This window comes from Juglans regia, chromosome 11 (genome assembly GCF_001411555.2).
Source record: "Juglans regia cultivar Chandler chromosome 11, Walnut 2.0, whole genome shotgun sequence".
Lineage (NCBI taxonomy): Eukaryota > Viridiplantae > Streptophyta > Magnoliopsida > Fagales > Juglandaceae > Juglans > Juglans regia.
Genome location: NC_049911.1, coordinates 7,846,360 through 7,918,448, shown reverse-complemented (window position 1 = coordinate 7,918,448; position 72,089 = coordinate 7,846,360). Strand labels below are relative to the sequence as shown.

General features: G+C 39.4%; 2 protein-coding genes and 3 pseudogenes across 2 annotated transcripts; 2 read left to right on the top strand and 3 right to left on the bottom strand.

Annotated features, from left to right (window-relative positions):
- Positions 1 to 7,682: 7,682 nt before the first annotated feature.
- Positions 7,683 to 8,357, bottom strand: LOC108993514 (annotated as a pseudogene).
- A 6,757-nt stretch (positions 8,358 to 15,114) lies between these two features.
- Positions 15,115 to 15,963, top strand: LOC108993515. The gene has a single exon (XM_018968466.1). It carries the CDS (start codon positions 15,115 to 15,117, stop codon positions 15,961 to 15,963), a length of 849 nt encoding a protein of 282 aa, XP_018824011.1.
- Positions 15,964 to 26,696: 10,733 nt separating this feature from the next.
- LOC118349883 lies at positions 26,697 to 33,192 on the top strand (annotated as a pseudogene).
- Positions 33,193 to 40,165: 6,973 nt separating this feature from the next.
- On the bottom strand, positions 40,166 to 40,513 carry LOC108993516 (uncharacterized mitochondrial protein AtMg00820-like). Its single transcript, XM_018968467.1, has one exon. It carries the CDS (start codon positions 40,511 to 40,513, stop codon positions 40,166 to 40,168), a length of 348 nt encoding a protein of 115 aa, XP_018824012.1.
- Positions 40,514 to 41,881: 1,368 nt separating this feature from the next.
- LOC108993517 lies at positions 41,882 to 46,216 on the bottom strand (annotated as a pseudogene).
- Positions 46,217 to 72,089: the final 25,873 nt, after the last annotated feature.

Here is a 72,089-nt window from a genome sequence, read left to right as displayed (position 1 = left end):
AGATATTGTTATTTTATTTTAGGACAATGTTAGGATGTACCAAATGTGCATCTCAAATATGCACATTAATGTAAATGATTCTTTTTTCTTTTAACTATTTTTCAAACATCCTAATCATTAAGAAAAAAATACGAATTCACTAATAATCACTTCCTTCATCACATCTCAAGAGCATACTTAGATTGAGATAAGACTACACCATGGAAGTTGGACTGACTTGAATGCCCAAAAATTAGTTTATCGACCCAAATCTTTCATAACAAACTATTGACTAAGAGTACTAGTGAAGGCATTAAGATGTCAGGGGTTTGAACAAGTGAGAAGAATATCATCTACATATAATAGTAAAAAAATGGTGCCTAGAGATGAGTGATATATGAAAAGTGAAGGGTCAGCAGAGCTACACTGGAAACCATCGACAATAAGGGAAGTACTAAATTTATCAAACTAGACATGAGGGGCCTATTTTTAAGTCATATAAGGCCTTGTTTAGCTTGCAAACCTAAGAATAAAAAGTAGGATAGATAAAACCTGGAGATTGGTCAATAAACACTTCCTCCTGGAGATCACCATGGATGAAGGATTTCTTGACATCGAATTGGCGAATATCCCAATGGCAAACAAGGGCAATACTTAGAATGATCCAGATGGTGCCGAACTTGATTTGTAACAACCCCACCCAGGGAAGGGTGGAATCGCTACTTACATACGTGTTCTCTTTGTTTTTTTTCTAATAATATGCAATCAACATGAACATAACACACATGTACTTTAAATTTCTAATTTAATAAAGGGCAACACCTGATGTAGCACCCGAGCCAATTAAACCCAGGGTCGTTCCATTGGAGTCTCTTGTTTCTTTTTTTCTTTTTCTTTTCTCTCTTTTTTTCACATAGCTGAGTAACCTCTCCTACCCCACGACATTGTTTGTAGTGAGCTTATCTCATTTTATCTTTCCAACCGTTTTTCAATTTTAGTTTCTGCACTTCCAAAGATTTCTCCACCCAATCTCCATTATCTACACGTGATCTAGGCAGTTTGAAGTTTGAACTTCCTTCCCCTTTTTGAGTTCTCTCCTTTTATTTTCGTTTTCGTCCAGCACTCGAGTCTCTCCCACCTATTTTTATTGTCTTCTACTTGCAGTGCATTTCTATTTCTTTTTCCATCCTCTCAAACTCTCTCTCTCCCTCCCTCTCTTTTCTTCTCTGTGTATCTCTACAAGTGCCACCCCTCGCTACCAGCTAGAAAACCAAACTTGGAGAGAATCACTTGCATCACACGAGGAACATCATGCATGATCCAATGGCAGCAACACGACGTGGCCACGATTGTCATGAACTAGCAGACCAGAATCGTAGCAATGCAGCCCAAACATGTTGCAGTGTTTTCCCGTACCATCATGCAAACCGAGCATTAGCATCACCAAAGCCCACCTGGCCGTGCACCACCACCCCACCTCACGAAAACTACCACTGTCAACACCACCGCGTGCCACCCTTCCCACGGAAAACCCAGCCCTTTATTCCCCTATTTTCCCACACCTGAAATAGAGCCACCCCTTTACAGTCACTCAACTCCTTCTCGGTGCCACCAGCCACGGCAAGGTTACACAGAAACCGCCAGCGAAAAACTTTTGTGGCCCCCTAGTCCATCACACGCTGCTTTGTCCCCCACGTGAGCTACCTCTCCCTACCTCACACCAAACTCCCTTCCTGCAGCTCATCTCTCTCTTTGCCTCTCTAGCTCTTGCCGCCCAGCATGGCAGCCTCGCCGCAGCATGCCCTTCTCTACACTCCAGCTGCGCCACCACAGTTCCTCCAGCCTAGCCCATCGCACCTTGCCCTTCCATGCATATCTCGGTTTCAGTTTTAAGTCCATGCCGCCGCACTTCAATTCATTTGTTTCTCATGTTTGTTGACGTAAAGAGTTATATATATATATATATATTGCGTAATTCTGTAACCTATTAGAATAGGAATTATTACTGTTATGCCCTTTACCATGTTTTCAAATAATAAGGTATTACAGAAGCAATTGCATAGTTAGTCTTCTAAATAGATAAAATTATGTTATTACCTTTGAGTTACAAGTTGCATTATTGTGTTTTAAACTTTTAATATATATTTGTAAACTCTAAGTTTTCCATTTTTACGTAAATTATTTTGGTAGGTTAAATTTATTTTAAGTAAAGTTTTCTTTCAAAGGTAAGTGATAATCTTGTAATTTTATTATGTTCTAGTTTATTAAATAATTATTGTTGTATAACTTAAAAATGAATTTTTGGTATAATTATGTTATTTAGTATTAAATTTGATAGTTTGATTTTTCAATAGTAGGTGAGTTAGAATTTAATACTTTAGTCAAATATTAAATTTATGATATTTTTAGGGTTTCATGGAATTTAAATTTTTAGGAAAATAGGTTACTTAGCATTTTAGTTGTAAATATTGAAATTTTGTGTTAATCTCGCATATTTATGGGAGCACGTGGCTATTTTATAGGTGACGATTGATTTTTGTTTAGTACTATTGTGGAGAAATTCTAAAAAGCTAAGAAGTTCAGGTAAGCGGAGTTTCTATGCTAGGTTTTATATGAACTATTGAGACTGAGGTTGACATTTAGAAAACTTTGCATATTTTGTGATGAAATGAGAACTTGGGAAACATCAACCTCGGTTGCTTATATGCATTATTCATGAAATCTGTACGAAAAATGAAAAATAATTTCTGACATGCACTGTGTAAACATGAGCTAAATTTTGACATGATGTTTCTGAAATCTAAAAAATTGTGCATTGATTTAAAAAGATGCTTCCACTTTTGTTTTTAGTATGTGAGAAGGATCTGATTATGTTTTGGTACACCATTTTATTTGGATATGGCATTTGAAAACCTTTGGCATGGTGTACTGATTTTGTATCTGACTCTGTCTCTGCTCCGCTCTGCTCTATTATGCTTTGGTCTATTTGGGTTGGTACCAACTTCTCTATCTTTGAGTGCACCCACTTTGAAAACAAAGTGGTTTTATTGTGGTCTTTCCTGTGTGCACACTCGAAGCTTTGAGAAGAATAAGGGAAAGATTTCACCTCTGTCTCTGCCTGGTTTTGCCACCGGGGTTAGCACAACCCTACCACGGGAGTGAAACATGGTCTCTACACTGTGAGATACTCTGTTTTGATGAGATGATGATGCTCAGGTTATGTTATGTCAAAGTACTCTGGGTTTTACTTGTCTTAAAACCATCACTCTGTTACTTATGAAAACATGTTTTGTTCTGCATAATAACTCTGTAAAATATTTTGTTCTGCATACTGTACTTTATAAATACTCATGTTTGCATACTTGCATATGTCCTCTGCTTACTGAGTTATTGATAACTCACCCCTTATCTCCACAACATTTTTCAGATATGTTGGATACTTCAGCGAAGGTTAAAGAATAGGAAGCATGGATAAGGCTTTGTGAGCATAGTCTATTAAATATAGAGAGGGTACTTATTATTGGAGAATTTCATTGAATAATTTCGTTTTGCTCTGTTGACTTAGTACTTTGGGAAGTTGACTTTTATCTTGAGATTTCATCGTAATCTTAGTTATTTATTTTGGAGTAGATGGTTTAAAGCAATGAGGTCTATGAGTAAATGAGGAATTGGAGTTTACAATTGTACAATGAGATATGATTTTAAGTGTTAAGAGGTAACTCTCCAACCCATCTAGGATCGGGGCGTTACACTTGATAGACTTTCTATTCGAACATTCATCCATAAAAAACTCTTAAGTCCTGCATAACTACATGAAACAAAACTAGTTCTAGCTAGGAAGGGACTCCATCCCTACCATACATACGAAAGGAACTAAGTCAATGTATATGGGATTACCATCACCCCACCATAACAGTCTCACCATACCAAAAGATACATGGTTTAAAGTCAAACTCGAAAAAACGTCCCGACAAGGGAGCCATCCCAACATAAAAACATCTATACATATAACCCATCATCCATGCAAGGTTGAACCAACAGGGAAGACACTAAGCGTCCGCCTCTCCCTTTGGAGTAGTGCCTTGCTCCTCAGCCTCTTCATCATTACCTGGACGTTTCAAACATAAATACAAAGTAAGTATAATACTTAGTACGTAGTACACCATGCCGTTAATGTACTAATCATCTATTTTTTTTCTTTTGAAAACATGCATACATAAACATTTTGAGAAATTGACAATGCTTTCATGTGTATATATTTTAAGGAATAAACAATACTTTCATGTATAAACATCTTTGAGAAATAACTATACTTTCATGTTTCACTTTTCTTTTGGCTGGTACACACTATTACGCCCCATGTGTTAGAATTAACGATCTTCCTTTGGTACCATCATTCATTCATTTATCAGTCATGGTCATTACGTAGTTTCATACATTAAAACATTGATTTCTTTTCAGTCCTTTCCTTCCCTTTCCTCTGCAATCAAAATATTTTCATCATCTTTCTTAGCTCGATGCATATGCATTTTAATGAACAAGATATATTTTCATGCTATACTACATATAGGAATAATTAATAAGTTTCTTGAGAGAGCATGCATGATAAGAGTTCATGATTTTAGAAAGATTCCCGAATGCACTATTTCATACTTTACAACCAATCATAACTTATAGGATGCTTAACAGGGGCTATCAAGAAAGGGCTTGTACATACTCTATTCATTTACTCCTTTCTTTAAAAGAACGTTTGCAATAAGAGAGAGAGAGAGAGAGACATTCTTTCATAAAGAGACCTTGGTGTAAGAAGCATGGTCATAGCTACTTACCTCTATACTCCTCGATACTTCGAACGTCTATATAGATCCTACTCCAATAAATAGCATAAGCTTGTTAATACTCATACAATATTCTTTACCCCTACCTTTAAAAGAGAAAGTCACGATATTACAATCTAACGTCCCTTCTATGCTTAGTATTAACCCAATGACTATTCCTCACCTCAACTTACAAGAGCAATAAATTAAATATTAAGACATGCTAGCTGTCCATGGAAGGCTATTTAAAAAAGCTTACATGAAAAGTAGTTAAGAATCCATAGGCTTCAAGCAAGATCTCTTTGGTTCAAGCTCACTTTGGGTTATGGACATTAGGAGATAAAATCTGGAAATTCTCAATAATGCGCTCTAAAATAGATTTAGGCATCTCAAGTAGGCTAAACAAGCTTAGGAAACATGCCCTTTAAATCAACTTGTGGTCCCTCATTATAAAATGTTAGCTTATCAATATTTTGGACTCTTGAGTTAGGTAGAATTTAACCAAATGAGGGACAACATACATGGGCTATTTTTACATCAAGACGTGGCATGACATGGGCTTAGGGGTACTTGGATAGCTTTACATATCATAATATATCATGCACAATTAATCTCCTATGCCTAGACCAACTATGCTATAATCTAATCACACAAGCAATATTTTAAATAGTTTAGATAACATATCCCATTAAAATTAGAGTAGCATAAAGTATAGCAAGGTTACCCATTAAGCAACTTTAAAACCTTTAAACAATCAAGCTTATGCTTTACTCACTTAATACCTTTCAAAAGTAAGGTATAAAATTACAAGACCCAAGCAAAACCTCTAAACCGAACCTCTAGCATCCTAAAAATAGATTACCAACAAATCTCAATACAAGACACATGGTACCAAAATATATAAACTAAAATCACTTTAATCATCACCTATGATTAAACCAAGTTTAATAGCAGCAATGCATTTTTGAAATATAGGAAAATACATAGCAAAACAAGAATAATACCATTCAGTTTGGGCCAAAAACAAGGCATACATATTATTTGCAACGTAGGAATTTAACTACACCAAAACACAAGCTAAAACAACTTAGTTGGCTTCTAAAGTCACATTAAAATCAAATAGGTCAAGTTGGGATTTTTACCTTAAGCTCTTAGTCCCTTTCAAAACACAAGTGGAGGACCAAGTAGTGGTATAGCCGTGTAGATGATGAATGAAATGATGGCATTGTGTTAAACCCCAAAACTGAAACATCATTAGGTAAGAAAAATGGGGAAACTCGAAACCCACATGTAAATCATACTAGGGAATAAACCAAAAGTCTATTACCTTCAAGATTTCACCCTTTGGAAGATGAAATCAAGCTTTGGTTCCAAACTTTGATTCAAAACCAAAAATGGGTATGGAAGGAGTGTTCTTGTACGACTTGAAGAGGATGAGAAAAAAATGTTTTTCTTCTTCCCTTGTTATGGAGTCACAAAGCTTGAAGAAGATGAGAGGAGCTTGTTTTCTTAAAGATGAGAAGAGAGGAGAAGAAGAGAGGGAGGTGGCGTCGACTCTAGCTTGCTTGGAGAGGAAGATGAAAATTTCTTTTTTACTTGAGTGTAGACCGACGGGTATGGGGAAAGACTTAATTTCCCCATATCTAATTCAGATAAAATTTCCCCTGGATTAACATTGACCGACAGTTACAAAAAACAAAAAATCGACCGACCTTAGCAGTGTTCCTTGACATTTTTTCCACAAATGGTATCCTTGCAGCAGTGGCACAACCTTGGCATAGGAGGGCATTGGTGGCTCGAGCATGGAGGTGGTGAAGGGTTTATATTTTGGACCCAAGCTGTTAAGGAGGGAAAAAACCTTCATCTTGTCACTCATGAGACGTCCAATTGCAGCTAGGTGGTCGCACACTATCTTGAAGCTTTGGAGGTGATCTTGCAGCGACATCATGGCTTCCTTCCTTATGTATGTCAACTTTTGAGTATGCTAGAACTCCCTTTCTTGGGATTCTTAGACATAGGCTTGCATGGCAGACTTGATATGAAGTCTCAAGCCCGACCACCAAGCCAAGCGACTCCTCGGAGAGGGTACCGATAATCTATCCTCGTAGTAGTCGGTCAAATTTCCTCCATCGTAGGTATGTAAAACTTAGTTCTTTGTGACTTGTTGTTGTGGCTTCATCGGGGATGAGATCATACGGTGGAGGGGAGGCAGGATCTGTGAGGTGTCCCATGAGGTCTTGGCTCTCAGCCAAGGCCACGACCCCGCTCCTGCCATAAGGGGTAATTCCTTTGGTTCAACCGTAAGGTCATGAAATTGTTGACCAAAAGTGAAATTGACGCCATGGGAGTAAGGCTCTCTTGCTGGCACAAGGCTCTGATAAAGAAAATTGAATACCAGGAGTTTGTGAAAAATTCTTACACACCGTGAGAGTCTATTGAAAGCCCTTGAGTTATAAATGAATGTACAAAGAAGTATTTTGTTTAATGTTACAAAGTTTGAAAAAGTAAATTAATAGGATTTGGTGGATGCGATTTCCATTCTAGTGCATGTAGCCGTTGGGTGTAGAGTTTCGTTTTGTGAAATAGGAGCCATTGGGTATAGAGTTTCCTTGTGTGGAATTGTATCCGTGGTAGGAGTGTCTGAGCCTTTTCCTTCATTTTATGCTTCTGGTGACCTACCTACCAAAATCGTGCGATAATTTTCGAAGATTAACATTACTTTTCATCTTAGATCTTTTCATTCTCAATCACTCGTAAATATAGCACATTTATGCGGGTTCATATACCAAGCACTTAAAATATGTCATATAGTATTAACTAATCAGGAATACATTGTAGGAAAAGCATACAACACTCGATGGAGCTGCAATGTTATAATGGAGCAAATCAAGTGTTAATCTTCCTGGAATTCTTTCTAATCTCTCCCCTTGAACCTATGAATGGAGAAATATTTCCCATCTTAATCATGGATTGGGCAAACTGCTCAAAGAATAACTCGTTGTTTTCTAAATATTTCTTCACCAATTCCATGGATGCTTGGTTCTTTGTGAGAAAAACTTGATCAAAGCTTGAAAGGCCTTTAGAATATAACAAGTGGGCTGACAAAGTCCAAGAAAAATAGGTTTTGATCACCACCTGATCTCGGGCATCTGGTTCTCCATTGGGCAGCATATCATTGATCAACTGTGCTGTCGGGTAGCCCATTGCCTGACTGGTTGTAGAGTCTCTGCCTGAAGCTGGTACAATGGGCATTTCCTATCGTGTGGTTCCCTGCATAACTATTAAAAATCTCAATGGACACCCATTCCATCAATCATTTATCCTTAAATTAAGGACCCATATTATGGTTTGGCACAATGGTAGGTTCAAGCTAGCTCTTTAAATATTACCGGATAGCGCAACAAGATCAACGACATTAAGTCCTTGTTGCTTGAACTTGGTGAGCATAGTCTAGAATGTGTTGTTTGGAGCAGGGATGTTGCTGCTTGAGCCACTCAAGCTTGCACCTCTGGAGTCCCTTCTTCCTAATGGAACCTCCCAGCTAGGTCCACCACTCTGCATATTCAAAACATGGTCAAGTTCTAATTATACACACACACACACACATGTTGGCTAGCCAAAAGTTGTTTTTAGGTAAAAGTATATTTTCCTCCATCAACAAATAATAAAGTTTTTACATTTTTTACCTCAGGCTAACAAAATTCACACAATGCACATTCAAACTATAACAAATTGACATTTTATGCCATAAGGACCAACACAAGGTGGCGTCTACTCTCCAATCTGATAGGAAGTCTTTGTGGTAGGAGATCTTCCATCTACAGTTTGCCACAACCATCCCCACCAAGGAGAGGGGCTAGAGCAAACAAGGAAACCTCACCTCGAAGAGGAGGCAAAGGTGACTCAAAAGTGTTGGGAAGAGTGTATTTTGCTACCCTGGCGAAGGTGGTGGACACGGTCCGTGACTTACAGGGGTGCCTCAACCAGCTGTAGTCCTAGAAGGATGCACTAACAGCGCAATGTTTCGAGCTATGAGAAGGTAAAGAGGCAGCTGAGTCCCAACTCTTGGAGCTGTCGGAGTCCCATAGGCAACTAGAGGGGGGGTATCGGGGCAAGAGGGTGACAAAACTAAAGGTCGAGCTTGCTGTGGCCAATGTGAAATTTGCCCGATTTACTCTCGAGCTTACAGCGACCAAGCACCTCCTCACTAGTATTTGTAAACTTGTATTTGTAAACTTGTTATCAATGAATGAGGTTTCCTCTTGAACTTTCATCTTTCTGCTTTTTGCGTGCTTGGCTTTGCTGTCTGTCGTCCTTGTTCTTGTGTTACTTTCGTTGTGGGTCTAGGCATAGCTATCGGGACCCACACACGCAATCGCTGGCCAGCCCAAACCTTCTGTGGAACTCTCCTTTGTGACTTAGGCTAAATCAATGGTCGCTAGCGAGGAGGGGAGAGTGGGACACTTGGCAGAGGTGTTCCCCCTTTATGTTGCACAAGTCAGCCTCGGGGGCCATTGTAATACCCAAGTCTTACTACATAGGCCCTTACGTCATATTATTAATTCTTTAAGTTAAATATTTTGAGATAAAGATTTTTAGTATTTTTAATTATTTTATTTTAAGATGAGTATGTTTTATTTTAAAATATGATTTATTATAATAAATCAAGGGTATATTTTTAAGACCTTGAGATATTTTTCCATAAGCCCTCTAAATTTTTATTCATTTAAGAAATGACCCAATTATTCTCTACCATAGAATGGGTAGGTGAGGGAAATATCTTCCCACATTCATTCTCCACCATTCATCTCCTTAGCTTATGGGATAAGTTTTGACTAAAGCAGCTAAAGTCATTTTCTACCTTGGACCTGTAAACTTCCTAAGCAAGCCACTAAATTCTTTTCCTTTTCCTTGCACCCATCGGTTAAGGCAACAAAAGAGAGAAGAAAACAAAAACTAATCCTAAGGCATTCTACCCCAAACCCGTCGATCAACACCCAAGGAAGAAGAAGAAAAACTTTATCTTTCTCTCCAAGAAAGCCATGGCTGACGCCACCTTCATCCCTTTCCTTCTTCTTTTCTTTTCATCTTCAAGAAAGCAAGTTCCTCTCATCCCCTTCAAGTCGTGCCACTCCATAGAAAGGGAAGAAAACATCTTCCTCCATCTCCAAGCCGTGTGTACCTCATCTTACCCATTTTCGGTTTTGGTTCAAAGCTTGATTTCATCTTCCAAAGGGTGAAATCTTGAAGGTAATAGACTTTTGGTTTATCCCCTAGTATGATTTACATGTGGGTTTCGAGTTTCACCATTTTTCTTACTTATGATGTTTCGATTTTGGGGCTTAAAACAGTGCAATCATCATTGCTCTTCATCTACACGACTACACCATTAATTAGTCCTCCACTTCGTGTTTTGGAAGGGACTAAGAGATTAAGGTAAAAATCCTAATTTGTCTCATTTTTTTTAATGTAATTTTGGAAGCCAACTAAATTGTTTTAGCTTGTGTTTTGGTGTAGTTAATTTCCTATGTTGAAAATAAATATGTATGCCCTATTTTTGGCCCAAACTAAATGGTATTATAATTGTTTTGCTATGTTTTTTCCTATATTTCGAAAATGCTATGTTGCTACTAAACTTGGTTTAATCATAGGTGATGATTAGTGTGATTTCAACCTATATATGTTGGTAACATGTGTTTTTTGTTGAGATTTATTAGTGATTTGTTTTTAGAATGCTAAGAGGTTCAGTTAAAGGTTTTTCTTGGTTCTATAATTTTATATTTTTGCTTTTAAAGGGTATTAAGTGGATAAAGCATGAACTTGAGAGTTTAAAAGTTTAAAAGTTTGCTTATGAGTAACTTTGCTATACCTTATGCTACTTTAATTATAATGGGATATGTTATCTAAACTAATTAAAATATTGCTTATGTGGATAGGTTATAGCTTAGTTAGTTTAGATATAAGAGATTATTTGGGCATGATGTATTTTGATATGTAAACTTGTCTAAGTATTCCTAAGTCCATGTCATGCCATGTCTTGATGTAAAAAAATAGCCCATTTATGTTGTCCCTCGTTTGGTTAAATTCTACCTCACCCAAGAGTCTAAAATATTGATAAGCTAAGCTTTTTATAATGAGGGACTACAAGTTGATTTGAATTGCATGTTTCCTAAGCTTGTTTTGCCTACTTGAGATGCCTAAATCTATCTTAAAACCCATTGTTGAGAATTTCCAGATTTTATCTCCTAATGTCCATAACCCAAAGTGAGCTTCAACCAAAGAGACCTTGCTTAAAGCCCATGACTTGTTTAACTACTCTTCATGTAAGCTTTTAAAATAGTCTTTCCATGGACAACTAGCATGTCTTAATATTTAAGTTATTTCTCTTATAAGTTGAGGTGGGGAGTAGTCATTTGGGTTAATCCTAAGCATAGAAAGGACGTTTGATTATAAGATCTTGGCTTTCTCTTTTAAAGAGAGGGCTAAAGAATATTGTATGAGTATTAATACGATTATGTTATTTATTGGAATAGGACCTATATTGAAGTTGGATGTATCGAGGAGCATATAGGTAAGTAGCTATGATCATGCTTCTTACACCAAGTTCTCTTTATGAAAGAATGTTCCCCTCTCTTATCGCAAATGTTCTTCTAAAAAAAAGAGTAAATGAATATCGTATGTACAAACCCTTTCTTGATAGCCCCTGTTAAGCACATTATCAATTATAATTGTGTGTGTGTTTAAGGTAATGCATGCATGTAGGTCCTAAGTCATAAGATTTCCATACATGCTCTCTCAATAAACTTATTGATTATTCATATATGTAGTATAGCATGAAAATGTTTCTTGTTCATAAAAATGCATGTGTATCTGAATAAGAAAGATGATGAAAATGTTTTTATTGCAAAGGAATGGAAATGAATGTCTCATGTCTTATGCTTTAAGTGATGCTTTAAATGACGCGAAGAAAATTTTTTAAAACGTCCCTATGAATTGATGCTTTAAATGACGTGAAAAAGTGTTTTAAAATGTCCTTATGAACTGAATTTTTATGTATGCATGAAAGATGATGTTTAAGCTCATGCTTTTAAATGATGTTCTTCCATGAATGAACTGTTAAATGAAAAGGACTGAAATGACTGACATGAATGAAAGAAAGAAATGATTGAATGAATGAATTTTTTAATGTATAAAAATACGTAACGGCCATATAAATGAAAAGGGTACCAAAGGAATGGGTAGATTGCAATGCAGGGTAAGTAGTACTGGTAGTGCACCCCGTGCTGCCCTCTGACTGAAAGGGATTCCCAACCTGTGGCCATAGGCGGAATCCAGGTCCAAAGGAAGACCACTAACCCCAACACATGGGGCGTAACAATGTGTACCAGCCAAAAAAAGTGAAACATGAAAGTATAGTTATTTCCTAAAATGTTTATGCATGAAAGCAGAGTTATTGCTTATTTCTTAAATGTTTATGTATGAAAGTATGGCTTATTCCTTAAACTATTTATGCATGAAAGCACTATCCAGATTAGCAAATGTTTATGTATGCATGTTTTTAAAAGAAAAGATTACATGATTAATAAGTTAACAGCATGGTGTACTGCTTACTGAGTATTCGACTCACTTTGTATTTTTGTTTTAAACGTCCAGGTAATGAAGAAAAGGCTGGGGAGCAAGGCACTACTGCAGAAGGAAAGGCAGATGCTTAGTGTCTTCCCTAACTAGAACAGTTATGTTTATGGATGATGGGTTATGTTTATGGTCGAACATTCTATTCGACCTTAGATAATGGGTAATGTTTATGTATAGATGTTTTTATGTTGGGACGGAGTCTCTACCTAACTAGAACAATTATATTTTTTTATGAACGTATGATACACTTTGAGAGTCTTTTATAAATAAATGTTCGAATATAATGTCTATCAGGTGTTCCCTTTATTAAATCGGGAATTAGAATACACGTGTGTCATGTTCATGTTGATCGCATGTTATTAGAAAAGAAAACAAATGAAATGAAATGAAAGAAAGAGAAGGACAGGTATGTATGTCACGATCCAGCCTTTCACAGGGCAGGGTAGTGACAGGCATGCAGGATTCAAGATCGACTGCCTAGCAGTAAGGGGAGAATGGTACACTTGGGAGATGTGTTCCCCCTTCAACCGTCAAGGCACGAGCTTAGAGCATCAACCTTAGGGGTCAGGCGAGATTCAAGATCGACTGCATTGGCAGGTGAGGGGAGAATGGGACACTTGTAAAGGGGGCTAGGTATGATTGAAGATCAACCTCACCGGAAAGAGAGGAGAAAATGGTACACTTGTAAAGGGGTTCCCCCCTTCAGCCGTCGAAGATCGACCACGGAGCATCCATGAATTCCCCCCCTTTGTGACTTGAAGGATGTCTTCAACATTGACAAAATCGTCCGCCCAATCGATGAATTACTGCAAGGTCATAGAGGTCTTCCTCACGATTTCAACCATAAATGAGCTGAAAGGCCACAAGCCTCCCAGGAGTGCCGCCAACATGATTGTTTCATCTTGATTGTCGAAGGCCAGTCACTCCTTGTTGAAGCGATATAGGTACGCTTTCAGGCTCTCTTCTTCCCTTTGTTTCACGGTGAGTAAGTTAACGGCTAGTCATATTCTGTTTTGGCTGGCCATGAATTAAGTTAATAATTGTTGATCAAGCTTTTCAAAGCTATGAACGGAGCCCGACTAGAGAGTCTCGAACCATGGCTAGGCAAAACTTTTCAGAGTGAGGGGAAACGCCCGGCACACTATCTCTCCTAGGAAGCCATCTAGTGTCAAGTGGGTTTGAAATTTTCTAAGTGTTTAGTCAGATCCTTGGATCTGTCATACATTTCAATCTGGGGGGTTTTGAAATTGGGCGGGAGTGGCACTACCATCACCTCTAGATTGTACAACAAGTCTGTGTTGATCAGTATTTGATCTATAGATGAGGACCCTCCCAATCTATTCGCCATCTTGTCTTTGAGGCCCCTTAGCTTGTCACTCATTCGTTTACGTCCCTCACCAACGGCCTGTAATTCTCCCTCCATTTTCTTAGCTTTTCTCATGCTGTCTTCCTCCACGAGTTTCGAGCTCGTTTTCCTTAGCACTTTTTCCTCTCACCTCAGAGCCTCAGTGTCTGCCATCAGTTTCTTTATTAGTTCCTCCATCTCCCCCATTCTACCTTCCATGTTCGTGAGTGAGGATTGCTGCTCAAATGTGGGGTGTGAGTGTGAGGGGTCCAACATACAAATGGCACGTTATTGTTGTTAGGCCAAATAATATTGGATCTCATTGATGGCTCCAACTATTAGAACTTGTTTTGCGTACTGCCCATTGAAGGAGTTGTCTTCAACCTGCTACCTACAATAGGAGGGGAAGGTTGGCCGAAGCTGGGAAGCCTTTGATGTCGAAGTCAATGAACTTTCCTTCCACTTTTCAAGGATCCAGAGACTGAGTATCGCTTTCCTATCGTCTGTTGGTTTTTATCTTATTAATTGTTGTCATGGGTTCGCTTTTGCATCGTTCCTCATGAAACCCGTCTATCAAGATCATTCCTGCTTTTAATGGTAACAGCGGGATATGGCATTTAATGTGGCCATCAGTAATGCGCATCGAGCCCCATTTAATGAGGAGAGGGGACGAGCTGCTGACCGAATCCCCTTCTCGTGGTGGACGCTGTCTAGGCCCAATTTCTTCATATTCCTCCGGTTTACTCTTTTCACAAATCGTGGGTAGAATGGTATGGGCTTGGCCCAACGCGTTAGGATCTCCCTTCCAAATTCCAATAGCAATACACAATTTTTACAACAAAGGGTCATTGTTAGGGGTGTAAAAATTAATTGAAAAATTAAAAAAATTGGCCTGAGCAGGTGGAATTGGTCCGGTTTTGGACCTATCCGGTTCGGGACCCGTTCCCTTAGTTTCAAAACCAGCCGATGCAAGTCCGATTCCGGTTCTATGTTTTTTATGACCAAGCCGGTTCACTATATTATATATTTTAAATTAATTTTTTTAATATTATATATAATTTTTATATATAATATATATAATAATATAAATTATAATTATATATAAAATAATGTTCTTATAATTTATAACATAAAATTTTAATCTTAAACAGGAAAATTTATTTGATCATATGCTTTAAACATAAAATATATATAATTAGCATACATTAGTATACTAATATATGTATATTAGTATATTAATTATATTTTATACCCTAATACTAATACTATTAAACAGGTAACTAAGTCTCCTCTCTGGTTCTCTCTAGAGAATAAAGGTGGTGTCCCGAGTTGGCTATCATGGAGAAAATCCATGAGATATGGGAGAACTTTCAGTTGAATGAAGAGGAGGGCGAGGCCATAGACATTGAATGGGAGGGGATTCTAGAAGTCCTCCATAAAGGAGATCGGAGTTTGATCAGTAAGATCTTGTCGGATAGGCAGATTGGGAAGAACATAGTTGAGTCTACTATGGCAAAGGTGTGGAGGCTGAGCAAACCTGCTACTTTCGCCGAAATGGGGAGAAACATATTCGTCATTACTTTTGCTAATCATGCAGATAAGAATCGCGTGGAGAGTGGGAGGCCATGGTTTTTTTATGGTCATATGTTTGTGATGAAGGCTTTTGATGGTTATACTCCACTTAATAAAATGTCCTTTGATGTTGCTACCCTATGGGTCCAGTTTCACAACTTATCATTGATTGGTACGTCACTGGAGTGTGGGGAGAAGATGGGAAGGTCATTAGGAGTGGTGGAAGAGGTAGAAGTGGATGGGGATGATGTGGGATGGGGCATGTTTCTGCGAGTAAAGGTTTTGTTGGATCTGAAAAAACCTTTGGCTAGGGGGCGTACTATCACTCTGCAAGGTGTGAAAACTTGGATTCCCATCAAGTATGAGAAATTATTGTGTTTTTCCATGCAATGTGGAAGAATTATTCAAGAGGAAGAAGGATGTCCAGTTTCTGTTTCCATGGAGTCGAGTAGTAGGCAGTTTGGAAGCTGGCTTCGTGCAGATTCTGGAGGTCGGAGATCTCGTGTTTCTAGTCAAACATGGAATAGTTCGGAGGCAAGGAGAAGTCCGACGGGAAAAGGGAAGGCCATGGCGGCGGAAGGTGGTGCAAAGACTGCAATTAATGTGATGCAGTGAAGAGAAGATTCTGATGATCATTCAGTTATGGGTAGCTGATTTTGTGGCATTAATGAAGGAGGTGATCAACAAAATCCAACGCACAAGCCAGTTGAAGATCACTGCAATCAGTTGCAAGGATTATACCAAAAAGATTCGGAGCCGTTATTTAAGGAAGGTAATGAGTATGAAACTATAGTAACGTATAAATTGGAGGGAAGCGTTTCTACCGGTAATTTTAATAATAAAGGAACCGTTAATTTAGGGGTGGGCCAGGAGGATGAGAGGGCCTCCTTAGCCCAGGAAGAAATGGTTGTTGAAGCCCAACAAAGGCATAAGATGATGCCAAGAAGGTCCACTCGAAACACTTGGAAAAAATGTGCTCGACAGTTAGGCAGTTTAACTATGAATCAAATTGTGAAGGCAGGGAAGAAACGTTTTCTTGAGGAAGGAAGCTATGTGTCTGTACCAAACGACGGAAGGAAAAGGAGTAGGTTGATGGTGTTGACCCAAGGAGAGTTTGTAAATCCTACTATCCAAAAGTTTCAAGATGTTGAACATGATATTTCCATATCGGTAGAGGCTGTTGAACAGCCCTACCAAACCCAATGATTCTCCTTAGTTAGAACTCTTGTGGGCTTGGGAACCCACGGGGAGTTCGAGTTCTAGTGGATCTAGTCAGAGAGGAAGCTCCCAAGGTCTTGTTTCTACAAGAGACCAAATTACATGGCAAAGTAATGGAAAGACTTAAATATAGACTAGGTTTTGAGAATTGTTTGGCAGTGAGTAGTGAGGGGAGAAGTGGTGGGATGGCTCTGTACTGGAAAAAAAAGATTGATGTGGTTGTCAAGAACTTTTCACGAAGTCATATTCATGCCTCTATTCATGACACCAAGGATGAAAGGGAGACGTGGTTTCTTACTAGGGTATATGGGCAACCTAAAGCTCGTAGGAGGCATGAAACTTGGGATCTCATTAGATCTTTGAAGATGCCAAGAGATCAAGGATGGCTTCTGATGGGTGATTTTAATGAGGTCTTAAGCAATCAAGAGAAATATGGAGGGAGGGATAGATCAGACAAGCAAATGCAAGAATTTTCGAACTGTCGTTGATGAGTGTGAGCTATTAGATCTGGGTTTCCAGGGTGCTCCATTTACATGGTGCAATAATAGAGAAACTGACCAAAGTATTAGCGAGAGACTTGATAGATGATTGGCTAATCTTAAGTGGAAGGCATTATTTCCTATGGCTAAAGTCATTCATGGCAATGCTTCTTATTCAGATCATATTCCCATTAAATTATAGTTGAAGTCTAATGGGTTTTTGAGGAAAGGATGGAAACCATTTCGCTTTGAGGCAATGTGGGTGGAGGACAAGAATTGTCAAGAGGTTATTAAGACTGCTTGGGTGGAAAGTGCTGAAGAAAGAACAACGGAGGGGGTAATGAAACAGATTAGTAGGTGTGGTAAAAAGTTAGAGAGGTGGAACAAAAATAGTTTTGGGCATGTGCAGAAAAATCTAAGAAAGGCTAAGAAGAAACTCCAAATGGTACAAGCTGCAGATCCTAAGGGCCTTAATTGTGAGGCTATCAAGGTTGCAAGATCATAGGTGCATAAGTGGTTGGAGAGGGGTGAAATCATGCGGAGACAGAGGTCGAGAGTGTTATGGTTAACTGAAGGGGATAAAAATACCAAGTTTTTCCATCAAAAGGCATCACAAAGAAAAGCAAAAAGCATGATTAAGGGTGTTAAAGACTCTAATGGGACTTGGCAAGTGGATGATGCAAGAGATGCAGTTATTTTGAATTATTTTCAAAATCTGTTTACAACATCTACTGAGAGGGTACTGCTGATTTCTTGGAGAGTCTAGTTGGCAGGGTCACTAATGACATGAGACAGAAGCTTGACAGGCCATTTGTTGTAGCAGAAGTGGAGGTTGCTCTTAAGGAAATGAGTCCCACAAAGGCCCCTTGCCTTGATGGTATGGCCCCTTTATTTTATCAAAAACATTGGAATACTATGGGTAGAGATGTTACTCATGTTGTTTTACAAGCCCTCAATTCTGGTAATTTTCCTTCCATGTTGAACCATACATTTGTCACATTGATTCCCAAAAAGAATAAGGCTGAACTAGTGTCTGACTGTCAGCCTATTAGCCTTTGTAATGTCATGTACAAGTTGGTATCAAAGGTGATTACAAACAGACTGAAAGGAGTTTTACCCAAGCTGATTTCATCTTCACAGTGTGCTTTTGTACCAGGGAGGTTAATCTCGGATAATGTCCTAATAGCTTATGAACTAGTCCATTTTATTAGAAAGAAGAGGCAAGGAAAGAAGGGGTTTATGTCCATCAAACTTTACATGAGTAAAGCTTATGACCGTATAGAATGGAGTTTCCTTGAAGTAATGATTCAGAAAATTGGTTTTGGAGCTAAGTGGATTGGTTTGGTAATGCAATGTGTACAATCTGTTTCCTTCTCAATATTGGTAAATGCAGAGCCCAAAGGTCCAATTTATCCTACTAGAGGTGTAAGGCAAGGGGATCTTATCTCCCCTTACCTATTACTTTTGTGCACTGGGGCCTTATTTCTCTTCTAAAGCAAGCTGAGTTAAATGGGTCAGTAGAGGGGATTTGGATCTGCAGGAATGCCCCTATTGTTAATCACTTAATGTTTGCAGATGACAGTGTATTGTTTGCAGGGCTACCTTACAAACCAACTTGAATATAATGCACCTACTAAACATCTATGAAAAGGCCTCTGGGTAGAAGGTGAATAAGGATAAGATAGCCATGGTGTTCAGCAAAAATGTTATTCCTAATCAACAAATTCCTAATCAACAAGTTGAGGTCATGCAGGTGTGGGGAGTTCAGAAATGCCAAAATTCTGACAAGTATTTTCGGCTTTCTTCCATGGTGGGGAGGGGGAAATACCAAGCTTTTTCTTAGCTTAAAACTAAAGTATGGCAGAAACTTCAAGGGTGGAAGGAGAAGATTCTATCTCAAGGGGGGAAATAAGTACTTATCAAGGCTGTAGCTATGTCTATACCCACCTACACAATGAGTTGTTTTAATCTTCCTTCATCTCTATGTGCTAAATTGGAAAGTCTAACAGCCAAATTCTGGTGGGGTCAAAAGAGAGAGGAGAATAAAATTAGGTGGGTTAGCTAGAGGAGAATGTGTGAATCAAAGGCAAATGGTGGTATGGGGTTTAAAGACTTGGAAACTTTCAATTTAGTACTCTTAGCAAAGCAGGGATGGAGGATTCTTAAAGGGGAGGATTCACTACTTCACAGGATTTTTAAGGCTAAGTACTTCCCCTCTTCGAATTTTAAAGACTCTAAGCTAGGAGCAGCTCCTTCTTGTGTGTGGAGGGGTATTTGGGAAGCAAAGAGTTTGCTATTACAAGGGTGCAGATGGAGAGTAGGAGACGGAAAGGCTATTAATATATGGTCTGACTATTGGTTGCCAAAGCACAAGTTAATCCCAGTTTCAGATTCTATTACTCAAACTTAGTTGAACTGGACAGTTGTAGATCTGATAGATGAATAGACAAGATGGTGGGATTTGGGAAAGGTACGAAGACTCTTACCTCAAATAGAAGCTTATGAGGTCGTAAACATATTGTTACCTACTGATAGCAGACCTAACAGTATGGTGTGGGAGCATGAGACTAATGGAATGTTTAGTGTCAGGAGTGCTTACAGGCTGTTCATGGACCTAGGTGAAGGAAGGCAATTTGGTCAGGTTTCATATGGGGGGGAGCAAAGGAGATGGTGAAGGAAGATTTGGAAGATGAAAGTTCCTAATAAAATAAAGATTTTTGCTTGGAAGGTGTGTAGGAATGGGCTACCAACTCTGAAAAACCTGCAAGCAAAAAAGGTGGTGAATGATGCTAAATGCAGATGGTGCAATGTGGAAGAGGAGGACATTAATCATGCTTTAATGTACTGTTCCAGTTTCAAAGATGTTTTGCAAGCACATCTCAGTTTTTTGCAAGAATTTCAAGATCAGATTGATTTTCTACAGATTTTGGCTCATTTGATCAGAAGGAACCAACACGGTGAAGTTGAGAAGCTATTCCTATGTGCATGGGGTCTATGGTATAGAAGAAATCGGCTACTCTATGAGAAAAAGAGATTAACTACAGAAGAAGCTTTGGACTATGCACTGTCAGGATTCAATGAGTTCATGTCTGTTGCAGAGGACAAGAAAAAAGGATGAAATCCTCAATATGGTTGGGAGCCCCCACCTTCGGGTGTCTTGAAGTTGAACACAGATGGTGCTATCTTCCATGATCATTGTAGATCAGGTGCTGGTATGGTCCTTCGAGATGAGGGTGGCAGGGTAACTTTACAGCAAGCAAAGCAAAACATGAGATTGATGATCCTATGGAGATCGAGTTATTGGCTGTGCTGAGGGGGCTTCAGATTTGACTTCCTTTGGGTATTGCTGATCTCCAAGTTGAATGTGATTCCATGTTGGTAGTTCAAGAGCTAAACAAAGAGCAAGAATCTATGTCTTTATGGTGGAGCTTGATTTTAGGGCTGAAAACCGATGGGTTCGGCGCGGTTTCGGTGCCACACCGACGCCGAACCGATGTCTGCCATGAGAGGAAAAAATCGGCCGAAACCGGTCGATTGGGGGAGAGAAAACCGATATTATCAGTCTCGGCACGGTGTGGTTCGGTTCCTCGGTCTGCCATCGACGTCTCTGTGACGGAGGAGGGATGTGCCGCCGTTTACCATGAGAGAGTAGAAGAGAGCTGCAGGTGAAATGGAGGAAGGAAGAAGACGTGGGGAAGAAGAAGAAGAGGGACCAGGGGCATATTAAATCCATTGGTGCCGTTCCATATGTTTTTTTTTTAAGTTCCAAGGGAAAAACAACGCCGTTTCACTTACTAAGTGAAACAGCGTCGTTTTATATAAGAAATATATTATAAAAAATATATATATAAGACGTCGGCCGGTTCGTCGATTTAGACCGGGTTTGAACTACAGACCGAACTGGCCGACGTCGGTTTCGTTAATTTCCTACTGCCGGCCGACCAATTCTCTGTCAGTTTCGGCCGATTCCTGAATCCGGCGGTCGGTCCGGCCTGTTTGTGTACAGCCCTACTTGATTTAAGAGATAAGGAGGATGTTTCTAAATTTTCCAAAAGTTACAATACACCATAGAGGTTGAATGGCCAATAATGTAGCCCATTGTTTGGCAAGAAATTCATGGCATATAGATGACTTATTGGTTTGGTGGGACGCTTTCCCAGATTTTGTTTCCCTAGCCATTTGGTATGATGCAATGATGTGATCTCTTTTTGAGGAATAAAACAGTTAAGCAATGTTTATAAAAAAAAAAATACTATTAAAATCAAAAAATCGGATCGAACCGAACTAGAATCGATAAAATCGAATGTATCATTTTAAAAGTATAACTGATGCGTAATCGATTTTCAAAAATATAAAATCGATATATATCGATTCGATCATAAATTTTATCTAAAATCGACTCGAACCGAACCAAACCGAATCGAATCAATTACGTCTCTAATCATTGCAGAGTATAGCATTTGATTCTTCGATCTCAAGCGATGATTTTCTTATACATATAATTTAAATGCAATCTTTAAGGTGATATGGTAATGATTATCTTGATGTGCACGTGGCACCATCATAATTGAGTATCGTCTACTTTAAAAACGGACGAAGTTGACCGTACACGTGGAAATATGAGTAACAACTTTCCTATAATATCTACTTAATTAGTTATGCACTTTTAGCCGGCTTAAGTAAACCTTTCTTTCTAAGCTTCTCGTTAAAAAGTTAGCTAGGGCTCTTCTTTTTAGGAAAACAAGATTTTATAAGGGAATGCTATACACAACTAATTTTTTTATAATTATGTTTTAAAATTAGAATATTTATATAAAATGATATTAATTTTATAAGTTATTTTATAAAAATATTTTCTATTTAAAATATAATTGTAAAAATTATTTTTAAAAAATTGTATGTCTATAATTTTTTAATTAAATGAAATAGTTAATACAACTTAGGGTCAGTTATAATTAATTTATTCTATATTTCAAGGTGTGGTAACGAATAATGATATGCTAAACTTAGTTTCTTTGGAGTTCCGAGCATGTAAGAGGGTTTTTCTTGCCCACATACCCTATACTCTAAATATAAGAAACATAAATAATGGATGTTTGCAGCTGACAAAAGATAAGATAGATCGGCTCTCTTGGATAGCATGTGGTCTTCATTTACCGATCATCTTATAAATATTTATCTGATCGTGTACTTGGATGTTAGATCGATGAATCCATAAAGGGACGTACGTGTGATGATTTGGAGAAAAGATGGGGAGTTTTTATTTTTATTTTTTATTTTTTATTTTTTATTTTTTTTAAAAAGAGAAAAATTAAAATAAAGAGATTGATGTACATAGCTAGGACGTCTAGTGGAGCAAGTAGAGAAGACTTAGACTAAGAAAATGATGGAAGATGAGAGAATGGAGGGGAAGACTCGGGATTACCTGATAGGCCACGACGTTCGAGGAGAGGCCTAAAACCAAATTCCAAGTATATAGGAGGAGGTTAGACATGCGAAGGCTAACAAGGACGTAGTGCATGGAGTGGCATGCATGCGTGCATGGACTGAGTCATAGCTGTTGAAGTCACATACATGCATGGACTAAGTCATAGCTGTTGAAGTCAGTTTCTATTTTCTGTTAATCTTTCTATTGCTGCATTTATTTTTCTGTTGTTGCATTTCTATTTCCGTTAGAACGTGGAGTGTGGAGTCAAATTTCATTGGTTCAGTGGTTAGGCGTCAGTCACTAGTAGTGGCTCTAAGTAGTTCCTCTGTTTTCGGCAACTCTGTTTTCAATTTGTAATTTCAGTTTTATGGACTGCTATTTAAGCAGCTGTGGGTTATCAATGAGAGGGCAGAAAATTATTCCAGCACTTAATTGTGGTACATCCTCACCCGAAGAGGACATATACTTGAGTTTTATCATCTACAATTATAAGGGACCTATCATTGGCATCACAACCAGGTTACTTATGGGCACTAACAAGGAACGAATCAAGCACTTGGAGTCCGGACTTGGTACAGTTCAAGAAGGACTACAGCGGATGGAGGAAGCTCTCACTCAACTCTCAAATGTTTTGCTCACTAACCCGGAATCCTCAAATCATAGCCATCACCACCGAGACAACCAAGAGGGAGGTAGACCGATTGTTTCGTCAAAATTAGCCAAGCTAGAATTTCCACGCTTCTCTGGAGAAGACCCGACAGAGTGGTTCAACCGGGTGGAACAATTTTTCGAATACCAGGGCACTGCAGAAAACCAAAAGGTTTCATGGCTGCTTATCATCTGGAAGGGGAAGCCAACCAGTGGTGGCAGTGGCTTCGAAGAACGTTACAAGAAGAAGGACGAGCGATTCCATGGGAACAATTCGAAAAGGAATTATGGGCTCGCTTTGGACCGTCAGAATGTGAAGACTTTGATGAAGCACTCTCAAGGATCAGACAGCTAGGAACGTTGAGAGATTATCAACATGAATTTGAGAAGCTGGGCAACAGGGTGCGTGGATGGACGCAGAAGGCGTTGGTGGGAACATTCATGGGGGGCTTGAAGGCGAAAATTTCTGATGGGATCCGGATGTTCAAACTACAATCCCTAAAGGAGGCTATTAATCTAGCACGAATGAGAGATGAGCAGCTCACAAGACAGCGGCGGTTCATACGACCACCACCTACAAGAGTTCCACTAGCTCTCCCACAAACCAATCGGGTAGCTCCCGTTACCTCGGCAACTCCATTCAGGCGTTTATCATGGGAGGAGATGCAGAAGAGAAGAGTGCAAGGCCTCTATTTTAACTGCAATGAACGATTTACAACTGGGCATAAATGCCAGAAACCTCAGCTATTATTCTTGGAGGGCTACGCAGACGCTGGTAATGTGATCTGTGAGGACATCACTGATCAACATATGGTGGAAGTTGACCAAGGAGAAGACAGGGGAGAAGTGCAAGAACCAGAACTGGAACCTGAAATCACGCTCCACTCGTTGACGGGATGGACCGCCCCAAGAACAATGTGTATAACTGCAACTATGGGCTCCCGCGAAGTAATGGTGCTGATCGACAGTGGATCAACGCATAACTTCATCAGCGATCGCTTGGCAACAGAACCAACATTTGAGAGTCGTTCATCGTTCAAGTTGCTAATGGCGAACGGCTAACATGTCAAGGACGATTTGAAGAGGTATTGGTGAATTTACAAGGCACTGAGTTTTACCTCACCCTTTTCTCTCTACCCTTATCAGGTCTTGATCTAGTGTTGGCATTCAATGGTTGGAAATGTTGGGTTCCGTGGTATGTAACTAGAAGAAATTAACCATGGACTTCAACTGGAATAAGCAAGCCTACAGATTGCAAGGATTGGACGAACAAGCTATTCAAGAGGCTACATTAAAAGAAATGTCAAAAGAATGCCGAAGGGGTCATACGTTGTTTGCACTATGCATTCCGTCGACCACGAAGAAGAACTTACAAGGTGAATTTTCTGAAGTCAAGCATCAAGACTTGCAACGGGTTATACAGGAATACGAGGATGTGTTCCAAGACCCCTCTTGTGTACCACCTATACGCGAGGTAGATCATTGCATTACACTCAAAGAGGGCACCGAACCGATTAACGTACGCCCCTACAGATATGCCCATTTTCAGAAGGAAGAAATCGAAAGGCAGGTCCAAGAGATGCTAGATTCCGGGCATATTTGTGCTAGCACCAGTCCATTTTCTTCACCGGTACTACTCGTAAAGAAAAAAGATGGAAGTTTGCGATTTTGCACTGACTACCGCGCACTCAGTAAGGTCACTATCAAGGATCGATTTCCCATTCCAACAGTGGAAGACATGCTGAATGAATTATATGGCGCATCATATTTTACAAAGTTGGATCTCTGAGCCGGCTATCACCAAATAAGAGTAAATCCTTCTGATATTGCTAAGACTGCTTTTCGTACTCATAATGGCCATTACGAATACCTCCTAATGCCTTTTGGCCTTTGTAATGCACTCTCGACATTTCAGGCCATCATGAATTCTATATTTCGACCTCACCTTCGAAAGTTCATTTTGGTTTTCTTTGACGATATTCTCATCTATAGTTCAACGTGGGATAAGCATGTGGTGCATGTGGCACAAACTTTGGAGATTTTGAGGCAGCATAAATTTTTTGCCAAAATAAGCGAATGTGCCTTTGGTCAGCAAGAATTGGAATATCTGGGGCATATCAGTACGCCTCAAGGAGTGAAGGTTGATGACAAAAAAATTGCAGCCATGCTCGCATGGCCACGACCTACTAATATTTCTGAATTGCGTGGTTTTTTAGGCTTGACAGGATATTACAGAAAGTTCGTTCAAAATTATGGCACTATCGCTCGACCCCTCACCAGCCTACTCAAGAAAGGGAAGTTTGGATGGCATGAAGAACCGAAACAGCCTTCTCGACTCTTAAGCAAGCAATGACCGCTACCCTAACTTTGGCTATGCCTAATTTCAATGATTTTTTCACCATTGAAACTGACGCATCAGGCGAGGGAATTGGCACGAACTTAACTCAACTAGGCAAGCCCATTGCCTTTATGAGCCAAGCACTAGGAGTTACAAAAAAATCATGGTCAACCTACGCCAAAGAAATGCTTGCCATTATAGAAGCCATTCGCCTATGGCGACCTTATTTACTGGGAAAGAAATTTTTTATCCAAACTGACCAACGCAGCTTGAAGTATTTCCTGGATCAACGTGTGGCAACTCCGGAGCAGCAAAAATGGGTAGCCAAATTAATGGGCTACGACTATGAAATTATTTACCGTTCGGGACGTGAGAATTCAGCTGCAAATGCTCTGTCACGCAAGCCAAACAGCCCAGTAATTAATCATCTACACGTAGCAACGGTAACCTTGTGGGATGAGATTAAAGATGCTTATGAAGGTGATCGCTATATTCAATCTATTAATCAGACGACCAAGACTCAAACCGAAGGACCCTATACACAATGTCAAGGACTTTCGTTCTTTAAAGGAAGGGTAGTCATTCCATCGTGCGAGTCATTACGCGCTAAGCTGTTGCATGAGGCGCACAATACCAAGATTGGAGGGCACTCAGGCATCTTACGTACATGCAAACGGCTAGCCCAACAATTTTATTGGCCGAAAATGCACCAATCCGTCCAAGAGTATGTCAAAAGCTATGAGATATGCCAGAAAATGAAATCTGAAACGCTTCCCCCTGCTGGGCTCCTACAACCGTTGCCCATCCCATGTCAAGTCTGGGATGATATTTCTCTTGACTTCATTGAAGGTTTACCAACTTCCCACGGCAAGGATACAATCTTAGTAGTAGTTGACAGGTTAAGTAAATTTGCACATTTCTTAACTCTCACTCATCCATTTACTGTTAAGAGCGTGGCTGAAGAATTTGTTGAAGGAGTTATTAAATTGCATGGTCTCCCTAAATTGATTGTTAGCGATCGGGATCCCATCTTTATTAGTCGATTTTGGCAAGAATTTTTTCATATGTCTAGTACTCAGTTAAAACTCAGCTCCGCCTATCATCCGCAAACTGACGGACAGACGGAAGTGGTGAACAATATTTGCGCTGCTTCGTTCATCAATGGCCACGCAAGTAGAACACCTACATTCCATGGGCTAAACTATGGTTTAATACAACATATCATGCGTCTACTGGAATGACTCCATTCCAAGCCTTATATGGTCGTTTGCCTCCTCTGTTTCCCAATTACCATAGTGGAGACTCTTCGGTGCATGAGGTAGACCAGAATCTCGTGTCCAGAAATGAACTGCTGCGTCAACTAAAAGCAAATTTGGACACTTCCATTAATCGCATGAAACAATCAGCGGATCAAAAGAGAAGGGAGGTGAGTTTCGAAATTGGGGATATGGTGTTTCTCAAGTTGCATCCCTACCGTCAGCAATCAATTTTCAAACGTGCTCACCAGAAACTTGCTAGTCGCTTTTATGGACCATACCCAGTCATGCAAAAAATAGGAGCGGTTGCTTACAAGCTTCAACTGCCGGAAGGAGCCAGAGTTCATCCGGTATTCCACGTTTCACTGCTAAAAAAATTCGTGGGCGATCTGGTGGTACCATCTACGGAAATGCCGCCAGTCAACGTAGAGGGCCTTATTATTCTAGACCAAAAAAAATATTGGACACTCGCTGGGTCAAACGAGGAAACAACTTTGAAGAAGAAAGCCTGGTTCAGTGGAAACTTCTACCTGAAGAGGAGGCTACGTGGGAGACAAAGCAATCGTTGCTAGAGCAGTTTCCGAATATGGACCTTGAGGACAAGGATCCAATTGAGGAGGGGAGTATTGATAGGCCACGACATTTGGGGAGGGGCCTAAAACCAAATCCCAAGTATATAGGAGGAGGTTAGACGTGCGAAGGCTAACAAGGACGTAGTGCATGGAGTGGCATGCATGCGTGCATGGACTGAGTCACAGCTGTTGAAGTCACATACGTGCATGGACTAAGTCGTAGTTGTTGAAGTCAGCTTCTATTTTCTGTTAATCTTTCTGTTGCTGCATTTATTTTTCTGTTGTTGCATTTCTATTTCCGTTAGAACGTGGATTGTGAAGTCAAATTTCATTGGTTCAGTGGTTAGGCGTCAGTCACTAGTAGTGGCTCTAGGTAGTTCCTCTGTTTTCGGCAACTCTGTTTTCAATTTGTAATTTTAGTTTTATGGACTGCTATTTAAACAGTCGTGGATTATCAATGAGAGGGCAGAAAATTATTCCAGCACTTAATTGTGGTACATCCTCACCCGAAGAGGACATATACTTGAGTTTTATCATCTACAATTATAAGGGACCTATCATTAGCTAGTGGGACTCGGGGGCGGGATGGATGTAACACCCCGTACGAGATAAATCGTAAAAGGTTTATCGTGGCTTAGTGAAAGAATATTATTTATAATGAAAAGTGGAAATAAACTTTTAGCAGCTACCATAAATTAGGAAAAAAATCAGAAAGTAATTTATTGGTTCATATGAAATAAATAATTTTCTTAACATAATGATCAACTAGAAGACATGACTGGCACTTAAAGTTAAAACCCGTCCATTCACCAAGACCAAGGTTCATGGATTCTGAAAGTCTCTTTCAAATTTTCTTGGATCTCGTTTTTCTTCTAATTAATTCGTTGAAATTAAGATCTGCATGCAACATAAAGATCCCGTTCATATACATATACATATATATATATATATATATGTCAAACTTCACATTGGTTGACATGTTACCCTCTTGATGTATCAAAACTAATCACGTAATAAAGGAACTAAAATACATAGTTTGCATTTTAACAGAAACTAAAATGCCTAATCAACATGCCATGTTAAAAAATCTAAAAAAATTCAATTAACATAAAATAAAACATAGTAATTGAAATCAAGAAAATCAAGCTAAAGTTAAAAAGAAAGCCTAAAATTATACAAATGTTTTCAACTCAAAATTAATACTTTGAAAAGAAAAAAAAAAAAAAGCACAAAAATAACTTGTAAGCTATTTATCAAATTAACAACTTAATTTCTTAACATAAACATGGTCGGATATTTACCAAATATAAATTTTATGCCTATTTCCCAATATATTTTGCAGAAACCAAAATTTAAGATGAAGAATAAAATCTTCTAATGACTCGGTTTGCCAAACAATAGATCAACTGGAAGTTTGGACTTGTGATCATGCCGTGGAAGACGTGATTGGCAGTGGAAACCCGCGGCCAAGACCATTAATGTGCATCAATTGTCCAACTCAACTTATCTCAAATTTTCTTCCATCTTGTTTACGTCTTCTAGGCTGAAATTAACATCAACCCATGATCAAGCTGGCCTGATTCCCACTAATGGTGATGCCTGTTAAATTGTTTGATAGTTTGGAAAGCAAGGGAGCCTCTTTCCTATATATATCTCTAGCTAGTCTGTTAGTGCTAGCTCTTCTCATAATTCTCCAAGTCATTTCAAATTACTAGCTAGCAAGCATTTCTTTAAACAAGTTTTTTTTTTTTTCCCCCAAGTTTCCAATGGTTCCCCTAAGCACTCAAAGAGTCTCATCATCAGTACCACCGTCTTCTTACAACTCTCCAAGACCTCAATGGATACATGATGTTTTCCTCAATTTCCATGGCGAAGACATCCGCAAAAGTTTTACAGACCATTTATACACACTACTTTAGAAAAGAAAGGCATTATCGCCTTTAAAGACGACGAGAAACAAGAGCTCTTGAAAGCAATAATGAATCCATGTACGCCATCCCCATTATCCCAAAAAATATGCTTCCTCAAGATGGTGCTTAACTGAACTTGCCCAGATTATCAAATGCATAAGAGAGACGGGTTTGACAGTTTTGCCTGTTTTCTACCATGTTGATCCCTCTGAGGTACAAAACCAAACTGGAGCTTTTGCAAAAGCTTTTGCTAGGCATGAAGAAGACCGTAATATTGATATGGTGAAGATGCAAAAGTGGAGAGTTGCTTTGAAAGAAGTGGACAACATATCCGGATGGCATTTTCATCTTTAGATAACATTTTTTCTTTTATTCTTATAGCGAGAGCATCCATGTATATGTTGGAGATTCTCAAATTTGTACCCCCATAAAATTGGATTCCAGCTAGTTGTACCAATCAAATTTAATTGGATCCATATAAATACACAAATACACATGTTAGACTCGTGTTGATCAATTAAAGATCTAGTTGTGACAAAAATTATAAATTCTAGAGGTGAAATCAAATCCCTTTAATTAAATAAATTTAACATTTGATCCTTACGATCTATTACTTTTTTTTAGAGAAGTGCTACTACCACGACTAGATTTGGATAAAAAAAATATTTCATCTCAATCTCAACTTATCTCATCTAGATTATTACAAATTTCTTAAATTTTCACACCAAGTATAATAAACAATTTAACCTTTTCAAATCTCAAAGGAATAATAATATTAAAAAATAATATTCTAATAGTATGTTATTCAACTTTCATCTCAACTCACTATCGAAACCTCCCGTAAGAGATTTTACAAAAATTAATTTATAAACTAATATGGCTTTACATGATACGCCATATTTGTACATCAGATTGAATATTTGATGATCTATTTAATGTTTCTAAATCAAGATCTAGTTGGTTGCTTTTGGTTTCGGATGACCACGAATTTACGGAAACGATGAAGGAGGATCTACCTACCCATTCAATTGGTGCTTGCCCTCTAATATTAATCGTTTCACCTTCGACCATTGGCCATTTAGCTATTGCCATCATCCAATTTTCCCTCTCAGTTGGATTTTTTTAAAATATGTATATTTGTCAGACTATTAATTGTATCATCACTCATGGTTCCTCCACTTTAGGGACTGACTACCTTCTTAATTTGCATCCATATCTATTCCTCTCAAAGTCAGCATGCATTCTATGGCTTCTCTTCATCCTCAGAGCCACAACTTCCTTCCTGTAGCCGCTTTACTATATGCACTTGTTACTTTTGACTACATATCATTACATTGCTCCCTAAGCCAATTCCCTTGTACTTTACTATCAATTATATGAAACTATTTCATGCCTTGTCCCTTTGGATTTGGCATCAACAACGACTCCCAGATCATCAATGTACCAAGAAACCTTGATTCCTTATCAAAACCTACAATTCTCCTATGAATTCTAATTTTGAAACAATACCCAAACTCTCTTAATTCTCACCAAAAAACAATGGAAATATAAGGGTCAAAAGTTAAACATTAGTGGGTGCTATAACATTGAAGATATGAGAGTGGTACTCTAATTTTATTGATAACCCTTATTTATGGTAGAGTAATACCTTATACAAAGGGAGCATGGAGGTTACAACCAAAATCCCAAAACTATGCTCCTTATAATGTGCTATACTGCACATTCATACATTACCATACATTTGGCTCTTGAAAGTCTATCACTATCTCATAATAATTAATTATCTTATCATTTTTCCCAGGTATGAATCAACAATTGTCCAAGAAATCATTAAAAGGATACTACAAGGATTGAGTCGTAACTTTTCAACTCTTTCCAAAGACCTTGTTGGAATAGAATCCCGTGTGGAGGAAATGATGAACATACTTGGTATTGGATTGGATGATGTTCGCTTCATAGGAATTCATGGTATGGCTGGAGTGGGTAAGACAAATTTGGCCGAAGTCATTTATGATAGAATATCTTACCAATATGAAGCTAGCAGCTTTATTGCTTGTATTAGAGAAGAAACTAGAATCGTGGTTTAGTTTCTTTACAAAAACAACTTCTTTCTAAGATCTTCATGGAAAGGGCAATAAATATATGGGATGATCGTGAGGGAATGAGCATGATACGAAATAGACTATGTTATAAAAAAGTATTTTTAGTCCTTGACGATGTGGACAGAGAAGAACATCTAACAGCATTAGCAGGGAACCATGATTGGTTTGGTCCGAGGAGTAAAATCATTTTAACAAGCAGAGATAACCATCTATTGAAAAGACGTGGACTGAATGATATCTATAAGGTCAATAAGTTGAATAATGATGAAGGATTGCAACTCTTTAGTTTGGTAGCTTTCAAGAAACCCTAGCCTGAAGAAAATTATGTGGATTTATCCAAAGGCTTTGTGAAATATGCTCAAGGCCTTCCTTTAGCTCTCAAAGTTTTAGGTTCCTCCTTGTTTGGTAGAGGAACAAATGCATGGAAAGGTGCTTGGGATCGACTGAAAGCAAATCCTAATAAAGGAATTTTAGATATACTTCAAGTAGGTTTTGATGGATTGGTGGATTTGCAAAAGAAACTGTTTTTAGATATCGCTTGTTTTTTCAAATGAGAGCTTTTAGATAACATTTTAATGGATATATTAGAAAGTTTTGGTTACTACCCATACCTCAATATTGATATTCTCATGGAGAAATGTCTTATAACCATCTCTTCTAAAAGGTTGAGGATGCATGATTGGAAACAAAAAAATGGGTCAAGAAATAGTTTATGATGAATCTGCCGAAGAGCCTGGTCGGCGTAGTAGATTGTAGCATTATAAGGATGTCCTTCACGTGTTGAAGAATAATACTATAAGTGGATTAATCCAGATATAAATGTATAGTGTATTTTCATTCTAATTCTTAAGTTTTTTGCAAATATTTCTCACACAACCTTATTGTTCTTGGTTTTTAGTGATTGAAGGCATAGTGTTAAACTTACCTAATCAAAATGAGGAATGATTTAGTGTTAGAGCCTTCTCGAAGAGGAAGAAATTGGGATTCTTAAAATTTAAAACACAAGTTTTGTCAACATGAGTTTTTCTAATCTCTGTGAAAAGTTATTGAATCTGCATTGGCACAGCGACCCTTTAAAATTCATGTCAACACATGGGTTACGGGTGCTAGAATGGTCTGAATATCCTTCAAAATCCTTGTCAAACAACTTTCAAGCAAACAATCTTGTTGAACTTAGATTTCAATGCAGTCACATCAAGCAACTATGGAAGGGAATTAGTGTAAGGTGTTTTCTTCTTGTTCATCTTGTTCTTCTTTCTACTAATGGTACTAAGCTCGTTAGTGCTTTTTTTTGTTCAATATTTATTTTTTTATAACAGTGTTTTGGGAGTTTGAAACGCTTTGATCTTAGCGGCTCTCGAAACTTGTTGGAGACACCAAACTTCACCGGAGTCCCAAGTCTTGAGACACTAGACCTTGATGGTTGTACAAGTTTATCTAAGCTCCAGAAATCTATTGGTGTTCTCAAATGGCTTAGACGATTGAATCTACATGCTTGCAAACGTCTTAAATGGTTTCCAAATGAGATTAGCTTGGAGTCTCTTGAATATTTTTATCTTTCGGATTGTTCAAGATTTGAGAAGTTCCCAGACATTGTGAGAAACATGACTTCATTGCGGTTACTTTATTTGGACAGTCTGCCATAAAGGAACTACCCCATCATTTAAGAGTTTATGCGGCCTTTCCATATTGTCTTTACATAACTGCAAAAAGCTCTCAATTTTTCCAAGCGTTATTTATAGTTTGTCATCTCTAAAAATTCTAGATGTATCTGATTGCCTCACACTTGGTGGAATTGAAGACACGAATGGTGATGGGTATCTGGAACAATTGTATAAAAGTGGAACTGCTATCAAATTCACTAAGTTTTTCGCAATGCCAGAGTTTGGCTGAAATGATGCTTGCTCTATGCAAGAAATGTTTATGACCAATGATGACTCTATTGGGGCCTTTTATATTGGTTTTGATGACAAAGTCTACTACATTAGAAGCTTGAATCATGAAGAAAGTAAGTTGCAAACAAATGGCTATGACGTTGTGAGTCTCTTTGATCTCTTCATAAGATGTTTTGTAGGAGTGGACATTTAATATACTCCAATTAACATCTTTCTGTTTTTTGTTCTTACTTCATATGCAGGAAACTAATAGTTTTAATCCCAAGGTAATGTGTGGACCTTCCTTGGGAGCTGAAATTCCAGAGCTCAACATGAGAAGTTTTGGTTCTCATGTGACACTTCAAATCCATGCAAACTTACATAATAATAGTAAGTGGGAGGGATATGCTCATCTTACTATTTATGAAGTTGATGATGAGGTAGAGAATTCAGATCCAAGGATTTTCAAGCGCAGACATCCTGATGAAGGCCAATTTATTGAGTTTGTTTATCATTTTGAGACTAATGAAGGTCCTCTAAAAGATCCCTTAGTCCTATGTGCCCCCAAAGACCCTTCTATAGGGCCAATTGGGTTTGGGGTGTATCTACCAGCCAAGTGGTTTTTGGAGCAGTCAAATAATTTGAAAGGATGGAGCTACATTGGAGCATCAGTTAAAACAAGCAGCTCAAACGTGAAGGTGAAAGAGTGCAGGGCGGACCTTGTATCTCAACATCCTCATTCTGGATTCTATAATACCTCTATTCCTTATGGTTTAAAATTTGAAATTAGGCATCATCTTTTTTGTTGTTTCGAAATGGGTAGTCATGTTGTTGTACCTATTCGTTTCTAAGGCCATATTAAGGAATTAAAATATGTGAGGTGGCCGTCAGTACTCAGTACTCCAGGCCAAGTTGTTTAAATGGATGCAATTCTTGTATATATTGGGGCTTCATCAATTCTTAATGCTAGTGATTGGAAAAGACGTTTGAGAACGCCAAAGTGTGAGATTTGCAGTGCTCTATACCAGTTGATCATGTACATTAATTATGAGATACAACTCTTCAATGTTTAGGTTGTACAAAAGAGATCAGCTAAGCAATTCCAGATCTAGTTCAAATAAAATTTCCCTTGGATTAACATCGACCGACCTTAGCAGTGTTCCTTAACATTTTTTTCACAAATTTCTAATATTACATGAATAGTGGCCATTCATACGTACTAAAATCTCACAGCCATTCACGCGTATTAAAAGATGTGCCAACTTTTTCCACCTTTAATATTTGGTAGTTCTACAGACCCCGCTCGCAAGTCCAGCTCGTAGATCCCGCTTGACGTGATTTGCCACATGGCTGCCACATCTTTATTTTAATTATTAAAAAAAAGGAAAGATGAAGGTGATCCTTCATTTCACAATCCTGAAAACCCCTTTCTGCTCCTCTAGATTCTCCTTCTCAGAAGTTAGCCCATCAAATTCAGTTAGAAGAAGAAAAGGAGGAGAAAGAAGTAGAAAAAGAACAAAGGGATCCTTCATTTCTGAAAAGAGGAAACATCATTTTGAGGCTTGTGATTTTGTAAGGTCTTTTGATTCAATGAGTTTTCCAACTCTAACTTTTCTACGGTGCAGGCCTCATATGTACTCTAATAACTTTCGTACTTTGTTATCAATGCTTCCCATTCAGTAATCTTTCGATTGAGAAAGTTATTTTCTTGGGTAACATTTTTTAAATTTGATTCTAAAAGTGCCTTAGTAATCATTAAGAGAATGAACATCATCCAAACCCTCCTGTAGCCTATGCATCTGTAACTCCTGATTTGGTTGAAAGCTCCAAATGCCATGTACATTCTTCCAGTTTCTCTTTCTCAAGTATAAATTCACAACCTGCTTCACCCAAACTCTACAATAGAGTTTTGGAAAAAATATCCAAGTACACGTTCACTAAATCCGTTTCACAAACATCTTCTTCAATCTTCTGGCAAAGCCCTTCCTGCAAGCATAGTGATCTTTTCAAATCCTCTAAAGGAATATCTCCACACAAGTTCTCTATGGAGGGGATGGAATGGTAAGGTGGAGGAGACGAAGGGGTAAGGTTGTTCTGTGGAGGCAACGAAAGGGTATATTGGCTAGGTTTCATTCTGCGGACGCAACCTAGGTTTTGTTCTATTTCTTGTAGAAGACGAGGGTTTTCAATTTTTTAATTTATTCTGTGGAAGCCAAGTCAAGCTGGAGCTGGGAGCAGGATCAAACGAGAGGTGGGAGTAGCTTTTTCATTAATATTTAGAAAGTTAGTAATCAGTTTATCGGCCCCATCTAGGTCAGAGTTGACTAGCCAATCCTAATAAGATATTGTTATTTTATTTTAGGATGATGTTAGGATGTACCAAATCTGCATCTCAAATATGCACATTAATGTAAATGATTTTTTAAACATCCTAATCATTAAGAAAAAAATATGAATTCACTAATAATCACTTCCTTAATCTCAAGTGCATACTTAGATTGAGATAAGACTACACCATGGGCGTTGGACTAACTTGAATGCCCAAAAATTAGTGTATGGGACCTAGATTTTTCATAACAAACTGTTGACTAAGAGTACTAGTGAAGGCATTAACATATGAAGGGTTTGAACAAGTGAGAAGAATATCATCTACATATAATAGTAAAATAATAGTGCCTAGAGGTGAGTGATATATGAAAAGTGAAGGGTCAGCAGAGCTACATTGGAAACCATAGGCAATAAGGAAAGTACTAAATTTATCAAACTAGACATGAGGGGCCTGTTTTTAAGTCATATAAGGCCTTGTTTAGCTTGCAAACCTAAGAATAAAAGGCAGGATGGATAAAACTTGAAGATTGGTCAATAAAGACGTCCTCCTGGAGATCAACATAGAGGAAGGCATTCTTGACATCGAGTTGATGAATATCCCAATGGTGAACAAGGGCAATACTGAGAATGATCTGAATGGTGCCGAGGTTGATTTGTAACAACCCTGCCCTGGAAAGGGTGGAGTCGCTACTCACATACGTGTTCTCTTTTTTTTTTTTTTCCTAATAATATGCGATCAGCATAAACATAACACATGTGTATTCTAAATTTCTAATTTAATAAAGGGGAACACTTAATAGACATTCTATTCAAACATTCATCCATAAAAGACTCAGTTCATCATAATCACACGAAACATAACTAGTTCTAGCTAGGAAGGGACTATGTCCCTACAATACATACAAAAGGAACTAAGTCAATGTATATGGGATTACCACCCCACCATAACGGTTACACCATACCAAAAGATACATGGTTTAAAGTCAAACCTGACAAAATGTCCCGACAAGGGACCCATCCCAACATAAAAACATCTATACATATAACCCATCATCCATGCAAGGTCGAACCAACAAGGAAGACACTAAGTTTCTGCCTCTCCCACTGCAGTAGTGCCTTGCTCCTCAGCCTCTTCGTCATTACCTAGACGTTTAAAACATAAATACAAAGTGACTCTAATACTCAATAAGTAGTACACCATGTCATTAATATACTAATCATCTATTCTTTTTCTTTTGAAAACATGCATACATAAACATTTTGAGAATTTGAAAATGTTTTCACGCATAAACATTTTAAGGAATTAGCAATACTTTCATGGATAAACATCTTTGCGAAATAACTATGATTTCATGTTTCACTTTCCTTTAGGCAGGTACACATTATTACGCCATGTTTGTTACTATTAGCAGTCTTCCTTTGGACCTGATTCTGCCAGTGGACGTGGGTTGGGAATCCCTCAGTTAGGGGGTAGCACTGGCTACATCACCAGTACTACTTACCCGACATTGCAATCTGCTCGGTCCTTTGGTACCATCATTGATTTATCAGTCATGGCCATTACATAGTTTCATACATTAAAACATTCATTTCTTTGCAGTCCTTTCTTTTCCTTTCTTTTGCAATCAAAAATTTTCATCATCTTTCTTACTCTGATGCATATGCATTTTAATGAACAAGATATATTTTGATGCTATACTACATATAGGAATAATCAATAAGTTTCTTGAGAGAGCATGCATGATAAGAGTTCATGATTTTAGAATGATTCGTGAATGCACCATTTCATACTTTACAACCAATCATAACTTATAGGATGTTTAACATAGGCTATCAAGAAAGGGCTTGTACGTACTATATTCATTTGCTCTTTTCTTTAGAAGAACATTTTCAATAATAGAGAGAGACACTCTTTCATAAAGAGAACTTGGTGTAACAAGCATGGTCATAATAGCTACTTACCTTTATGCCCCCGATGATTCCAACATCAATATAGGTCCTATTCCAATAAATAGCATAAGTGTGTTAATACTCATACAATATTCTTTAGCACTCCCTTTAAAAGAGAAAGCCACGATATTACAATCTAACGTCCCTTCTATGCTTAGTATTAACCCGATGACTGCTCCATATCTCAACTTACAAGAGCAATAAATTAAATATTAAGACATGTTAGCTATCCATGGAGGGATATTTAAAAAAGCTAAAATGAAAAGTAGTTAACAATTGATAGGCTTCAAGCAAGGTCTCTTTGGTTCAAGCTCACTTAGGTTATGGACATTAGGAGATAAAATCTCAAAATTTTCAACAACGGGCATTAAATTGATTTAGGCATCTCAAGCAGGCTAAACAAGTTTTAGAAATATGCCCTTTAAATCAGCTTGTGCTCCCTCATTATAAAAGGTTAGCTTATCAATATTTTGGACTCTTGGGTTAGGTAGAATTTAACCAAACGAGGGACAACAAACATGGGTTATTTTTACATCAAGACGTGGCATGACATGGGCTTAGGGGTAATTGGACAACTTTACATATCGTAATATATCATGCACAATTAATCTCCTATACCCAAACCAACTATGCTATAATCTAATCACACAACGAATATTTTAAATAGTTTAGATAATATATCCCATTAAAATTAGAGTAGTATAGCAAGGTTATCCATTAAGCAACTTTAAAACCTTTAAACACTCAAACTTATGCTTTACTCACTTAATACCTTTCAAACGCAAGATATAAAATTACAAGACCCAAGCAAAACCACTAAACCGAACCTCTAGCATCCTAAAACTACCAACCAACCTCAACACAAGACACATGGTACCAACATATATAAACTAAACTCACTTTAATCATCACCTATGATTAAATCAAGTTTAATAGCAACATAGGATTTTTGACATATTGAGAAATACATAGCAAAACAACCATAATACCATTCGGTTTGGGCCAAAAATAGGGCATACATATTATTTGCAATATAAGAATTTAACTACACCAAAACACAAGCTAAAACAACTTAATTGGCTTCCAAAATCACATTAAAATCAAATGGGTCAATTTAGGGTTTTCACCTTAAGCTCTTAATCCCTTTCAAACACAAGTGGAGGACCAAATAGTGGTATAGCCATGTAGATGATGAATGAAATGATGGCACTGTGTTAAACCCCAATATCGGAACATCATAGGTAAAACAAAATTGTGAAACTCAAAACCCACATGTAAATCATACTAGGGAATAAACCAAAAGTCTGTTACCTTCAAGATTTCACCCTTTGCAAGATGAAATCAAGCTTTGGTTCCAAGCTTTGAGTCAAAACTGAAAATGGGTATGGAGGGAGAGTTCTCGTACGGCTTGAAGAGGATGAGAGAAAAATACTTTTCTTCTTCCCTTGCTATGGAGTCACAAAGCTTGAAGAAGATGAGAGGACCTTGTTTCCTTGAAAATTAGAAGAGAGGAGAAGAAGAGAGGGAGGTGGCGTTGACTTTAGCTTGCTTGGAGAGGAAGATGAAATTTTCTTTCTTTCTTGAGAATAGACTGAGGGGTATTGGGAAATACAGCTGATAAAAATTTCCCTTGGATTAACATCGACTGACCTTAGCAGTGTTCCTTGACATTTTTTCCACAAATTTCTAATATTACATGAATATCGACCATTCATACCTATTAAAATCTCACGGCCATCCAGGCGTATTAAAAGAATGTGCCAACTTTTTCCAACTTTAATACTTGGTAGTTCTACAGACCCCGCTCGCAAGTCCCACTCGTAGATCCCGCTTGACGTGGCTTGCGACGTGGCAGTCAAGTCTTTATTTTAGTTATTAAAAAAAAAGGAAAGAAGAATGGGGTCCTTCATTTCACAATCCCAAAAACCCCTTTCTACTCCTCTAGATTCTCCTTCTTAGAAATCAGCCCATCAAATTTAGTTAGAAGAAGAAGAAGAAGGAGAAGGAAGAAGTAGAAGAAGAACAACGAGATCATTCATTTATGAAAAGAGGAAACATCATTTTGAAGCTTGTGATTTTCTAAGGTCTTTTGGTTTAATGAGTTTTCCAACTCTAACTTTTTTACGGTGCAGGCCTCATATGTACTCTTACAATTTATCATAAAAGGTACTAAACTCATCTTAACATCCAAACACACTTTAAACTCAGTTTAGATGGGTCCCAAATAACTTGATCTAACTTCATCCAAACACATTACTATTCATAAAGAACTCAACTCAGCTGAACTCAGCTTAACATTCAAACGCAGCCTTAAGGGATGAAATTGTTTTTTCCTTTTTTTTTTTTTGTTTGCCTAAGCCGTAGATGTGGAGGAGGGGCAAGGACTTTTTGGTCTTTGTTCCCTTCTTCCACCACAAGGAAGCAAATAGATGGTGGAGATCTATTCACCTCAAAGATATTTTTCACCTACCAATCTAATGGTAGAGAATAAGTAGGTCATTTCTTGAATAAGTAAAATTAGAGAGCTTAAGGAAAATATTGTAAGGTCTTAAAATCATGCCCCTGATTTATTTCAATAAATTCCATTCTAAAATAAAGCATACTCATCTTAAAATAAAATAATTAAAATATTTATTTTAAAATGCATAAAAGAATATTTCACTTAAAATAATTAATAAAAATGACGTAAGAGTCTATGCAGTAGGACTCGGGTATTACATGATTACAGGAGATAACATCTTTGTATAATTGACACCATCAATTTGGTGGAAGCCCTTGGCAACAAGGCAAGCTTTCAACCGATTGAGAGTATCGTCGGCATTGATTTTGGTCTTGAAGACCCACTTGCAACCAATAACATCCATGTAAGGGAAACGAGGCACGAGTGTCCAAGTGTTGTTGTCTTGGAGAGCTTGGATCTCATCTTGTAGTGCTTTGGTCAAGCCAGCATGGTTAAGGGTGGAGCGTATTGTCTTTGGTTCCTTGGGAAGGTCAACAACAGTGTGATAGTGGGCGTACTTCAGGTTGGGTTTGTGGATCCCAGGCTGAGAGCGGGTTACCATGTTATGCACGAAGGATCCGAAATGAGTGGATCAATGGGAGGGAAGGGTCGACAAAGTGGGGGAGGTCATCATGTTGGGCACTAGGAGGCTCGACTTGGGGTGAAGCCGGGGGAGACATCTCCACAGGAGTCAAAGATGGTATAGGCGTGGCGACAATCACAGGTGACATGGAGTCAACTTGGTGAATGCCAATCCATAAATGTTGATAAGCTTTGGTTAGAAGCGAGAGGGGGGTTGAGATTCCCAGAATGTTTGTATGGGACGTGGATTCATAAAAAACATGTTAGGAGATGAAGGTTCGACTAGAGGTGGTAGCATTTATACCCTTGGTGTTTGTCACTATAGCCCATAAAAATACATGGGAGAGTTTTTAGATCAAATTTGTTGTACTTATTGTCCCAAGTATATGGGTAGGATTTAGACCCAAAGAGATGTGTGGTCGGGGTAATGACCATGAAGAAGGGAAAATGGTGAGTTAAAATCTAATGTAGTGGAAGGAAGATGATTTATTAAGAAAACAACAGTTGAAAAAACTTCGACCAAAAAGGTTTTAGAACACCACTTTGAAAAATTAAGGTCATACCTAATTCACGAATTGTTTGATGTCGTTCTTCCACATAGCCATTTTGTTCGGGGGTATGAAGGCATGAGTATTGATGGAGAATACCTAGCTATTGAAGGTGAAGATTGAGTTGGGCGTTAGTGAACAAACCACCACCATCGGTTTGAAAGATTTTGATATTTTTATTGAATTGACGTTCAACAAGTTTTTCAAATAAAATAAATACATTACAAAATCAGATTTTTTTCCGTAAAGGAATAAACCACATATATGTAGAGAAAACATCAACAAGACATGCATGATATTAAAAATTTTCAACAAATAAAATTAGTACGGGTCTCCATAAATCACAATAAACTTTATCAACAAATAAAATTAGTACGGGTCTCCATAAATCACAATAAACTTTATCAAATACATTTAAACCAATAATAGAAAAGGGTAAAAATGAAAGTGTGCTCATTTTGCCTAACTGGCAGCTCTCACAAAGAGAGTTGTTTTTATTTTTGTTGAGAACAAGAAATAAGGCTTTGAGAACCAAGAACACTATGTAGAGATGCTTGGGGATATCCCAAACGTTAATGTCACACTTCTTTAGAGGCAATTCGAAATTGAGTGGAGAAGTGTGCTTCAGGTAGTGAAGACAGTACATATGAGTTACCCTTCAGTCATCTGTCTAACAATGTGAAATTGGTCGCCCTTTTCTTCGTAGAAAAATTAACACCATAAAATTCATAATTAAAAGAATAATCAATTGTTAATTAGCTAATTGATAAAAACACATGACACTCGATGGAACTGCAGTATTATAATGGAGCTAATCAGGAGTTAATCTTCCTGCAATTCTTTCTAATCTCTCCCCTCGAACCTGTCAATGGAGAAATATTTCCCATCTTAATCATGGATTAGGCTAACTGCTCAAAGAACAACTCGTTGTTTTCTGAATATTTCTTCACCAATTCCATGGAAGCTTCATTCTATGTGAGAAGAACTTGATCAGAGCTTAAAAGGCCTTTAGAATACAAAAAGTTCTTGAAATAGCTGTTGTCGAATTTTGTTGGGCTGACAAAGTCCAAGAAAAACAGGTTCTGATAACCACCTGATCTTGGGCATCTGGTTCTCAATTGGACAGCATATGATTGATCAACTGCGTTGTCAGGTAACCCATTGCCTAATCGGTTGTAGAGTCTCTGCTTGAAGCTAGTGCACCTGGCATTTCCTATCGTGTGGCTCTTTGCATAACAATTATTCAAACTTCAATAATCTTCTTGCCATACTGAATTAAACTAGGTTAATTTAGATGGTGACTTTGTTTTGAAGTTAAACTAGGTTAATCACGTGTGTTCTGGGTAATTTACATTCCTCCACACCCATGCCCTCAATCATTTATCCTTAATTTAAGGACCCAGATTATGGTTTGGCACAATGGTAGGTTCAAGCTAGCTCTTTAAATATCATCAGATAGTACAACAAGATCAACGACATTAAGTCCTTGTCGCTTGAACTTAGTAAGGTAAGTCTAGAATGTGTTGTTTGGAGCTGGGATGTTGTTGTTTGAACCACTCAAGCTTGCACCTCTGGAGTCCCGTCTTCCTAATGGAACCTCCCAGCTGGGTACACCACTCTGCATATTCAAAACATGATCAAGTTTTGATTATACACACACACACACATATGTTGGCTAGCCAAAAGTTGTTTTTAGGTAAAAGTATATTCTCTTCCATGAACAAATTATAAAGTTTTTACATTTTGTACCTCAAGCTAACAAAACTCACACATTGCATGTTCAAACTATAAAACATTGACATTTTACGCCATAAGGACCAACACAAGGTGGCGTCTAATCTCCAAGCTGAAAAAGGGTCTTTGAGGTAAGAGAGTCTACTATCTACCACAACCATCGCCGCGGAGGAAAGGGGCTAGAGCAGGCAATAATACGCCGCCTCGAAATGGAGGCAAAGGAGACTCAAAAGTGTTGGGAGAAGAGTATTTCGCTACCCTGGTGAAGGTGGTGGACGCAGTCCTTGACTCATAGGGGTGCCTCAACCGACTATAGTCCTAGAAGGACGCACTGACAGAGCAATGTTTCGAGCTATGAGAAGGTAAGGAGGCAGCTGAGTCCCAACTTTTGGAGTTGTCGGATTCCCATAGGCAACTAAAAGGGGGGTCTCGGGGCAAGAGGGTGACAAAATTGGAGGTCGAGCTTGTTGTAGCCAATGTGAAACTTGCCTGCCCCGTTTACTCTCGAGCTTACAATGGCGAAGCGCCTCCGCAACCAAGCTTGGAGACGTGAATACTCCCGAGGGCTAGAGAAACTGAAGAAGCACTGGATGTCAATCCTTGCTGCTCTCACTGGGGCTTTGGATCTTGCAATATTTTCCCAGACTCAGGCGGATTGTGTCCCTCTTGATTCCTTGGGACACAGTCTAATACCTGACTCCTTCCCTGTCCCGCTGCCTTGCTAACGGCCCTGACTCTTTTTTTTCTAGAAGTCCTCTACTAGGGTTCCCACCTAGTATTTGTAAACTTGTTATCAATGAATGAGGTTTCCTCTTGAACCTTCATCTTTCTCCTTTTTGCATGCATGGATTTTCTGTCTGTCGTCCTTGTTCTTATGTTCCTTTTGTCGTGGGTCTAGGCATAACAATCGGGACCCGCAAACGTGGTCCCTGCCAGCCCGGGCCTTGCGTGGAATTCTCCCCTGTGACTTAGGCCTAAGTCAACGATCGTAGGCGAGGACGAGAGAGTGGGACACTTGGCACAAGTGAGGTGTAAATGCGGAGCATCGGCCTCAGGAGGCATGCAAGATCCGAGATCGACCACCCTGGATGGCAAGGGGAGAATGGGACACTTGGGAGATGTGTTCCCCCTTCAACCGTCGAGGCATGAGCGTAGAGCATCAACCTCGAGGGTCAGGCAAAATTCGACATCGACTGCATTGGAAGCTGAGGGGAGAATGGGACACTTGGGAAAGGTTTTCTTCCCTTAGGAGGTCGAGGTGCAAGTACGAAAAATTGGCCTCAGGGGCTAGGTGGGATCTGAGATCGAACTCACTGGCAAGAGCGGAGAAAGTGGTACACTTAGGAAAGGGGTTCTCTCCTTCATCCGTCGAAGAGTGAGCACGAAGCATCCATGAATTCCCCCCCTTTGTGACTTGAAGGATGTCTTCAGCATTGACAAAATCGTCCACCTAATAGATGAATTCCCGCAAGGTCATAGAGGTCTTCCTCGCAATTTTGACCATAATTGAGATGAAAGGCCACAAGCCTCCCAGGAGTGCCGCCAACGTGATTGTTTCATCTTGATTGTCGATGGCCAGAAACTCCTTGTTGAAGTGATATAGGTACGCTTTCAGACTCTCTTCTTCCCTTTGCTTCAGGGTGAGTAAGCGGCTGGTCGTCTTTTGTTTCGGCTAGCCATGAATTAAGTTAAGAACTGTCAATCAAGCTTTTCAAAGCTATGAATGAAACCCAATTGAAGAGTCTCAAACCATGGTTGGGCAAAACTTTTCAACGTGAGGGGGAATGCCTAGCACTCTATCTCTCCCGAGAAGCCATCTAGTGTCATGTGGGTTTCAAAAGTTTGTAAGTGTTTGGTCAGGTCCTTGGATTAGTCATACATTTCTATTTGGGGGGCTTCGAACTTGGGCAGGAGTGGCACTGCCATCACCTCTAGACTGTACAACAAGTCTGTGTTGCTTAGTATTTGATCTACAAACGAGGACCCTCCCAATCTATTCAGCATCTCCTCGTACTTGTCTTTGAGGCCCCGTAGCTCGTCGCTCATTTGTCTGCGTACCTGGCCAATGGCCTGTGACACTCCCTCCATTTTCTAAGCTTTACTCAGGCTAGCATCATCCTAGAGTTTCGCACATGTTTTCCTTAGCACTTCGCCCTCTCGCCTCAGAGCCTCAGTGTCTGCCATCAATTTCTTTATTAGTTCCTCCATCTCCGCCACTCTACCTTCCATGTTCGTGAGTGAGGATTGCTGCTCAAATGTTGGGTGTGAGCGGTGGGGTCCAATATACAAATTGCACGCTATTGTTGTTAGGCCAAATAAGATTGGATCTCATAGAAGGCATGTAACACCCTTCTCCTTCCTTCTGACGTACGTTCTTTCTTTCTTATGTAAGGCTCCTTCTTTCTGACATAAGCAAACTCTGAGCGCAGAAATTATGTGAATTATCTACCCCTTCTATCTAGCGACTACGAGACTCGTCATGGGTGCCGAACCACGATGGCATGTTTCAAAAGATATCTTGTAACTTTTAGGGCACGCCCAGTGTTTTAAATGTGCTGGAAATATTTATAAAGAGTATTTCCAGTGTTATTGAACTAAACTTGATCTTAAATACGACAATTATAATGTTCTTGAAGAGTTTCAAAAATATTATAATTGTTGGAAATCATTTTAATATCATTATTAAAATGATTTCAGCTATTTAAGATATTATGAGATTTAAATTATGTTGATAGTTTTTATTAATTAAATGGTTTTATTCTCTTTAATATGTTAAGTGAGACTTCATCATTTTATTAATAATGACGGAATATTATTTTATAAACTAAAGTTAATTTAAAATAATATTCTACCTTAATTCCTCTAAGCGCTTTTAATTAAGTTAATATTTATGCATTTTAAATTAGTGTTTGAGATCCATCGTTAGATCGTTACATGGATCCCCAGATGAAGGGACTGGGTTAAATACCCAAACCCCCTCTCTTTCTTCCTCACTTTTCTCTCAGCCCTCTCTCTCTCCTCCCTCTCCCCAACGTACGTGATACGCAGCCTCTCTCTCTTGCCCGATGCTCCATGCCTTAGCCCTGTGCTGCCGTGCATCGGCAAACCTCAATGCCACCACCACTAGCTCCACCTTCCTCCGACGAGCTCACCCATACCGGCGTCTTTCTCCCACGCTCCCTCCTCTCCCTCAACAGTGCACAGCCCGAATAGGCTTGGTGCTCACTGCACCGCCGTGCGCCGTCCTCCAGCGCCACCACCTCCACGGTAGCTTCTCCTCCCACTGGCCACCACCCTCTAGCGAGCTTGGCCCCCTCCATGCAGCCACCTTCCTCCCATGCATGTACACAACCTCCTCCATGCACGAGTTCACTGTGCACGCTCCTAGCGTCGCCATGCATGGCCACCTTGGGCACCGGACACCACCACAGGCATCTCCTGATCTCCCCCTTCCTCCTCCCTTGGACCCACGACCAGTAGCCTCCCCTAGATCCACCACACGAGACTCCTCCCACACACAGGTTTCACACCCTCCATCGCCGTGCACCACCACTCACGGCGTGTAGCCGCCACCTTCAGCCTCCTCAAGCCACCACAGACCCATCCCAACCATCCACAACCCCGATCTGCCACCCATGCACGCACACTCTCTCTCACTCTCCCACGGCTCCTCTCCACTTCTCAGCCTCGATCCGCCACCGAGGACCAACGTGGGGCCACCCCAGTGCCACCACAAGCTCCACCGCACCTCCCTTAGCCGAATCCTAGGTCCAAACCACCACGTGATGGACAGCCACTACGCATGGCTGACTGCCACTGTACATGGCTAGCTGCCATGTTACGCTCCTTGCCACTACCACAAGACCACCACAAGCCCTTCTAAGACCACACCTAGCTATCCAAACGCCTAAACAGTCACTGTACGTGGGTTAGCCACCACGTACGACCCTTCCGGTGTCATTGACCGTGATGGTCAACGAGCAACGCATGGTTTATCCCGTCGATGGTATAACCTTTTATCCCTTGTTATTTATGTTATTAGTTGACTAGGTTGTGGACTGTGCTGTTGGTATTGTGGAGTTGTGGTATTGTGATGTGGTGATGTGTAACAAAGTGTTGGGCATTCTATGTAGTGAAGTGTTTGGCATATATGTGTAGTGTGGTGATGTGATGTGATGCGTATGTGAAGTGTTGGGCATATCTGTGTTGTGTGGAGATGTGTTGTGCCGTGTAGTGTGATGTGAAGTGTTAGGCGTAGTTGAGAAGTGTGTTGTGAACTGTTGTGAACTGTGCTATGTAGTGTGGTTGTGGATATGTGTTGTATGGGTGTTGTGGTGTGGGGAATGGGGAGAGTACATGCTGAGTGTGTATGAAGGGAGTATACGTGGAGTGTACTCTATATGGTGGAGTGATGCACCATATGGCGGGTATGCCATAATGGTGATGTGACATGTTGTGTATGAGGCGAGTGCACGCGGAGTGTACTCCATATAGTGGAGTGATGCACCATATGGCGGGTATGCCATAATGGTAATGTGACGTGGTGTGTATGAGGGGAGTATACGCGGAGTGTACTCCATGTGGTGAAGTGATGCACTATATGGCGAGTACGCCATAGTGATGATGTGGCGTAGCATGTGAGAAGGGAGTATGCATGGAGTGTACTCCATGAGGTACAGCAATACATTATGTGACGTGTCACAGAGATAAGGATGGTTGAGTGGTTGATGGGCATAGAACATGGTGAGTAATGTCGGGAACTGTGGAACAGTGTTTCAAAGTAGTTATGGTATAGCCTATAGTCTGAGATGACAAGTGTCACCGTGAAGTTGACTCATGGCTGGAAGTATGGGTGAAGTAGTAGGACAAGTATAAGAGTACACAGCGGAAGCATGACTGGGCAACGTCACTTCGTGACGTGGTTACTGACAGTCGTGCTTGCGATGGGTGAAGTGATAGTGTATGAATGGCATAACGGTAACGTGACAAGATGTCACGATGTGACGGGAGTACGTGAGGAACCGTACTCATGATGGGTTAGGAGTTGACGTAGCAAAATGTTTGGTAATGCGACAAAGTCACGGTGTAGCTTGGGAATAGTCTCGAGCTGTATGACGTGACATAAGACGTAGTTATGAATGGAGTCTTATCGTGTTAAATATTGGGATGAACTGTCAAAATGGATGGGTAGCATGAAGAGTCATGCTAGCCGGGTTAAGAGAAGGTTGGTATCGGAGTATGGTGCTTGTTTATACAAGTAGGTGATCAACGTGTTATATGTTGATCTTAGGTGATAAAGGGGTAAGGTACATGTGTAATCTGGTGAGACACATGTGCCAGACGGATTCACCATATGTAATGGGTAATCTGTCCTGAGTATAGTTGCACGATGCTTAAGCCTCAGAGTTGGCTTAGAACCATGTGGTTTGTATGGATGGGAATGAAGATTAGTATGGGCTAAGATGCATGGAGGCAGTGACGAGTGTATTGTCTAGGATTGGGATGTGTGACTTAGTCAGTCTGAGTCATGCATCGAGATGAGTTCAATAAGGAGAGTAAGACGAAAGTCTTAGTGTCTTAATCCTAAGGTGAATCATGAGTTCACTTTAGTGGATGAGCACTCAAGACAAGACCTTGAGTTGGAAGATGTGGTGACCGTAATGGGTCCCTAAAGTTTTTAACATAGTGAGGAACACGTAAGAACACGAGATAGAAGGAGAGTGTTCCAAGTGAAGTGTAGCTTGTGTTTTCTAAGTTGAAGTTGCTTATGTACTAGATAGAGAATGACGTTAAGGTATGTGTATGCATGTAGGTTGCCATCTGACAAGCACATGAATGGACCGCATGATATGCAAGTAGCATGGAGTCCAAGTAAGCGTTACGTTCATACTCTTCTAGAGTTTTTCTAAGATACAAGAAATGCTTTTCCTTTAATATGCTTTAAGAAAAGAAACGAAAGATGTTTTAAGAAAGAAAACGATAAGTGTTCAAAGGTATACATACGTACGACCCCTCCTTGGCAACCCTTTTTACGCACCCAAAATATTAATTGTACGCATGTGAATGGATGACTAGACGGTGTATCTATTGTATGTATTTTCTAAGAAAATCAACGAACTAATGAAAATGCAAGAAAGGCATGAAAATGGATGCTTTTATGGATCCTACGAACCGACGCTTTTATGGATGTCATGAGGTGACGCTCATGGACACCATGAGAGATGACATTTAAGGTGATGCTTATGGATGCCATGAAAGCTGACGTTTTAAATGTTTTACGATGCCACGAACAGATGTTTTTACGAATGCCATGAAAAGATGATGTTTATGCACATGCTTTTAAAAGCACGACGTTTTCTCACAAAAATGAATGTTTTCTCAAGGAAGGACATGTTAAATGAAAGATAAGAAAAGAATGAAAGCTCCAGCTCTTTAGAGCTGCCATGAATGAAAGAACGAAAGGAAAGTATGAAATGTATGAAAATACGCAACGGCCATACGAATGAATGAAAAGGGGTACCCAATGAATGAATGGGCAAATTGCAATGACGGGCAGTAGTGCTGATAGTGCACCCAGTGCTGCACCCTAATGGAATGGGATTCCAACCCTCGGCCACGAGCGAATCCATTGGCCATAAGGCCGCTAACCCTAACATACGGGGCGTAACAGTGTATACCGGCCTATGAAAGTGATAAGAAAGAATGCATGTATGCACAAATGTATGAATGCATGAAAGCACGACTCTTTAAGAAATGAAAGCACTGACGGGAGAAACATTTTATGACAAGAAAGCTTTTAAAAAGCAAAACCCCATCCAGTGACTCTTGAAGAAATGAAGGCACTGATGGGAGACACGTTTTACGAAAAGAAAGACTATTAAAGAAAAACTCCGTCCAGTGACGTTTTCAAACGAACGCATGCAAGCACGTATGCATGCACGTAATAGTATGTACAAATGATAAATGCATGAATAAAAACCTATGTTGTTATATTTTAACTGTATGAAGTAATACTTACGAGTCTTCGACTCATTTTAGTTTTTATGTATGCCCCTCCCCCTACAGGAACTGAACGGTCAGGACGGACATAGCCCATGGGGAAGAGCACGGATGTCTAGGCATGAGTTTTAAATGTACGAGAGGTCTTTTTATTATTAAAATTGATGTTTTCCGCTGTAAACCTCTTTTATTGCCAAAGCACATTTTATTCTATAAACGTAGAGTCTTGCACCCTGGGTATGCAAGTGAAAAGTTTTAAATCGAACGGTAATTCCCGTCGTCCTTTCTAAAATATTTTATAAAACATCCTACCACAAGGACGGGCGTTACATGGCACCAACTGTTAGGTGTTCTATGTACTGCCAATTGAAGGAGTTGTCTTCAACCTGCTACCTGCACTAGGAAGGGAAGGTTGGCCGAAGCTGGGAAGCCTCCAATGTCAAAGACAGCAAACTCTCCTTCCGTTTTTCAAGTATCCAGGGATTGAGTATCGTTTTCCTGTCTTCTGTAGCTTTTTGCCTTTTTAAATATTGTCATGGGTTCGCTTTTGCATCGTTCCTCATGAAACTCATCTGTCACGATCATTCCCACTTATCATGGTGACAGCGAGATACAACATTTAATGAGGCCATCAATAATAGGCATCGAGCCCAATTTAATGAGGAGAGGGGACAAGCCGCTGACCGAATCCCTTTCTCGTGGTGGACGCTATCTGGGCCCAATTTCTTCATATTCCTCCGGTTTACTCTTTTCACAAATCGTGGGTAGGATAGTATGGGCTTGGCCCAGCGCGTTAAGATCTCCCTTCTAAATTCCAAAAGTAATTCACAATATTTACAACGAAGGCTCATTGTTAGGGGTGTAAAAATTAAGCAGAAAATTGAAAAATCGGCCTGGATTGGCTTGAACTGGTGGAACTGGTTCGGTTTTGGACCTATCCAGCTCGGGACCGGTTGCCTTAGTTCCAAAACCAGCCAGAATCGGTCCGGTTCCAGTTCTATGCTTTTTAGGATCGGACCAGACCGAACCGGTTCTCTATATTATGTATTTTAAATTAATTTTTTTAATATTATATATAATATTTTTATATTATATATAATTTTTATATATAATATATAAAATAATATAAATTATAATTACATATATGATAATGTTATTATAACTTATAACATAAAATTTTAATCTGAAACATGAAAATTTATTTGAACATATGCTTTAAACAGAAAATATATAAATTAATAACGTTTTATGGCCTAATAAATTCTCAACATATTCATTTTGATAAATATATAATACATTAGTATATTAATTCTATTTCAATTAAATTAATTAGTATACTAATGTATATTAGTATATTAATTACATTTTATGCTCTAATATTAGTACTATTTAAACTGAAAAATCAGATCGAACTGAACCGGAATCGATAAAATCGAAGTATCGGTTTAAGAGGATAACCGATACGTAATCAATTTTCTAAAATACAAAATTGAGATCTACCGATTTGATCTTAAATTTTATCCAAAATCAAATCGAACCGAACCAATTACATCCTAATCACTGAGCATTTGATTCTTCGATTTCGATCTATTCTTTTTTTATACATATAATTTAAAAACCTTTTAACAAGGTGATATGACAATGATTATCTTGATGTGCACATCGCACCATCATAATTGAGTATCATCTACTTTAAAAACGGACGAAGTTGACCGTACACGTGGAAATATGAGTAACAACTTTCCTATAATATCTACTTAATTAATTATGCATTTTTAGCCGGCTCAAGTGAACCTTTCTTTCTAAACTTCTTGTTAAAAAGCTAGCTAGAGCTCTTCCTTTTTAGGAAAACAAGATTTTATAATGGAATGATATACACAATTAATTTTTTTATAATAATGCTTTAAAATTAGAATACTTATATAAAATGATATTAATTTTATAAATTATTTATAAAAATGTCTTTCATTTAAAATATAATTGTATATATTATTTTAAAAATATTGTATATCTATAATTGTTTTTAATTAAATGAAATAGTTAATACCACTTAGTGCCGGTTATAATTAAGTTATACTATATTTCAAGGGTGTGGTAATGAATAATGATATGCTAAACTTGGATTCTTTGGAGTTTGGAGCATGTAAGAGAGCTTTCCATGCCCACATACCCTATACTCTAAAAATAGGAAATAGAAATAATGGATGTTTGCAGCCGACAAAAGATAAGATAGGCCGGCTCTCTTATGGGTAGCATGCGGTCTTCATTTGCCAATCATCTTATAAATATTTATTTGGTCGTGTACTTGCACGTAGACCAATGACTCAATAGAGGGACGTACGTGTGATGATTTGGAGAAAAGATGGGGAGTTTTTATTTTTATTTTTTACTTTTTTAGAAAGAGAAAAATTAAAATAAGGACAATTCTTATTGCAGTCCCCATTCTGGGACTGCGTTGCAAGCTTACTGAAACGCGGTGTTTCCTTATTAAATAAGGAAAATTCTTAGTGCAGTCCCCATTCTGGGACTACGTTCACTCGACACTCTGCTCGAGCGATACAAAAACCCTAACGCTCGCTCGACACTCCGCTCGAGCGAAGTACGTAGTTTTTTACAGATTAGGTTTCCAGCGCCACTCTCTATAAATATATAATATTAGACTTGTGTTGTATTTTGAGAGAGAACAATTGTCTAGAGAGTGTGAGTTGAGATTAAGTGATTGTAATCTCCTCCGGTTAATAAGATTTCTACAGCTCTGTGGACGTAGGCAATTTGCCGAACCACGTATATTGTGTCGTGTTCTTGATTATGTTGATTTTACTTTATTTGTCATCGTTGGTGTGTGTGTTTGCATAACATTTCACAACAACTGATATCAAGAGCCAATGTCGGATCTGAAGAAGAATGATGGATGAAGATAAAGTGAATGCACTAGGGATCGAGAAGTTTGATAGCACTCATTTTGGGTACTAGAAGATGCAGATTGAGGATTATCTCTACGGGAAGAGGCTCCACCTTCCAATGTTAGGAAAGAAGCTGAAGAGCATGGCTGATGTTGAGTGGATCCTGTTTAATCGACAGGTTCTAGGTCTTGTTCGGCCGACTTTGTCTAGAACAGTGGTGCACAATGTCATTAAGGAAAGAACCACGGTGGATCTCATGGCGACTTTGTCAGGTATGTACAAAAAGCCGTCTGTGAACAATAAGGTGCACTTGATGAAGAAATTGTTCAATCTGAAGATGTCGAAAGGTATGTCTGCTGCCCAACACTTGAAAGAATTCAATATGATCATAAATCATCTGTCTTCTATAGAGATTGAGTTTGATGATGAGATCAGAGTATTGATTCGGTTGGCATCGCTGCGAAATAGTTGGGAGGTCATAAGGATGGTTGTGAGTAATTCAGCCTGCAAGGAAAAACTGAACTACGATGACATACGTGACATGGTGCTTGCTGAAGAGGTACGTAGGAGAGACTCAGATGAGTCCTCAGGTTCAGGATCTGCCCTGATTGTTGACAATAGGGGCAGAGGACATGGCAGGTCAAGCTCTAAGAGTAGGGGGAAGAGCAAAATGGCCACATCAAGAGAAACTGCAGGAATCAAGAAAGTTCTGATGATAATGCTATGAATGTAGTGGCAGAAGAAATTCATGATGCCTTACTTCTTGTAGTGCACAATTCGATTGATGATTGGGTGTTGGATTCAGGGTCTTCGTTCCATAGCACCTCACATAGAGAAATCATGTAGAATTATGTTGCTGGTGATTTTGGGAAGATGTATGAGGCTGATGGAGAGGCATTGGATGTAGTGTGAGTGGGTGATGTGTATATCACACTTCCAAACAGGAGCATGTAGACTTTATAACAAGTTAGACATGTTCCAGATCTGAAGAAAACGAACAGCTTGATGACAGCGGTTTTGCAGTAGTGTTCTCTATAGGAGCTTGGAAGATCACTAAAGGTGTGCTGATCTTAGCGCATGGCAAGAGATCTAACTCTTTGTATCTAACATCAGGGTCCAGTGATGTGCAGGGAAATACAAGAGTGCAGAAAGGCAGGGTTGATCGTGCAAAATATGTAAAGAAGCCAAAGGGAGTCAGCATTGTCGTTCCTCATGAAAGCCTGGGAAACCTGGCTAAGGTTGCCAAGATCGGTTCGAGACCAGATACTCCTGGTGCAGTCGGAGTTGTGAATCGCCCTATGGATGTGCTGACTAAGGGTGATGTATGTGGAAGACTGAAGTCAGGCTTGACTTCAATGTGTCTTCTAGCTTGAAGATGGAAGCTGTGAGCTGCAGAGATGATAGGGCTTGGCTGGAAACAATGGCTGGCATGTGGAGACCCAGTCTCCAAATGGGAGATTATTGGGGTATATGTGGAGACTGGTTTTGGAGCTGAAAAAGTGTTTGCTAAAAGTTGGCTCGAGCCAAAGTTCGCTCGACGTCGCTTGACATGCCGCTCGAGCTAAGCTCAAGTCAGAGAAGTTCGCTCGAGTTGCACTCGACACTCCGCTCGAGTGAGACAGAAACCCTAGTGATCGCTCGACACTCCACTTGAGCCAATGTTCACTTGGTTCTTCTCTCGAGTCACGCTCGACACTCCGCTCGAGCGTGCTATAAATATATCATATTAGACTTGTGTTGGACGGCCTCAAACATATATTGAGAGAGAACAATTGTCTAGAGAGTGTGAGTTGAGATCGAGTGATTGTAATCTCTTTTGGTTAATAAGATTTATGCAGCTATCTGGACTTAGGCAATTTGCTGAACCACGTATATTGTGTGTCGTGTTCTTGATTGTGTTACTTTTACGTTATTTGTCATCGTTGGTGTGTGTGTTTGCATAACATTTCACAACAACTAGTATCAAGAGCCAAGGTCGGATCTGAAGAAGAATGATGGCTGGAGATAAAGTGAATGCACCCGAGATTGAGAAGTTTGACGACACTGATTTTGGGTACTGGAAAATGCAGATTGAGGATTATCTCTACGAGAAGAGGCTCCACCTTCCACTGTTGGGAAAGAAGCCAGAGAGCATGGCTGATGCTGAGTGGACCCCGTTAGATAGACAAGTTCTAGGTCTTGTTCGGCTGACTTTGTCCAGAACAGTGGCGCACAATGTCAATAAGGAGAGAACCACGGTGGATCTCATGGCGACTTTGTCAGGTATGTACAAAAAGCCGTCTGTGAACAATAAGGTGCACTTAATGAAGAAATTGTTCATTGATTCGGAGCATTGATTCGGTTGGTATCGCTACGAAATAGTTGGGAAGCCATGAGGATGACTGTGAGTAGTTCAGTCGGCAAGGCAAAAATGAATTATGATGACATATGTGACATGGTGGTTGCTGGAGAGGTACGTAGGAGAATAACAGTCAAGAAATAGTGTGAATATTCAATTTTTCTCGAACTCGTCTCTCTCTCGAACTCGTCTCTCTCTAGACTCTCGTTACTGATTTGACTCGAGGGGGTGGGAGCTTTGGCTCCTGTCCCCCTCCCTCCCTCTCTCCCCACCCCCGTCCCCTCTGTGTAGTGCTCTGTTTTTGTGTTTGTTGTGTTTTTGTAGGCTAAATAAGGGAGAATCGCAGATCTGAAACTTTCGGCAACTATAGACCAGCACGTGCCTCTCCATGGCGTTGCCTAACCGCCGATCTCCAAGACCACCGAAGGCAGCCCCAAACGGAGCGGCGAGTTGCTTGCACGCGTGGCCTAAAGTTATCGGAGACGTTCAGCGAGTGGCTATCTCGTGCCACCGAGAGGCCCTCTGTCGTCGCCATGGGTAGCGCCACTTGGGTCTGTGAGTCTGAAACCTCCAAGATCGGTCGACAATTTTCCTCCTAGAGTGGCGCGTGTACTGAATGCGCCATTGCAGCCTCTTGGAGCACTATCCTTTTTCGTTTTCACAGTGGTTTTTTCATTGTATTTTATTTCGTGTCCTGTCTTTCCTTTTTAAAAAAATAAAAATCCAAAAATTTTGTCCCTTCAGACTTTGGTCCAAACGGTGTGAGGGACCCTCTCCGCCTAGGCGGTGTATGGGGTTGGTGCACTCTACTCTGCGTAGTCAGGGTATGAATTTTGTCACCTGGTGATTGTTACTCTGTCGGGGACAGAGATGTGCACAATGAATCTTTTAGACTTAGGTCTTTAGAGATTTGTCGTCTGGACTAGACCATACCAGCCACAGAAGTATGCTGGGAAGTTATTAACGTTTGTAACTGACTTGTTTTAAGTCAAATTTGTATGTCCTCTATTATGAATGAATTGTGATCCCTTATTATCAAAAAAAAAAAAAAAAAGAGATACGTAGGAGAGACTCAGATGAGTCCTCGGGTTCAGGTTCTGTCCTGATTGTTGACAATAGGGGAAGAGGACATAGCAGGTCAAGCTCCAAGAGCAGGAGAATAGTAATATGAGATCTGGGATGAATAACCAAACTTTACCGGTGACATAAAAGATAGAACAACAATTCTTGTATCATACTTGAAGCAACTTCGTGTGATGACAAAATGGTTTTAGACTCAAAATAAAATAGAAAGAGAGAAAATTTGGCATGAAACTAGTACTTTCCTAGATACTTCTTTGAAGAACTAAAAGGCATTCAAAAGATGACATCCAACTACTTTCCTAGATACTTTTTTTTACAAGTGTGACAAAAGTCAATGTGAATACAAGTTGCAGAACTAAGAATGCTTTGGATATGAGTGCTGGTCAATACTCGAGAATTTTTATTGGGCGGTGCTGATGTGAGTGCTTTATGCCCGAGAATTTTCCAAGCAATACAATTAAGCAGTTGAGGTTTTAATGCAAATTTTCAGCAGAAGTTTTTTACAATCTTCTTTTTTTGTTTTGTTGTTTGTTTTTTCTTTTCTTTTTTTCAATGACGAGTTTATGAGCTTAAGCTTTAAGCTCTTCGGCCAAATTCGAATGGGTTTGATCCGAGAATTTTTGGACAGCCAGTGGATTTGTAACACCCCGTTCCCGAAAAGACATTTTAGAATTTTCGAGGAGCCAGTGTGCTACTACTAAACTTAAATATAAAAAGTTTTTCCTTTTTAACAACGCGCCAGATACGAAAGAATTCCATAAAATAACAAACTTCAATAAATACTGAAAGTTTAAAATAAAGTCTGCGGAAGCATTTATTAAAAGTACAGAAGTCTTATGTGCTTATCAAAATAATTTATTTAAACCATAGAAATAATCATAGCAAAATCTGTCTAGGTCTCAGCCTTGTCTCCCGGAGTCAAGTCCTGTCCTGCAGTCTCATCTTCATAAATGTCATCACCTGGGGGGTTTAAAAACATGAAAAACAAACTAAAATGAGTCGAATACTCAATAAGCAACACATCATACAGTAAACATAAATAAACATAAGGTGTCTTGGAAAACGTGCGTATTCAAAAATACATGCATAAATAACATGAGCATGAACATTAACTTATCTTTCACTTATCATAGGCCGTTACCCACTGTTGACCCCCGTGAGTTAGGGTTAGCGAATCTAAAAAGATTCCGATTCCGCCCGTGGCCGCGGGTTGTGGAATCCATACATAAGGAAGACAATACTGGGTGCACTACCAGCATGCACGACCTGGCAATGCAATATGCCCATAACATAGGTACCGTTTTCATATCATAACATAGGCCGTTACATATTTTATCAAATCATACTTGCATACTTGTCATTTCATAGATTTCAAAAGAAATCACATACATACTTGTCATATCGTATCATAGATTTCAAACGAAATCGCATTCTTTCATAAACGTCGTGATACATGTTTCATCGCATAAAATCATGATTTTTCATAAATATTTTACGAAATAACTCTCTCCTAAAATCATGCATTTCCTAAATAATTTTATGAATAATCTTTCACTTAAAATTAAAATCATGCATTTTATAAATAATTTCATGAATATCTTCCACAAATAATCATGACTTTTTCATAATTTTATCATGTTTTGGGTACGTAAAAAGGGGCTTCCAATAAAGGGCATACATGCATAATATCTTTTATAAAAAGACAAACAGCTCATTGTACATAAGCGTAAGGATATGATCATGCTACTTACCTTGCAACGCTAAACCACTATTTTCGGTACGAAATCGGTCGCCTATAAAAATAAACACGTAATTTACATAAATTTCTAATTAAACAAGAGATTTTATTGGAAATCTAAACTATAAAAAATATCCTATATTTTCTAAACCTAAAATCCTAATTAATCTAAACTGATAATCTTTATAACAAAAGATTTAAAACCCGGCCCGTAAATAAGAGTCCACGTAAAACTAAAATTAAAGCTCAATATAAACTATTAGTTCAATACGTATGCTGCTTGAGGTATAACTAAGGGACAAAAATGTAATTTAAAAATAAAAGAAACTACCCTTCAGTAATTGAAACCGACAGAAACTTAAGACTTCAACTTGAAGACAAGTATCTTGAGGGGAAAACTAAGCCGTGCGACATCCTTACCAAGAGAGGAAACACGCGACGAAGCGGAGGCTGAGGAGAGGGTGGCGAGTGAGGCGGCAAAGCTGTGAGGGAGAGAGAGAGAGACGAAAAGTGAGAGAGAGTTTACGGAATGAGAGAAAAAGAGTTCTGCCAAACCGAAAAACAACCGAGAGAAAGAGGTGAACGACGACGGTCGTGGCTTACCGGGACGGAGTGGGTGCCACTGGGTTGCAGGTCGGCGGTTTCTGTGCCGTCGGAGAGGGGGGTTCGGCTCCTCTAGAGGTGGCTACCGTGGAGAAGGCGACTGCATGCTCTGTTTCGGACGTGCAAAAACAGTGGTGCGGCCGGGGCTGCTACGGCGTGCTTTGGCGGCTGAGGGTGGTCCGATGTATTCTATGGTGGTCAGTGGTGGCGTCGGCGTGTTCTGTGGTTTGAGGGTGGCTGGGCTGTGGCTCACGGTCGGAGAGTTCAGTGCTCTGTTTTTGAGGGCTAAAACAGAGGCGTCGTAAGTGGTTGCCGTGCGTGTGCAGTGGCGCAAGTGAAGGCTTGGCTGCGCGACGATGGTGGAGGGCAGCGACGAGGGCTTAATGTCTGGGTGTGCGCGAGGATAACGTGAGTTTGCTGTGTGTGAAGAAATCGACACAGACCAACTCGGCAAGTGAGGTTATTCCTATGGTTTACGGTGATCGACACGGAGAAGGTCTTGGGTGCAACTGGCCAGTGTGTGGAAGAACTGTGGGGAGAAGGTCTGTGAAAGGTGCTCTGTGTGCGTGAGTGTATAAATAAATACAGTGTCGTGCAAGCGGAGGAAAAGGAAGGAATTGTGCATGCGTACGTTTGATGCGTGAGAGGAGGATTTACGGTGGAGAACTTGCGGCTTGCCATGCGTATGGATATATATATCAGAACCTAGAAGAAAACCCTAGAAGAAAAAAAAAAAGAGACGTGCATGAGTATGTGCATGTGAGGTGAGGGGATAGATTACGCGTTTGAAATTCAAAGAAAAGAAAAATAAAAAAAAATCCGGTAGAAGGAGTTTGACTAAGAAGAGGAAATAAGAATAGAAATAATGTGTGGACTCTAACACACACGTGCTTGGAGGAAAAAAAAAATAATAATAATAATAAAAATAATAATAATAATAATAATAATAAAGCCTTAATAAAATTATTCAAATTTTATCCCTAAAAAATATAGAGTCGGGTCGTTACAATCTCCCCTCCATATAAAAATTCCGTCCTCGGAATTTGCTAGAACTCAACAACCAACGTACTAATTCTCCACATTCTTTTGTTGTCTTTATTCTAAATCCTTGGTCATTTAATCGAACCTATTATTCCCTGACTTTTAATCCTTTGATATTTATTCTTACACCTTGCTAATTCTTCAAAATTGTAAGCCTCGATAATGAATACGATTACAAGCCTAAAAATAAAAATTCCGCGCAAAGTATTTAAAAAGAAAAATTCTCCACATGCAATAATAATCTCAAATAAATCATAACCTGAGATTCTCCAAAGTTCAGATCCTAATTCCTATAATTCATGCTAAGATTGAATTTCGTTACCTATAGCACCTATAACATTTCTAGTAGTCATCATGAATACCACAACTTACATAGCTAATACTCCAATCAATAACCAATATTTCTAATTAAGGAAAAAATAGTTACCAGTGTTCTCATTGGCGGGCACATCGGTGTCACGCAACTGTACCAAGGAGAAAACTCGAGCTGGCGCCATATTCTTCTGTCCATCTCTTGTAGCTTGAGTAGTAGCTATGTTCTTCCTAGGACAGTCTCGAAGATGGTGTCCTTCCTTCCCACACTTGAAACATGCTCCGGTTCCCAACAAACATTTCCCTGCATGCCTCTTACTACACTTTCCACATAGGGGAAGCCATCCTGACTCGCCCTGTTGTGGTCGTTGTGCATTATCCTGACAATGCCTCTTATCCCTATGTGATGCTGGTTGGAGTTGTTGTTGCTGCTGTCGCTTTCTTTGATTATTGTAATCGATACTTTCTTGAATGTCTTCTTCAGCAATGGTAGCACGGGTGACTAGTTCTGTGAAACTCCGAATCCTGAGAGTACGTACACGCTCCCTAATCCTGCGATTCAGACCGCGCTCAAACTTTTCAGCTTTCTTTTCCTCATCTGGAATTAAGTAACTGGCAAAACGGGAAAGCTCCATGAATGTCGTAGCATACTGTGCTACCGTCATTGATCCTTGAGTAAGATCCATAAACTGGCGAGCTCTCGACTCCTGAAGGGTTTGCGGAAAGAAGTGGTCCAAAAAGATTTTCTTGAAATACTCCCAAGTAATGGGGACTGCTTCCCCCAATTCCAACTGAACCAAAGCCCGGGTTGACTTCCACCACTTGTTTGCCATATCAGTCAAGTGGTACGTGGCGTATTTGACCTTCTGATCATCAGTGCAGTAGAGCACTTCAAAAATCTGCTCTATACGATCGATCCGGCTTTCCGCATCCATGGAATTCAATCTACCATCGAACGTAGGTGGGTGCTGGTGGGAGAACTGTTCTAATGTGCATCCTACTTGTGTGGTTCTACCTACCACCATATCACCATTGACCATCCTTTGAAAGAAACGTGTCGCTGCAGCAGCGAGTACTTCTGAATTATCATCTTGTACGGTATTGTTCTCAGAGGGGGGTACGCGTGGTCTTCTTCCACGAGGTGCCATTCTAACATGCATGTTTTAACAATGTCAATCAAGATGCATTCAACTACTAAAAGAAAATTTATAACATACTTACTGCAGAGCAGAACTTGCCTTGGGAGACCTGGGCCTAGACATTTATTTCCTTCATTCTCTATTTTCCAAAACTTTTTTTTTTTTTTTTTTTTTTTTTTCTTTGCAAAAGTTTTTCTCTCTCTATTTTGAAAAGTCTACAGAATCTTTCGACCTGGGCTCTGATACCAATTGTAACACCCCGTTCCCGAAAAGACATTTTAGAATTTTCGAGGAGCCAGTGTGCTACTACTAAACTTAAATATAAAAAGTTTTTCCTTTTTAACAACGCGCCAGATACGAAAGAATTCCATAAAATAACAAACTTCAATAAATACTGAAAGTTTAAAATAAAGTCTGCGGAAGCATTTATTAAAAGTACAGAAGTCTTATGTGCTTATCAAAATAATTTATTTAAACCATAGAAATAATCATAGCAAAATCTGTCTAGGTCTCAGCCTTGTCTCCCGGAGTCAAGTCCTGTCCTGCAGTCTCATCTTCATAAATGTCATCACCTGGGGGGGTTTAAAAACATGAAAAACAAACTAAAATGAGTCGAATACTCAATAAGCAACACATCATACAGTAAACATAAATAAACATAAGGTGTCTTGGAAAACGTGCGTATTCAAAAATACATGCATAAATAACATGAGCATGAACATTAACTTATCTTTCACTTATCATAGGCCGTTACCCACTGTTGACCCCCGTGAGTTAGGGTTAGCGAATCTAAAAAGATTCCGATTCCGCCCGTGGCCGCGGGTTGTGGAATCCATACATAAGGAAGACAATACTGGGTGCACTACCAGCATGCACGACCTGGCAATGCAATATGCCCATAACATAGGTACCGTTTTCATATCATAACATAGGCCGTTACATATTTTATCAAATCATACTTGCATACTTGTCATTTCATAGATTTCAAAAGAAATCACATACATACTTGTCATATCGTATCATAGATTTCAAACGAAATCGCATTCTTTCATAAACGTCGTGATACATGTTTCATCGCATAAAATCATGATTTTTCATAAATATTTTACGAAATAACTCTCTCCTAAAATCATGCATTTCCTAAAATAATTTTATGAATAATCTTTCACTTAAAATTATGCATTTTATAAATAATTTTATGAATAATCTTTCACATAAAATCATGCATTTCATAAATAATTTCATGAATAATCTTCCACAAATAATCATGACTTTTTCATAATTTTATCATGTTTTGGGTACGTAAAAAGGGGCTTCCAATAAAGGGCATACATGCATAATATCTTTTATAAAAAGACAAACAGCTCACTGTACATAAGCGTAAGGATATGATCATGCTACTTACCTTGCAACGCTAAACCACTATTTTCGGTACGAAATCGGTCGCCTATAAAAATAAACACGTAATTTACATAAATTTCTAATTAAACAAGAGATTTTATTGGAAATCTAAACTATAAAAATATCCTATATTTTCTAAACCTAAAATCCTAATTAATCTAAACTGATAATCTTTATAACAAAAGATTTAAAACCCGGCCCGTAAATAAGAGTCCACGTAAAACTAAAATTAAAGCTCAATATAAACTATTAGTTCAATACGTATGCTGTTTGAGGTATAACTAAGGGACAAAAATGTAATTAACACGAATCTACCCTTCTGAAATTGAAACCGACAGACTTAAGAATTCAACTTGAAGACAGGTATCTTGAGGGGAAAACTAAGCCGTGCGACATCCTTACCAAGAGAGGAAACACGCGACGAAGCGGAGGCTGAGGAGAGGGTGGCGAGTGAGGCGGCAAAGCTGTGAGGGAGAGAGAGAGAGAGACGAAAAGTGAGAGAGAGTTTACGGGATGAGAGAAAAAGAGTTCTGCCAAACCGAAAAACAACCGAGAGAAAGAGGTGAACGACGACGGTCGTGGCTTACCGGGACGGAGTGGGTGCCACTGGGTTGCAGGTCGGCGGTTTCTGTGCCGTCGGAGAGGGGGTTCGGCGCCTCTAGAGGTGGCTACCGTGGAGAAGGCGACTGCATGCTCTGTTTCGGACGTGCAAAAACAGTGGTGCGGCCGGGGCTGCTACGGCGTGCTTTGGCGGCTGAGGGTGGTCCGATGTATTCTATGGTGGTCAGTGGTGGCGTCGGCGTGTTCTGTGGTTTGAGGGTGGCTGGGCTGTGGCTCACGGTCGGAGAGTTCAGTGCTCTGTTTTTGAGGGCTAAAACAGAGGCGTCGTAAGTGGTTGCCGTGCGTGTGCAGTGGCGCAAGTGAAGGCTTGGCTGCGCGACGATGGTGGAGGGCAGCGACGAGGGCTTAATGTCTGGGTGTGCGCGAGGATAACGTGAGTTTGCTGTGTGTGAAGAAATCGACACAGACCAACTCGGCAAGTGAGGTTATTTCTATGGTTTACCGTGATCGACACGGAGAAGGTCTTGGGTGCAACTGGCCAGTGTGTGGAAGAACTGTGGGGAGAAGGTCTGTGAAAGGTGCTCTGTGTGCGTGAGTGTATAAATAAATACAGTGTCGTGCAAGCGGAGGAAAAGAATGGAGCCGTGCATGCGTACGTTTGATGCGTGAGAGGATTTACGGTGGAGAACTTGCGGCTTGCCATGCGTATGAATATATATATCAGAACCTAGAAGAAAACCCTAGAAAAAAAAAAAAGAGACGTGCATGAGTATGTGCATGTGAGGTGAGTGGATAGATTACGCGTTTGAAATTCAAAGAAGAGAAAAATAAAAAAAAATCCGGTAGAAGGAGTTTGACTAAGAAGAGGAAATAAGAATAGAAATAATGTGTGGACTCTAACACACACGTGCTTGGAGGAAAAAAAAAATAATAATAATAATAATAAAGCCTTAATAAAATTATTCAAATTTTATCCCTAAAAAATATAGAGTCGGGTCGTTACAATCTCCCCTCCATATAAAAATTCCGTCCTCGGAATTTGCTAGAACTCAACAACCAACGTACTAATTCTCCACATTCTTTTGTTGTCTTTATTCTAAATCCTTGGTCATTTAATCAAACCTATTATTTCCTGACTTTTAATCCTTTGATATTTATTCTATACCTCGTTAATTCTTCAAAATTGTAAGCCTCGATAATGAATACGATTACAAGCCTAAAAATAATAATTCCACAAAAAGTATTTAAAAAGAAAATTCTCCACATGCAATAATAATCTCAAATAAATCATAACCTGAGATTCTCCAAAGTTCAGATCCTAATTCCTATAATTCATGATAAAATTGAATTTCGTTACCTATAGCACCTACAACATTTCCAGTAGTCATCATGAATACCACAACTTACATAGCTAATACTCCAATCAATAACCAATATTTCTAATTAAGGAAAATAGTTACCAGTGTTCTCATTGGCGGGCACATCGGTGTCACGCAACTGTACCAAGGAGAAAACTCGAGCTGGTGCCATATTCTTCTGTCCATCTCTTGTAGCTTGAGTAGTAGCTATGTTCTTCCCAGGACAGTCTCGAAGATGGTGTCCTTCCTTCCCACACTTGAAACATGCTCCGGTTCCCAACAAACATTTCCCTGCATGCCTCTTACTACACTTTCCACATAGGGGGAGCCATCCTGTCTCGCCCTGTCGTGGCCGTTGTGCATTATCCTGACAATGCCTCTTATCCCTATGTGATGCTGGTTGGAGTTGTTGTTGCTGCTGTCGCTTTCTTTGATTATTGTAATCGATACTTTCTTGAATGTCTTCTTCAGCAATGGTAGCACGGGTGACCAGTTCCGTGAAACTCCGAATCCTGAGAGTACGTACACGCTCCCTAATCCTGCGATTCAGACCGCGCTCAAACTTTTCAGCTTTCTTTTCCTCATCTGGAATTAAGTAACTGGCAAAACGGGAAAGCTCCATGAATGTCGTAGCATACTGTGCTACCGTCATTGATCCTTGAGTAAGATCCATAAACTGGCGAGCTCTCGACTCCTGAAGGGTTTGCGGAAAGAAGTGGTCCAAAAAGATTTTCTTGAAATACTCCCAAGTAATGGGGACTGCTTCCCCCAATTCCAACTGAACCAAAGCCCGGGTTGACTTCCACCACTTGTTTGCCATATCAGTCAAGTGGTACGTGGCGTATTTGACCTTCTGATCATCAGTGCAGTAGAGCACTTCAAAAATCTGCTCTATACGATCGATCCGGCTTTCCGCATCCATGGAATTCAATCTACCATCGAACGTAGGTGGGTGCTGGTGGGAGAACTGTTCTAATGTGCATCCTACTTGTGTGGTTCTACCTACCACCATATCACCATTGACCATCCTTTGAAAGAAACGTGTCGCTGCAGCAGCGAGTACTTCTGAATTATCATCTTGTACGGTATTGTTCTCAGAGGGGGGTACGCGTGGTCTTCTTCCACGAGGTGCCATTCTAACATGCATGTTTTAACAATGTCAATCAAGATGCATTCAACTACTAAAAGAAAATTTATAACATACTTACTGCAGAGCAGAACTTGCCTTGGGAGACCTGGGCCTAGACATTTATTTCCTTCATTCTCTATTTTCCAAACTTTTTTTTTTTTTTTTTTTTTTTTTTCTTTGCAAAAGTTTTTCTCTCTCTATTTTGAAAAGTCTACAGAATCTTTCGACCTGGGCTCTGATACCAATTGTAACACCCCGTTCCCGAAAAGACATTTTAGAATTTTCGAGGAGCCAGTGTGCTACTACTAAACTTAAATATAAAAAGTTTTTCCTTTTTAACAACGCGCCAGATACGAAAGAATTCCATAAAATAACAAACTTCAATAAATACTGAAAATTTAAAATAAAGTCTGCGGAAGCATTTATTAAAAGTACAGAAGTCTTATGTGCTTATCAAAATAATTTATTTAAACCATAGAAATAATCATAGCAAAATCTGTCTAGGTCTCAGCCTTGTCTCCCGGAGTCAAGTCCTGTCCTGCAGTCTCATCTTCATAAATGTCATCACCTGGGGGGGTTTAAAAACATGAAAAACAAACTAAAATGAGTCGAATACTCAATAAGCAACACATCATACAGTAAACATAAATAAACATAAGGTGTCTTGGAAAACGTGCGTATTCAAAAATACAAGCATAAATAACATGAGCATGAACATTAACTTATCTTTCACTTATCATAGGCCGTTACCCACTGTTGACCCCCGTGAGTTAGGGTTAGCGAATCTAAAAAGATTCCGATTCCGCCCGTGGCCGCGGGTTGTGGAATCCATACATAAGGAAGACAATACTGGGTGCACTACCAGCATGCACGACCTGGCAATGCAATATGCCCATAACATAGGTACCGTTTTCATATCATAACATAGGCCGTTACATATTTTATCAAATCATACTTGCATACTTGTCATTTCATAGATTTCAAAAGAAATCACATACATACTTGTCATATCGTATCATAGATTTCAAACGAAATCGCATTCTTTCATAAACGTCGTGATACATGTTTCATCGCATAAAATCATGATTTTTCATAAATATTTTACGAAATAACTCTCTCCTAAAATCATGCATTTCCTAAAATAATTTTATGAATAATCTTTCACTTAAAATTATGCATTTTATAAATAATTTTATGAATAATCTTTCACATAAAATCATGCATTTCATAAATAATTTCATGAATAATCTTCCACAAATAATCATGACTTTTTCATAATTTTATCATGTTTTGGGTACGTAAAAAGGGGCTTCCAATAAAGGGCATACATGCATAATATCTTTTATAAAAAGACAAACAGCTCACTGTACATAAGCGTAAGGATATGATCATGCTACTTACCTTGCAACGCTAAACCACTATTTTCGGTACGAAATCGGTCGCCTATAAAAATAAACACGTAATTTACATAAATTTCTAATTAAACAAGAGATTTTATTGGAAATCTAAACTATAAAAAATATCCTATATTTTCTAAACCTAAAATCCTAATTAATCTAAACTGATAATCTTTATAACAAAAGATTTAAAACCCGGCCCGTAAATAAGAGTCCACGTAAAACTAAAATTAAAGCTCAATATAAACTATTAGTTCAATACGTATGCTGTTTGAGGTATAACTAAGGGACAAAAATGTAATTAACACGAATCTACCCTTCTGAAATTGAAACCGACAGACTTAAGAATTCAACTTGAAGACAGGTATCTTGAGGGGAAAACTAAGCCGTGCGACATCCTTACCAAGAGAGGAAACACGCGACGAAGCGGAGGCTGAGGAGAGGGTGGCGAGTGAGGCGGCAAAGCTGTGAGGGAGAGAGAGAGAGACGAAAAGTGAGAGAGAGTTACGGGATGAGAGAAAAAGAGTTCTGCCAAACCGAAAAACAACCGAGAGAAAGAGGTGAACGACGACGGTCGTGGCTTACCGGGACGGAGTGGGTGCCACTGGGTTGCAGGTCGGCGGTTTCTGTGCCGTCGGAGAGGGGGTTCGGCGCCTCTAGAGGTGGCTACCGTGGAGAAGGCGACTGCATGCTCTGTTTCGGACGTGCAAAAACAGTGGTGCGTCCGGGGCTGCTACGGCGTGCTTTGGCGGCTGAGGGTGGTCCGAAGTATTCTATGGTGGTCAGTGGTGGCGTCGGCGTGTTCTGTGGTTTGAGGGTGGCTGGGCTGTGGCTCACGGTCGGAGAGTTCAGTGCTCTGTTTTTGAGGGCTAAAACAGAGGCGTCGTAAGTGGTTGCCGTGCGTGTGCAGTGGCGCAAGTGAAGGCTTGGCTGCGCGACGATGGTGGAGGGCAGCGACGAGGGCTTAATGTCTGGGTGTGCGCGAGGATAACGTGAGTTTGCTGTGTGTGAAGAAATCGACACAGACCAACTCGGCAAGTGAGGTTATTTCTATGGTTTACCGTGATCGACACGGAGAAGGTCTTGGGTGCAACTGGCCAGTGTGTGGAAGAACTGTGGGGAGAAGGTCTGTGAAAGGTGCTCTGTGTGCGTGAGTGTATAAATAAATACAGTGTCGTGCAAGCGGAGGAAAAGAATGGAGCCGTGCATGCGTACGTTTGATGCGTGAGAGGAGGATTTACGGTGGAGAACTTGCGGCTTGCCATGCGTATGAATATATATATCAGAACCTAGAAGAAAACCCTAGAAAAAAAAAAAGAGACGTGCATGAGTATGTGCATGTGAGGTGAGTGGATAGATTACGCGTTTGAAATTCAAAGAAGAGAAAAATAAAAAAAAATCCGGTAGAAGGAGTTTGACTAAGAAGAGGAAATAAGAATAGAAATAATGTGTGGACTCTAACACACACGTGCTTGGAGGAAAAAAAAAATAATAATAATAATAAAAATAATAATAATAATAATAATAATAATAAAGCCTTAATAAAATTATTCAAATTTTATCCCTAAAAAATATAGAGTCGGGTCGTTACAATCTCCCCTCCATATAAAAATTCCGTCCTCGGAATTTGCTAGAACTCAACAACCAACGTACTAATTCTCCACATTCTTTTGTTGTCTTTATTCTAAATCCTTGGTCATTTAATCGAACCTATTATTCCCTGACTTTAATCCTTTGATATTTATTCTATACCTCGTTAATTCTTCAAAATTGTAAGCCTCGATAATGAATACGATTACAAGCCTAAAAATAATAATTCCACAAAAAGTATTTAAAAAGAAAATTCTCCACATGCAATAATAATCTCAAATAAATCATAACCTGAGATTCTCCAAAGTTCAGATCCTAATTCCTATAATTCATGATAAGATTGAATTTCGTTACCTATAGCACCTACAACATTTCCAGTAGTCATCATGAATACCACAACTTACATAGCTAATACTCCAATCAATAACCAATATTTCTAATTAAGGAAAATAGTTACCAGTGTTCTCATTGGCGGGCACATCGGTGTCACGCAACTGTACCAAGGAGAAAACTCGAGCTGGTGCCATATTCTTCTGTCCATCTCTTGTAGCTTGAGTAGTAGCTATGTTCTTCCCAGGACAGTCTCGAAGATGGTGTCCTTCCTTCCCACACTTGAAACATGCTCCGGTTCCCAACAAACATTTCCCTGCATGCCTCTTACTACACTTTCCACATAGGGGGAGCCATCCTGACTCGCCCTGTCGTGGCCGTTGTGCATTATCCTGACAAGGCCTCTTATCCCTATGTGATGCTGGTTGGAGTTGTTGTTGCTGCTGTCGCTTTCTTTGATTATTGTAATCGATACTTTCTTGAATGTCTTCTTCAGCAATGGTAGCACGGGTGACTAGTTCTGTGAAACTCCGAATCCTGAGAGTACGTACACGCTCCCTAATCCTGCGATTCAGACCGCGCTCAAACTTTTCAGCTTTCTTTTCCTCATCTGGAATTAAGTAACTGGCAAAACGGGAAAGCTCCATGAATGTCGTAGCATACTGTGCTACCGTCATTGATCCTTGAGTAAGATCCATAAACTGGCGAGCTCTCGACTCCTGAAGGGTTTGCGGAAAGAAGTGGTCCAAAAAGATTTTCTTGAAATACTCCCAAGTAATGGGGACTGCTTCCCCCAATTCCAACTGAACCAAAGCCCGGGTTGACTTCCACCACTTGTTTGCCATATCAGTCAAGTGGTACGTGGCGTATTTGACCTTCTGATCATCAGTGCAGTAGAGCACTTCAAAAATCTGCTCTATACGATCGATCCGGCTTTCCGCATCCATGGAATTCAATCTACCATCGAACGTAGGTGGGTGCTGGTGGGAGAACTGTTCTAATGTGCATCCTACTTGTGTGGTTCTACCTACCACCATATCACCATTGACCATCCTTTGAAAGAAACGTGTCGCTGCAGCAGCGAGTACTTCTGAATTATCATCTTGTACGGTATTGTTCTCAGAGGGGGGTACGCGTGGTCTTCTTCCACGAGGTGCCATTCTAACATGCATGTTTTAACAATGTCAATCAAGATGCATTCAACTACTAAAAGAAAATTTATAACATACTTACTGCAGAGCAGAACTTGCCTTGGGAGACCTTGGCCTAGACATTTATTTCCTTCATTCTCTATTTTCCAAACTTTTTTTTTTTTTTTTTTTTTCTTTGCAAAAGTTTTTCTCTCTCTATTTTGAAAAGTCTACAGAATCTTTCGACCTGGGCTCTGATACCAATTGTAACACCCCGTTCCCGAAAAGACATTTTAGAATTTTCGAGGAGCCAGTGTGCTACTACTAAACTTAAATATAAAAAGTTTTTCCTTTTTAACAACGCGCCAGATACGAAAGAATTCCATAAAATAACAAACTTCAATAAATACTGAAAATTTAAAATAAAGTCTGCGGAAGCATTTATTAAAAAATACAGAAGTCTTATGTGCTTATCAAAATAATTTATTTAAACCATAGAAATAATCATAGCAAAATCTGTCTAGGTCTCAGCCTTGTCTCCCGGAGTCAAGTCCTGTCCTGCAGTCTCATCTTCATAAATGTCATCACCTGGGGGGTTTAAAAACATGAAAAACAAACTAAAATGAGTCGAATACTCAATAAGCAACACATCATACAGTAAACATAAATAAACATAAGGTGTCTTGGAAAACGTGCGTATTCAAAAATACATGCATAAATAACATGAGCATGAACATTAACTTATCTTTCACTTATCATAGGCCGTTACCCACTGTTGACCCCCGTGAGTTAGGGTTAGCGAATCTAAAAAGATTCCGATTCCGCCCGTGGCCGCGGGTTGTGGAATCCATACATAAGGAAGACAATACTGGGTGCACTACCAGCATGCACGACCTGGCAATGCAATATGCCCATAACATAGGTACCGTTTTCATATCATAACATAGGCCGTTACATATTTTATCAAATCATACTTGCATACTTGTCATTTCATAGATTTCAAAAGAAATCACATACATATCATATCATAGATTTCAAAAGAAATCACATACATACTTGTCATATCGTATCATAGATTTCAAACGAAATCGCATTCTTTCATAAACGTCGTGATACATGTTTCATCGCATAAAATCATGATTTTTCATAAATATTTTACGAAATAACTCTCTCCTAAAATCATGCATTTCCTAAAATAATTTTATGAATAATCTTTCACTTAAAATTATGCATTTTATAAATAATTTTATGAATAATCTTTCACATAAAATCATGCATTTCATAAATAATTTCATGAATAATCTTCCACAAATAATCATGACTTTTTCATAATTTTATCATGTTTTGGGTACGTAAAAAGGGGCTTCCAATAAAGGGCATACATGCATAATATCTTTTATAAAAAGACAAACAGCTCACTGTACATAAGCGTAAGGATATGATCATGCTACTTACCTTGCAACGCTAAACCACTATTTTCGGTACGAAATCGGTCGCCTATAAAAATAAACACGTAATTTACATAAATTTCTAATTAAACAAGAGATTTTATTGGAAATCTAAACTATAAAAATATCCTATATTTTCTAAACCTAAAATCCTAATTAATCTAAACTGATAATCTTTATAACAAAAGATTTAAAACCCGGCCCGTAAATAAGAGTCCACGTAAAACTAAAATTAAAGCTCAATATAAACTATTAGTTCAATACGTATGCTGCTTGAGGTATAACTAAGGGACAAAAATGTAATTTAAAAATAAAAGAAACTACCCTTCAGTAATTGAAACCGACAGAAACTTAAGACTTCAACTTGAAGACAGGTATCTTGAGGGGAAAACTAAGCCGTGCGACATCCTTACCAAGAGAGGAAACACGCGACGAAGCGGAGGCTGAGGAGAGGGTGGCGAGTGAGGCGGCAAAGCTGTGAGGGAGAGAGAGAGAGACGAAAAGTGAGAGAGAGTTTACGGGATGAGAGAAAAAGAGTTCTGCCAAACCGAAAAACAACCGAGAGAAAGAGGTGAACGACGACGGTCGTGGCTTACCGGGACGGAGTGGGTGCCACTGGGTTGCAGGTCGGCGGTTTCTGTGCCGTCGGAGAGGGGGTTCGGTGCCTCTAGAGGTGGCTACCGTGGAGAAGGCGACTGCATGCTCTGTTTCGGACGTGCAAAAACAGTGGTGCGTCCGGGGCTGCTACGGCGTGCTTTGGCGGCTGAGGGTGGT

What these genes read in the sequence shown, in the direction of transcription:
- LOC108993516 (XM_018968467.1), bottom strand. Translation starts at nt 40,513, where the DNA reads ATGGTAACCCGCTCTCAGCCTGGGATCCACAAACCCAACCTGAAGTAC.
- LOC108993515 (XM_018968466.1), top strand. Translation starts at nt 15,115, where the DNA reads ATGGAGAAAATCCATGAGATATGGGAGAACTTTCAGTTGAATGAAGAG.